This window comes from Homalodisca vitripennis, chromosome 2, assembly GCF_021130785.1.
Source record: "Homalodisca vitripennis isolate AUS2020 chromosome 2, UT_GWSS_2.1, whole genome shotgun sequence".
Lineage (NCBI taxonomy): Eukaryota > Metazoa > Arthropoda > Insecta > Hemiptera > Cicadellidae > Homalodisca > Homalodisca vitripennis.
Genome location: NC_060208.1, coordinates 168,131,718 through 168,203,806, shown reverse-complemented (window position 1 = coordinate 168,203,806; position 72,089 = coordinate 168,131,718). Strand labels below are relative to the sequence as shown.

At 30.2% G+C, this 72,089-nt stretch overlaps 1 protein-coding gene across 1 annotated transcript; it reads right to left on the bottom strand.

Moving 5' to 3' along the window:
- Positions 1 to 26,635: 26,635 nt before the first annotated feature.
- On the bottom strand, positions 26,636 to 61,186 carry LOC124355016 (basement membrane-specific heparan sulfate proteoglycan core protein-like). The gene is made up of 8 exons (XM_046805888.1): positions 60,986 to 61,186; positions 37,723 to 37,807; positions 36,755 to 36,883; positions 35,516 to 35,733; positions 32,328 to 32,492; positions 29,947 to 30,081; positions 28,833 to 29,046; positions 26,636 to 27,618 (listed from the first exon to the last, which is right to left on the bottom strand). Exons 2-8 carry the CDS (start codon positions 37,805 to 37,807, stop codon positions 27,509 to 27,511), a joined length of 1,056 nt encoding a protein of 351 aa, XP_046661844.1. The 5' UTR covers positions 60,986 to 61,186; the 3' UTR covers positions 26,636 to 27,508.
- Between the last annotated feature and the right edge of the window lie 10,903 nt (positions 61,187 to 72,089).

The window sequence follows — 72,089 nt, the reverse complement described above, 5'->3', positions numbered from 1 at the left end:
TTTCCCAGGAAACATGAAAAACAGCGTTTATATTCACACCTCTACGTTATTGGCAGAAAAAGTGCCTGAGGTTCCAAGTGCTTGACCTGTTTTGGAGCCGCTGACCCACAACATCTATCTCAGTATTTATAACACTTTATCTATTACAACGTGACCGGCTAGTGATAAATTACCACGAAATTTGTAGCCTACGGTCAGTCGCGCCTAAATAACATTTACACTTGCACACGTGGTTTCACTGAATTTGTCTACATTAAAACTGTTTTGAAATAATAATCAATAATGCCAGTTTGTTAAACCAAATATTTATAGTTTGTTGTAAGAGTATTATTTAAAATACTACAAAAAATGTACGAAATACATTAAATTCATTCTACACTATTATGGAAATTTACCATATATTTATGTTACTCGAATGTTTATTATGATTGTACCTCAGTATCTTACCTAATCAGTTAGTTGAATCATGTATAACATGGTGCGCCTGTATGTTGCAACCTTACGATTATAGATTTCTTCTCTTAATTGCTAAGACATTCAGGTACGTGCTTGAATATTTGACATAAACCTTGGTCAATAAATATTTTGAAAACCCTCTTAGATATCTGTTTGGCGTAGTATAAAAAGATGACAAATGTTCCTAATCTTAACATATTTTATAATTCACCATCGTCTATAACAAATCTTACACACAATTTGAAGTATGATTTGTTGATACAGAAACTCTAGAAATTACAAACAATCGGGAGAAGTAGTTTTAATGATATGACAACAGAACTTACATTTTTACATATTTTATTGATATTGGAAAAAAGTCAAACTCAAAATTAGCGTCGGAAATGTTCACTAGAATTTCACGAAACAGTAATTCACTCAAACAATTCTCATACATGTGCAAGACTTACGATATACGGTGCAAAGTCGTGGGTTGATATTAGTAATTATTGTATATGTATATAATAGGCAAATTTAAATCATTTGTTATTATTGTCTTCCACAAATTTATATTTTTCTTCAATATATTGAAAGAAATTGTGGCTATGGTAACATTAGGATTGCCTTTTTATGACTTTAAAATATTTAAGTCTTTAATCTTTGGTTGGTAATTGAGATCTACCCAATATAGTCGTGTACACTTTTCTTCAGCTGTAAACAGATAAGAAGTTGATTCGTTAAAACTACTGCTATTAGGATTAAGTTTTTAATTATATAACATATTTAAGTGGATTTTCAAGGGGAGAATTAATAAAACTAGAGGATTAAAGTAATCCCTTCCTGTGGTGAAAAACTAACCTAACACATGTAACTACAATCTAGGTCATGCTAAACAAATCATAGCACAGCTTTATGACACACATTAGTCAGTAACCACAGAAACTACATCATGTGTTAACTCTATGCACACTAACTCTAAAACGTGCACTTAAAATAAACAATACATTTATTAATATAACCGAACCACAGAAAACAGGTCACAATATTTTAAGACAAAATATTTTCATAAAGTAAAAAACGTACATACATGTTTTATACATGATTAGAAAGCTTACATTTTCAAGATTTTTTAACAACTTAGTAAAGTTCAATGTGAGCTCCGTTAGTGGCACGGCACACGTCGAAACGGTATTCTACCTCTTCCCATGTCCTGGCGAGCATGTCTGGGGGAACGGACGCCACGCAATTCACTATTCGTTCCCTGAGATGGCGAACATTTCGAATTTTTTCCGCATAAACAAGATTCTTGATATGCCCCCAGAAGAAAAAGTCCAACGGAGTCATATCAGGGCTCCTTGGTGGCCATGGAATAGGTCCTTCCCTTCCAATCCACCTGTTACCGAAACGAGCGTCCAGTGACTCACGCACACGCAAACTGAAGTGTGGCGGCGCCCCATCTTGTTGGAAGTAAACTAAACCTTTCTCTGCCTCAATGTCATCCCACTGAGGATAAACATACTCCTCTAACATGTCACAATAGACATCACCATTGATATTCCTTTCGGCAAAAATGAAGGGACCTATGACTGTCATGCAAGAGAGCACACCAAACATTCACTTTGGGCGTGTCACGTTCGTACTCAATAAACTCATGGGGCGGCTGTGAACCCCAAATTCTGCAATTATGCCTGTTTACAGTTCCGTTCACATAAAAAGTAGCTTCATCACTAAAAACCACACTTAAAAAAAATTCATTATCTTCATCAATTTTAGCCAGCATGGAAACAGAAAATTCGAATCTCTTAACCTTGTCTGCCGGTTTGATATGGTGTAAAAGTTGAATCTTATAGGCAGTTAAACGAAGTCTTTTATGAATTACCTTATGGACTGTTGATCTTGGTAACCCCAATTCCAGACTGCGTCTTGTTACCGATTTCTTAGGACTTCGAGTGCATGAAGGTCGGATTCTGTCTACATTCTCTTGAGACACACGCGGCCTACCCGGCGACTTTTGCTTCAAAACACTTCCTGTTTCCTTGAACGCACTTAACCACTGACGAATTGTTTTGTCTGTAGGCGGGTCAACACCATAGCTACGTCGAAAGTTTCTTTGTACAGTAACAACAGAATTAGTTTCTATGAGCCAAATAACACACTGAGCCTTTTGTTGAGGGGTCGCCATAGCGCGGCAATCCAGACGACACTGACTGCCTGCCGCAGCCGCTACGTCATTTCAAGGTCAACGCTCCGCAGTGCTGCCAACTGTTGAGAGAAACATTCCCAATTGTTATGAGTAAAACTCTTTGAGCTGCTTGTTTCAAAGGAATTGATTAAATGTTGCTATCTTTTATAGTTTTAAAAATATTAATTTTTTAAACCCCGGAGTTCTTTTATAGACACCCTGTATTTTAATCTGTACGAAATTTACTACTTATAATCGTCTATATTAAAGTCACAAATTCATGTAACGATAAAGATCCAATCATAACATTAATAAATACATTTACATTTATGGAATTCATAATAAGTTTTCTTTTCTTTTAGAATACTTTTATATAATCCAATAGTAAGAGTCATCTAGTTTTTACCATATTTAAAAAATAAGATTCTTTTGGTATTAGTGATTTAAAATGGAAGGTAAATATATATTTTTAAAGATTAACAGTAGTTATAGAATAAAAAAGTGGAACGACGCCACTCACTGATGTCCCCTTTGCAGGTCAGGCACGCTTCATGGTAAGTCGACTTCGGTGCCCTTGAGTGGATGGGCCGTTGACGACATCACTATTATTTCACAAAATGCATTGGCATCGGGTGGGAAACTTGGTATAACGGAATGCCTTTAAATTCTTACAAAAGCAAAGTCTGCAATTTGTTAAGATATATCGCTCATAAACATACTTAATAGAATACTTCGACCCACTGCACCAACGAGTTGTACAGCATCACAAACGGTGCAAGAGGAGTAACGAGATTCCCCATATCTTGAAGACCGCTCTCGCGACTTGGAGCGAATCAGTAACACGCAGATTTTGAAATCATCGGACCCACTGCACTCGGCCGAGTTATTTTACCGAACACCCTTTGCGGATTAGGATATGTTACGTGACCTTAGCCGATATTAGGTTAAACTTCGTTTGGCCAATGAGGAGCAATTAACTAATTTAACGTCTTGGTCTTGAGTACAACTAATCCCAGCTTATTTCTTATTTTGATTAAAAGTGAAATGCCCACTAAATAAGTGTAAGTAACAAAATTGCATTTTCCTGTAGCCAAATATAATTGAGATATTCCGATATACAGGTTTTTTCCAAAATATAAAATAAATATTAAAGCTAAATGGTCGTAAAATAGAGCTAAAGTGGAAAGCTTATGTATGCAACGGATATGTACGAATATGTTCGAATCAAGAGATACCATTACTTGGAACATTAAAGTTCATACCTTAAACTTTTGCATCATCTTTTTCATCGTCGATTGTTTTAAATGAAAAAGAGATTATTCCTGACCAGGTCGTAAACTATTGGAATGAAATCAAACACATAAAAGCTTAAGATATCCCAATAAGTGTACATCCTATTAATTAATTTATTAAACATTCAAACAAGGAAAAAGGAGTTAGCTCGTTGACACTATAACTGAACGATTGCTTTTGTTTTGTTTATTCTAGAGGATATCTGCAAGCAGAAACAAGACTTAAAATAAAATATAACCTAAATAACATAACGATATAATTAAAGGACAATATTATAATCATATATCAAAGTTCACTAAAGATATTACTAAACCGATAAGAAAAATCATATCATAGACTGTTAAAAAAACGCTGGAACTGACAGTGCTGAAATAAAGTAGAGCAGCTAAATACGGTTGGTAAAACGTAGTTACGTCTATCTACAGATAACAAATAAATCCCTTCACCACTCTACTAGTAATTTTGACACCTATTGAGCCTTTGTACCATCGAAGGTGTAAGCAATTATGTAGGTCATGTTACCCTGGAAACGTAATACAAATACACCCTCCCAACAATTGTCTTCAATTATACCTTTGATAGAATTACTGATACGCATCAAATTTAATGAGCCACTAAATATTTTAAAGAAATATTTATGCATTAAATAAAGTTCTTATAAGGTTTTATTTAACTATAAAAAATAAATTTAAAAATTTATACTCTAAAATAACATTAAAAATATTCCAGTATTTAACGTTCCAAGGTTGAAAACTTCAATTGTGTAGAAATGTATTAATGAATTATTACTATTTATTTAATAATACAAAAGTTAAATCCACTATCGTAAAGAAATTTGTTGTTGTCTATTCAAATTCTGGTCTAAAAATTGTAAATTTATATGAGCGCTTCAAAACACCTATCGCAGAGACAATTACCCCGAGTATATTTCAAATAACCATAGTCATTCAAGCTTGAATTTTAACATTAGCTTTCATTTTGTTCATTGGACTAATGTGTAATGCCAGCTTGAAACAAAAGTTCGTTTAACAAAATAAATATGTATCGTTTCTCTTTGAAATGAAGTAAAAATGCTTAAGTAATGTAAAAGATTTATTTTCTCAATTTTATTTAATTAGTAGAAAAAAACACCTTAGGCAGTTAGTAAATAGTCTTACAGCGGCACTCAACCTCATCATATTTATCAAAGAATGGAACATTTTATGTTTTACTACACAAAACGTTATATTTATCTCCAGGTTTTAACTGTAGAACAAACACTAATACTGCCACACTATTTTTCACTGTACGTACCACTGACCATGTGATATTCAATCGAATGTTCCACGTGCACTCCGGGTGACCAGAGGGAATAGTAACAGATGTGAATAATGCGTGGTATTAGTTTTTGTGGTTTACGTATTCTCGGGATATCGTATAATGATATTCCTGCTCCCAAACCTATTAATGTTTTAATATCGGCAATGCTTATTTACTTTATAGTTTATCCAATAACTTACCTATAATAGGCAATACCAATAAAGCACATGATTTATTACACTACAGTATAACTATATGGCAAATGCTGTAGTTAAATATACAACACATTACAACACTAGCCTACGTACAGGCTGCTTGCCCGTGTAGGATAATTTCCAATCAAATATATATTTAGAAATTGCAATGTTTTTAATTTCTTTGTTAACTAATAATATTTGCAAAGACATTTGTAATCTCTGCACCTATATGAAGATTGTGGAAATAAATTTATGTTTCATTAAATATTTTTATTTCAATAAATATCTATAGTTGCTAATCAGTAACTATGAGTCAATATACTATATAAGGAATATATAGTATATTCTATATCTAAATCTCATATTTAGTCACCCTTACGAGCTAAGTAATTAAACTGTTGCATTAAATACATGAAACAGAACAAAAGCAAATTGTAATGTTTTAAATTTATTTTAAATAACAGTAGTACACATTTTAATGAATTTCATTACTTTGTATGCTGTCTTCACACTAGAAATTCGCTGTTGAGCCCCGACTTACTATGATCCATTATTAAAATGCATACATTATTGACAATGTTAAATTAGTTATTTAATCAGAATTGCAGAGATTGTAATTGTGGCAGATAAAAGACTTAAGATCTAAATAAAATTTTACTAAGAGCAGTTAATAATAAAATTAATTCTTTCTGTGTCGTTATTAGAACCATTTGACCATCTAAAATCTATTACTTAGATATTTACCCGAGGATTTAACTATTTAGTAGTCAGCAGTACTATTTTATTGAATTAGCCGAAAATGGAGAATTTTGTTTCGCATTGTCCTCTCAAAATTAGAATACCGCTATGTATGGATATAGCAGATACATACTAAAATTCTTCACTTTGAGGTAAAATATTTCATTTAAAACATATTCCAGATAATGAAGTAAATAATGCGTCATACAATTTTGGGTCACACTATGAAAATTCTGTTTTGTTAAAAAAGGTTATGTATAAAGTGTATGTTTTAGTCCTTATTCATTTCTTTGTCAAAAAATAAGTGTATAAAACTAAAGTTACGAACAGTACGCCATACGTTCAGGATGAATAGATTGGATCACATGATTAAGTCTATCAAATGTTGGAGCCGCTTACTGAATGGGATGTAGCAATCAATTAAATGAATAGCAGCGCTTCGTCACTGATAGGAATATTCCTGTAGAGTTCCTGAATATTACACAACCAAATCAATCATACGCAATAGGTGACGCGTTTATGCTTATTTATTAAAGTATTAATTATCTAGTTTAAATGCGCTAAATATTTTTCTTTCTGTAAATATTTATTAACAGTAAGTTAAACCTACTTACTTTCAAGACTGATTTGCGTTATTGTAGATTTTTGGTGTAACAGAAAATTTTTAGGAATACAAAATATTTATTTAAACCGTTTTGTTAAACCATACAACTTGAGTTGAATATATTCTTTTCAGATCAGTCGGAAGAAATATACATTTCATATCAGGCTGTTATCTTTACATTTCAGACAGAAGATGTATTTTTAGTTCAGATACAGAGTGGACATTGTACTTCTGAAACAACAAATAGTTCATATTGCACTTTATATGACCATAATACATTTAAAACCATTTAGGCACGTCATCATCTTTAAATATTAAAAGGAAAATACCAGTAAACCACATCAATGTCTTAATAAACACTTACTCTTACTAAAGGTACAGATAAAGTTAAATTATATTTGTAAAAATTTGAAATTATAACGGTTCCATTATTACGTTAACTAAATAGAAATGCCACAATCTTAAAATACTGTTTTACTTTGTACTCTACTATGAATAATTACTGACATATAACTATTTCTTTTCCAAAATTTAAACAGAAAACGTCTTGAAACCTTAGGAGTTATTGAAAAATATGTAAGGATGTATGCTAATTAAACATTAAACATCATTTTAAGTTTAGATTTATCGTAAATTCGTGAGACATAAATGTTGACAAAGTACAAGTTATCACCATATTAAAAGGTTTTATTACTCAAAACTATTAAATGAACTCATATAAACTTCTACCACGTTTTTCCTGAATCTATTACCATTTATGCAGTTTTCGTTTTCACTCGTTCACGTCATGGTACCCGTATTTTCCTGAATGTAAAGATGATATTCAAATTCAAATTAGATTATAAATATACCTGTTTGTACGTATTAATAAATATAAATTGGTTTTTGTTAATAGGTTGTGTAAAAATACATACATGAATATCACACAACCAGTTAACCATGCTACTTAAATGTTAATATATATATATATATATATATATATATATATATATATATATATATATATATATAAACATAAGGGACTAACATGATTGTATTTAAATTTTAATGGAACGATATATTATGTACACATAGATTAGTAAACAATTAAATTGTATCTTTAAAAACATAATTATCTCAAACAAAATTATTTTAGTGATGTTTGTAACGTATTGTAGTACGAAAATATAGAAAATCCTCGTTGTTACGAATCATCTCATGTATGTAGCTGAATTATTCTCATGGATACATACAATTCCTTAACGGTATCGTGCTAAATAAAAAGCAAAAGGATGACACCGTAGAACTAATTTCCTACTACGTTGAAAAGGCACATTTTTAGGCTGTAATACACCTGTAAAAAGTAATAATTTATACAAATAAGTTGCAGTTGAGTTGGATATCCTATGGCAAATGATCGGTAATCGTTTAGACTTAGTCAGCCAAATAATGTTTTGTGTTACTCAGAAACTCATAGCCTTCTGATAAATCATTTATTGCTATAAACAGTTTGTAATTATTAATTCGTAAAGAGCATATCAAGATTTGTAATAGCAACCAGTAGCATGTTGTAGCTTGCTGGACATTTTTACAGTACAAATATTACAAGTGCGAATTGTAACAGAAAAATGTACCGTTATTTAGTTTCATTTATAGTAAATAAAACCCTGTTTCTCGTTACTGTTAAGTATAAGTTTACTCTCATGATCTTGGAACTACATTTTTTTTTCGGAATAAGAACCTAATTGGTATGCGTAGTTAGTTTTTGTCTCTTGAACGTTTGTAGCTGAAGATCCTGCTGCCAAGCAATTCCTCGAGTGTCTTGTCCATAAGTAAATTTAAATTTTCGTATTACAAATTAGGCATTTCATGCATGACATCCATGTGGAATGTAATATAAAGTAACTTTTTCAATAGTAAAGTAATTATTTTTCGTTGCGTGTTATTTGGCAGATTAATATAAATTAAGTCGTAGTAATGTCCTTCTGACAAGACCACGTTGTTGTGATTATAAGTTGTTTCGGTAAATAGCTAATACTGTCGTAATTTTGTATTAGACAAGTTTGAATTCGAGATTTTGAGCTTGAGTTGCTCTTTTAGTTTGAGTTCGAATCTTCAAGTACCTCCAGGTTTTGTTTTAGACTTCTAGTCTTCTAATCTTCCTATTTCCAACTACAGCTGCAATTTTGAGCGAAGATGCTGACGCTGCGCGTACGAGTCGACATCGACGTGAAGGGAAGTCAATTTAAAATTATTATTAAATGATTAGGTTCGTAAGTGAAATAAAAAAAAAAACACATTAGGCCCACCCCCAAGATATTATTTAAGTTCAGTTTACTCTAATTTGGCAGCAACGTGGTAAGATATTACTTTATTTTTACATCTATGAGTGGTGACAGTAGGTTTGAATTGCCACAATTAAAATTGTAAGGAAACTTTGCAAATCGAGTAATTATTACTACGACCACAGTGAGATTCAACGCCATGTGCCTCGTCCATTCTGTACAAAAGTGAGCTTTAGATAATAGTTATGAGGTTGCGTTAGATCATCTATTGATAGTGATATAATATAAAAAATATGTGTTTTACCTAGTGACAGCTTGATTAAGCTTGTCACTAGTTTTATGGCGAATAGCATACGGTGTATAGGCTATATAGCATCATTATCAGTTGTTGAGAGTTGTGAAAGATAAACAGAAGGGGGTGACTCTCTCTTAATGTTATTGAGGCTCACACTATAAAAACCTAACTTTGCACACCTTTATATAATGTTATGAAATAATGTTTGGCCATAAATATACTTCGTTCACAAGTTTTAAAAAATCTCAAAAAGTGAGCCCCATTGAGTGAATATGACATAACGTTATGATTGTAAAGTACTAACGCAGAATAAGAGACATATGAAATAATGACTTGATTTTTCTCTGTTAACCTACGTATTAATCCTTTTGATATTATTTGATGGAAAGCAATCCATTAGTTTGAAATCAATCAATAAAAAATTACATTACGAAACAAGTTTTTTTTTACATTGACCTGGGAAATCCATCCACTTAGCCGGAAACAAAATGTTATTATCAATCCTGTTAAAAACTTATTATTAGTTATAAACAAGTTGTGTGTTTGTTGTTTTTAGTCATAGAAAACCTGAATAGTATATGTTTAATAACATAATATTAGGACCAGTCACTGGGTTTTCTGCTTCCATTTAAAGGCTTCACCCCCTCTGGTCATGATTGATTGCATTTAGATCATATTTGGTATGAATGTATAAAATCGCTATGATGAAATTGTTCAAGATAGTTTTAATACACGACCTATTACAGTCTTCGTTTAAAACCGTTTTTATCGTAGCTCTAAGCCCCTTTGGGTTACATTGGGTTAAACAATGGAAATTTAACATGAAATTTAAATATAGATTTTAGAGTATTTATAAATTTACAGACAGAAAGTCATACTTTAAAAATGTTAGGATATTGAAGGCTTCAATATGTTTAGCCAATTACAAATTATTCTAACCCTTACTAATTTACATAATATTCTTATAGACAATTAAATAAAGAGTTGATGTAATAAAAAATCATTTAGACAATCCCTGCCAAATGGTTCAATATTAGATCTAAGACTTGTTCAGCTTGGATGTGACTTTATAATAATTAACTAATGAAGCATTCACTAAATTTAAATGATACATTTAATGTTAAAAATACTTTTCAGTCTAAAATTCATTAAAGTTTCATAGAGCATAAGTTTGTATAAATGCTATGAAATACTAAAAGATTGACTTTTAAATTGTATATTACTCTTCAATAAATAAAACGTAGGGAACTAGGCTGTTTACTTCAAAAGTAAGATATCTGTAGATAAATATTATAAAAATGCCATTCGGACCAAAATAGATAAAATAATTGATATACTTCATTTTAACAATATATAGTCACTTTTTTAGTTTGTATAGTACACTAAATATACCCTTTGATTTCAAAATGTGATCATATATAACTTGTTTTATACCATGTCATATTATTAACCAAGCCGACGGCACTGCATGGTCATTAGGTTTGGATCTCGTGACATCTATAAGGAGCTAAATATTATTACGTATATTATCCTAAATATTGATATTTCCGCATTATAATTTACTATAGAGATGGCCCTTAAATGCTACATAAGTACTTTAAATCTAATACAGAGATATTTAACGATGCTCAATGTAGTACAAGGTACTCGGATGGGTATAATCTCTGTCTGTGGGTATAGTGTTTGATTTACACTAGGAGAAATTTAACATAATAGGTGAACTACATGTTTATCATTGAATTACACCAATCGTACTTTTTTGGTAATGGAGAAAGCAGCAAAAATGGAAGCACATGTTAACATTATGTAAAGACGCCAATATCTCACTTAAACCACAACTTTACTGAACACTGCAATCAATCATCATCATAATGTCTATGCACACTAGTCAGTGCAGGATTATTGTAACCCTGAAACACTGCAGATTGAGCTTCGTGTTGTTTGTACGTTCATCTGATAATTTATGTTTTGTACTATTTAATTGAACTAATTTAATCAAACAGTCACACCAAGCTTAAATGCTAAAACTCATTAGTCAGAATGTATGTATTTACATAATACTATTATTAGTTTCTCAATTGGTAAACTATTATTAAATGTTAAAAAAATCGTTATTGTTTATTTCAACGAAACCCAAGATATTATCTTATAAACTCCTATTGGAGTTTATTAATATAATTTAATAAATATTAATATAATTTAATTCACAATTAAGTTCCAATGTTTTTAAAATTACCTTTAGTATATCTGAAGAAACAATGATGGAAATTTTAGTGTTTACCATCAATATAGGAAGCTCTACGAGTACTTCAAATCTTGTCTGAGCTACCCGTCTCCAAATTAATCATCCAGTCATAAATTGAGATTTTACGAGTTGTTCCGACCTGCTGGGTCTACCCCAGCTGCAATTATTACTTCGAAATCTACATTTGACGTTTTAAAAATTGTATACTGTCTAATCACTCATATAATAGACACAGTTTTCTGCGACCATAATGAAATTACTATATAAAAAGTAAGGGATGGTCTGTTAAGTGGTATTCTAGTCGATAATCATAAGGGATGAAATTCTCTTTGAACATGTTAGTCAGGCGTGTGTTTTTGATACGTTAGACAGTATTAACGGTAAATGACCTCGATATGAGTTTTATTTGACTATATGTTGTGCGAAATGTTGTCAGGAGTATATCGGTTTAGTAATCACATTATGTGCCATATGCACTAACCAAATAGAAGGACTTTTCTCCCTTTTCTCGTAGAATCAGAGAATACTGTCCCTACAACTCAGGTAATCAAGGTTAACAACACTCCCGCGACACCAACCTCTGGTAAATTTATTCGATTAGAGCAGGACAAACTCATTGGTAGATAACGTGAAAAAGAGAGGGTAAAACTTGTAGCTTTTCCTGTTAAGCTGGTATCCACTGTGTATTATTTGTTTGTCTTAGGTTTTATGACATATTGTAACTCAGCTTAATTGCCAATATATTCTTTCCTTCAGAATATTAACTTGTTTAACCAGTTATTATTACTGTGTACTATAACTATTTTATAAAACATATAAACACATCACGAAACGTTTTAGGGTGGCATAAGAACATACCCATCAACGTAGTTTCAAGTACAACCGATCACTACCAAGATCGCTGCAAAGATTGCGACTAAACAAGTATATGTTGATATATTTTATATGATAAAACTACATAAATCACAAAAATATTTTATCATTTAAAAATCTAGCTCAACAGAATGTAATTCTGTTACTCAGAATCAATTCTAAATTATATGTGTTTCGAGCACTTAAAATATGGGACTTGACATTTTGTTTCAGCTGTTCAAGAGTACGCTTACAAGTGTTTTATTAAAAGAAACCACTGCATGAAAGTCGTCTGAGCATTAGCAAATATTTTTTGATACAAGTAGCATAATAAATTAAAATTGTTATAAAACCAAAAACACACGTAAGGGACTTATATATCTTGTATATCTTTATACATGTGACAAATAAATACGTATAGCCTAGCCACCCTAACATATCAAAAATATATAAATGCAGGTTATGTCGAAAAGTTACATAGATATATATTGTATATATACACAGACGAATATATAGATAATTTAAAGTTTGAGGATAAATTATTGGTTTCTACATCATTCTGTTCCATAATGTGTATTTTATGTCAAATTAGTTTTTGTATGACTGCGTTATTTATATCTATCCACACGGCATATATTTAAAAAGCTATAGATATGAATATTTTCAAATTTATAGTGATGACCATTATTTTTAAATTAATGTATGCACGTGAAATGTTATTTACTACAGTCTATTTTATTAACAAGGTACAACATCTGATAAACGACGTGTCGTGTAACAGGTTGCGCTTAGGCTGCATGCAACATTTTTATCTGTAACTCGTTTAATTATCGAGATGCTCTGGAGGTAAATAGACAATCACACGGAAAAGAAATTAAAACCAATACTACGCCTAGCCATATTTAATGGTTTGCATACTCCTTCGTGAAACACACTCTTGTGCATATAGAAATAAAGTTTCATGCAAAATGTAAATTCTAAGGATGAAACACTTCTATAGATCTCTTGTCATACGCTATATATTAAATGTTTATTCACTAAGTTACTTTTGTAGCAATTTTCAAATGATAAAAGTCCTGTGAGTAAGGGAGGTATTTAAACGCAGGAGGGTACTGAAATCAAATATTTGCACTGACTCAAAACTATGAAATCAGTATTTTTTAAATTTATTCTTTGTGTGTAAATTTGAATTTATCAAATCACACATAAATTGTAGCCACTTTATTTTAAAATGTATAGGGTCTGCAATTTTCTTGTTCTCGTATCATTGCTTCCCATACATCCCACTTTAAACATATTCTCTAACGCTCTGCCTAATTCCACAATGTGACAAGCACCTACATGAATGAATTTAGTGTTGCACATATAGAATTGAATCTTCATAAAATTACAAGGCTGTTGGTAATTTAGTTTTCGAGATATCATTCGAACAGACAGACATATAGAAAGATAGACAGAAATGAAGTATATTGTAGCGTATCGAGTGTATACTTTAATACAGTTCATCAAATAACATAAAAGTAAATGTTCTTTAGGATTCACTCTAAAATGATTCCGTTCCTTTTATGCGTGTCCTAGAATAAAAATCGTGATTGATTGTTAAATTTTTTACATTTTTTAAATTTCTTCTGAGTTACATAATTTGCAACTTAACTTCAGCCTTTACTTACAACATGTTCATTAAATAGTGACTCCCTCAGTAACTGTACCGTGAAATTAACACAGATGTCGATTATCGATTGTAGGTCGATTGATTAGTCTTCTCTGAAATATGCAGTCGCTACAACCGCAGTTCCTCTCTGGTTGAATCTGAGGTCACTACTGGAGTTTGTATTCATTTTGTAACTCCAATAAACTGTTATGTTTACATACTAATGTAACCCTTTTACTTCAAACCGCCTCCTAGAGGATTATTATTATGCTGTCCGTTTTATGTATATTTCATTTTGTTTACAATTTATTGCCCTTTTATAAAAACCTAAATGATTTACTTATACCAAATTGATTATTTTAGACTTATGTATTATAAATCTGGTTACGTATTTTACCCTTTAATATGTGTGCGTAATTTAGCAAAATATTTGTTGCTGTGGTTTTGGCATTATATGATTTCTTCGTCAATTACAAACCTGGACTTATGTATTATATAGTTTTTCACAAATCACTGTATAAGAAATAGTTTTCCTTTCCACAGGTTTGGCGATAATAACAACAAAAAACGTGTTATGACAAATCTTTCCATTAAACATCACTGTTCCTTAAGAATCAAGATAAAAGTGGGTGAAACACGTTTATACAGAATTTCCCTATTATATATAACTGAAGTTGTGTTTAGATACTCTTATTCGTCGTTGTAATTTATAGTTTTGACCAATAATTGAAAGGAAACAATATTCAATTTTTAAATAAACATATTATTATGATTACAGATTAGAAGAATAAATTATAAGAATGTATTGAATATATTCAAATATATAGAAATAATTTTATTTTTCACTAATATTAAACTTCATAAATTATGGGTTACACACACACACACACACACACACACACACACACACACACACACACACACACACACACACACACACACACACACACACACATTTATATGTTTCATATATACTTATATATTGCATCAGGTTATGGTTTATAAGCTAATCTACTTATAGTTCTCCTATTCTATAAAAAAAACATATTTTATATACTTCAAATAATGATATAGAATCATTATGACTACGAGTATGCTTTTATGATACAATAGTTAGGATGAATTTAGTTTTCATTTAATGAAGAATAGTTATACTTAAATTTATGACTGATAGAAATGTTATTCCCTATTGATTAATAAGGTTTTTATAATATTTTGAGGTACATAATATATTTTTCTGGTGTTACATAATTATACGAATGGTACTAAATTCATTTAAATATTCATGGAATCTATAAGTATATTTTCAATACATATATTTATACTCAACATTTTATTACCTCAATATCAGTTATAATTAAACACATTTTAACGTTTAATTCGAGAGAAAGACCTGCGGCTGAACTTCGTCTTATACTAAATACTTGGTCACATACAAAATTTCAAAATCAGTACATTTAGTTATTTACAACACATACTTACATGATTTTATACTTGTAGCAATTAAATGTAAATTTAAATTAAAAAAATAAATGTGTATACTATTATTTTTTTCTTATTACATTAATATTATTTTCTTACTAGTATACTATTTTAAGAAATAAACTGCGAAGGAATAAACTGTGTGATAACTTATAAAACAGTGGAACAGATCTTTATAATAGAACATCCAATTTTATAAGTACATATTTAATTGAGATATTTATTAATGAAATCACAATTATATAAAATTTTAACTCAAAGGGTTGAAATTCATTGGAAATTCCACCTCTATTACTTATATTGCTAAATTTAACATGATAAACATCAGTTCTTTAGGAATCTCGACGGTAATAAGGACTAGAGTCGCTCTCCAGGCAAGGATGTTTTCTGCGATGCCTCCCACGCAGACCCGATGTCTGGTGTGCGTTTAACTTTGCATATATAGTATACGAAAGTTTAGCTAACAAAATAATATATTTTAAGTCTAATATTGTGTATTGAAATAAACTCTACAGCGATATTCCATAATTTTAGCTAGTATTATGTTTCTTGATTCGGTGTATGCACAATAGGGTATAATAATAATAATGAAATTTAAAAGTGAGGAATTTTTAATTTGAAAGTAATTTGTCTTAATAATATGATTGTGACAAAGAATGACAGAAAATACATTAATCAATCCAATTATATACAGTACTAATAATTGTTTTATATACATTTTTATTGTTTTTAATTCGATTTTGAATGTATAATTATGATAAAGAGTGTTTTTATAGTAAAAAGATATGGTAAGATATTCAACGTGTTAAATCAAGTTAATAATCCGTTGTTAAATTATATTTATAAGTAAATTGGATGTTATCAAATGGAAAGAGAACATCTTAATATTAGTTTATTTCACGAGTATATTGGTTCAGAATCTCAATGTATTATTTAGTTACTCTGTCGAAAATGTAATATTTTAATCACTGAGCTGTCAAGATAAACGTAGTGTATAAATTGACTAATGAATATTAAATAAACGGTATATACCAACTTGATACTTTAAAAGGTAACTGTAAAGTATATACATAAAAATGTGTTATGTACACGATAAATGATATTGCGTTTGAAACCTGAATAAAACATTAAGTAGCATTTTTTAAATGAAATATGACTCCTTGTATTATGAAGGTGTTGCTTATCATCCCTATATTTGTGTTGAAAAGAGTATTTAACATTTTTAATTTCAATACCCTATACAATAAGAAAAATCATTGATGGAAATAAAGCTGAGTAAGAGCAGAGTTTAATATTGGTGTGTTATTTTCATTACTATCTAGTAGTCATCATCGGCAAATCGTATACTAAAAACATTGATAATTTGTTTCCTTGAAATAAATACAAGGCACCTAAATTTAATATAACAAAACTATCCATATTTATTTGGCTAAAGTCCTGTTAATGAAAGCAATATGTATAATGTATTTTTATTTATTTATTTTTTGTATAAAATTATTACTTTTGGATGAAAATATCGTTGAAGTATGTCTTTGTCATATTACAGCTGTATATTTATTTTACTCCATTGGAATTTCAATAATAAAAAACTGTATTTTCTTTACAGAAAAATACCTTAGTAAAAGTATACATGTCCTTACATTTAAAATTGTTTATATTTATTAATATTTCCCTACTTAACTCTCTCTCCTCTATGATGAGTTATACAGACTCAACATGTACTGACTGAAACAAAATAGTGCAAGATAATAAATCCCAATAATACCCCTTAATTAACGAATTCTCATTGCATAACCATCAGGTTTGATGACAAATATTTAGTAAATATCAACTTGCGACGTGGCACTGCTGGAATTCATCATATTGTCACTATACATGTTGTGCCCTGCAGCAGCCATATATTAATACACTACGAATATAAAAAAAAACTGTACATTGTTACTGTACATTTCAGTAACAAGCTAATTATGCTATTAGCTTTGCTCATTCTTGTGCGTATATGCAGATACAAGATATTTCGCAAGCATTGCGGCAGGGAAGCTATAATTAATTGGCGGGTAGTGGTGGGATAAAAAAAGGGCAAGATTGTATCAAAAATTACTTGTTAAATTGAAATCATATTATTGCTTGATTCTTGGCCTAAGTTTACATTGAAGTCCCTTATTATATTCGTCCACGCTGCTATTTTAGAGCATCTTATCCTTTGGCCCCACAATAATTAAACCATATGCACACCATTTTAACATCCTCATAATCTGAGAGATCTTGATGGTCAATCTCAAATTTGTATCACCTTTACTTATAAGTTAGATTTCTATTAAAGCCAGTGTCGTTCATCGCTGAGTGGATTAAATTCCCACATTAGATAATTGAACCTGTAAGTGTTTTATGAATCCCACGTATTTAGTTTAGGTTATGAAGAAGGTTCCATACATTTCAGCTAAACCCTTGTGGTGAAAGGGTTTTTATATCCAATGTATTATAATTGTAAATTAATGTTATTTTTTTACTTTTTGTCATCAATACAAGAGTTAAACTTGCTGAACTAGATTCCGAGCTGATGTATCGTTCATAACATACTAAAGTTGTATAATTTTGGTGCGCATGTTTAATCTAAATAAAGCATAAAAATATTTGTTTTTTCAACCGATATACTACACTAATATAATAAAACGTGTAAGCTATATGAGGGGCACCCTTAACACAAAACGTTTTCTGAAGCAGAAGAGAGCAGTAGGCTACTCTTATGTCACTCACCGTACTAAAGCGTCAGTGACATACTGAACAGTGCTCACACTTTGTGATGTTACAGAACAGAACACTTGACAGGTTTTATGAAAAAACTGTATTTTTGTATTTAATAAATATCATGAATATATTTAATAAATACACGCAATAAATTAATTATCTATGACGTTGTTATTAGAAGGAATATGAAATTATTAAAAAATCAAAATTAATGATTAAAGAGAAACCACCTTATCACCGTAGGAAAGGAAGTATAACAATACAAACCATATTACAAAGCGTACCTACTGTTTGGTCATACGGTGGTATCCGGTTAGCTGATAACGACTTCCGATCACTCGCAGATGCTTAGCAACAGGAAGTGATCATCTTGTTTAATAATTGCCGCCACACATGCTGATACAAAATATATTGGTACTCACCAATCACCAGTGGACATTCGCAATAGGAGTGGTCTGGCGGGAGATGGTCCCAATACATTATCCTGGAGTGGAGAGGAAAGCAATCAGGAAGAGTATTCTGGTGTCCCATGAAGTTGTGGTAGTTAACGAAAAATCTGTTGTGCGCGTCGGTGTGTTCATATGCAGTGGATACTGTAGGAGTAAAAGTGTCTTGTGTAAGGGTCCAGTAAATATTTATGTTTAAACATTTTGTATTAATTTCATGGAAAACATTAGGTAGCAAAAGAGTTTTATCAATTCATGTTATTACGTTTCGTTTCAATTTTCAAAGTACTTGTATCTAAAAGCGATCATGTGTAGAGATCTAACAAAAAGTTTGTTTGGAAAATATTACGTTTATAATAATGAAATCCAGTATTAGATAGTAATTTTCCCAGCTTTGCTGTACGAACAAACACGTAAATTCATTATGCATCTTCAATTTGACATTTAGACATGATGGGCTCATATGAAACCTAAATTTATGCTGACCGAGATTGAATGGTAATTTTACTTAGAATTCCCTATTTGTTAGGGTAGTATTTGCGTTTTAATAATTAAAATTATATGTTTTATTAATTCTCTAATGTAACTCCAAGACATGTAAATAAAAGTAAATGAAACTGGAATAGTATTCATAAAAAATTTATTAGACATAAATATCACTTTTTGATTCACTGAACTGTATTATCCCTATGAAATGGATTGAGCTGCATTACCAGTATTAATGAACTGATAATTACACTAATTTGTGTTTGTGCATCTGATGTACGAATAGTAATTTATTTCATGCAGTAATTAGTTTATCTTCATGCAACTATAAAACTTAATATTCCGTAATATATATTCCAAAAACGTTTCCGAAAAGTCACAAATCCTATATGTAATATAGTATTTTCAAAATATCAAGTCCATTCAATATCATTTATACTACTTTTAAATTATTAAGGTATATTAAATTATTATTAATGTTTTTTTAAGCATGTGGGTTAATTTGTTATTTGAAATAGTACGTAGCATTTTTACCAAAGCGTTGTGGCACGCCTATAGTCAGGAATCACAACCATACATGTTGTTTGTCATATTCACTAACTCTATAAACATGCACTTAATAAAAAAACTATACAAAACTGAACTACGGAATACAGGTCACAATACGTCTTCACTCGTCTACTAACCACCTAAGACTGACCAGAGGGTCTAGCCAATGGTGATCGTCACGGCTGGCTAAAACAAGATGGCGGAAATAAAAGGGAAGGTGGACAGGAATGGGCCCTTTCGTTATTATTGGTTCATGCGAGATGAACTTCTTAAAACCATATTGTGACTCCGCATTGGTTTATTCCAAATATCTGATCCGTTTGATACTTTTGGTTTTCTCTTTAGTTCATTTTTTAGAATTGGCAACCAAAGCGGCCTGATCTCGACTGATGGTTGACTGATTGGTTGGTCTGCCAATTTAATGTATGTTGCCTCAATTAATTTCCTTTTGAAGAAATGTGGTTCCCGATGTATTATGTTGGCTTCATCCCAATTCATATAATGGTCTTCGGACCAACAATGATGTGCAATTTTTTTTACTTTTCTGTGAGATTTGACGCTTTGGTAAGATTTGTTTATTTTAACCTAGTTTGTAATTATGTATTAGGTTAGTTCTTTACCTGAAGAAGAGATCAGATTGCAGATCTCGAAACGTAGTGTTACTGATTTCTTGTTTCACTGAACGATGGCAAATGTCCGGAAAAATCCTGTTTCCTTCACAATCCTTCCATCGTCAAAAATAACCTTCAATCTAAGTATTAAGTTTAGTTTCTGTAATTTATGAATTGCTAAAAACTTACAAATGTTTTATGTTTTTGAATTCTTGTATATGATACTGTACATTGGTATAATACATTGGGCTACGTAACTTAAACAGTACAAATAAAACATTAAATGTTTTTATAATAAACAATATCCATGACAGGCGTGATTTTAAAAGTCTGTAATATTGCTGTGCTTATTAAATTGTTACATATCTTACATCATTAAACAGTAGACAGTATAGTAATCTATTAATTGTAAAAACTAATTATTTGTACCCGTCATGTTAAATTATGGAAGTCAACGTCATGTATGATGTTTTATTTATTTATATTGCGATGTGAGCAAATAAGACAAACAAGCTGTGTATACGAGTAATAATAATATTTTCTTCGTCTTCAAATTCCATAACTCAATTAATTTTTGTGTTGTAATCCTACAGTATTTTTCAAAAACATTTTCATCAAAATGGTATCCATAATTAGATATTATTCACTTCATCCCTGAAAATAGGAAGCTGGTAATATAAAATATATTTACGAATATTTTTCCATTGCACAATACGCCTGCTATAAATATAGTTGTTTATGTGTGATAGGATATAAGTTCAATTAATGTAATTTAATAGATAAACACAAACCGTATTGGTAATTTTTTTCGTATTTTGTAACTAATATTTAATCGCAATTTCCAAGAATAATCAGTCAACTACAAGCGGAAGAGAGATAAATCTTTACAAAACATGCCACTATTTACCCTCGGTAAATGTGAATTCAATTCCCAGTTCGCGTAATAAAGCGGAGTCTGCGTGTTTTCAAATTTGTTTAGTTTATTCAATCAGACTGAAAATATATTCTGCCAATCTCTGATTTTAATTAAATAATGACTCAAGCGTATAAATCCTGTAGCAAACTTTTAAATAGTAACTATAAAGACAAAATAAAAATGTGTATTTTAATTGATAATTCTATAGTTTAGTATATAATAATATTGGAGTATTTGTAACACATTTAATAGATTACAATTTTTATAAACATGTTCCGTAGAAATAATATTCACAACTTGATATTAAATTTATATTTTACCGTAACGTGTTTCAAAATCTCTTTCTCTTTAATAAATAGAATATTTTTAAAGTTGAACTATTGATGCATCACTAACTTTATTCACTCAAACTAAATTATACTACCGTTTATGTTTCAATATACACAAAAAGCAATTCATACAACAATCGGATTTAAAAATTGCTTTAATATTTTGGGCTATACTTGGATTTAATCGCAAACGTACAGAAAATCATATAAAATACAGCAATAAATATATTACATGGCAGTATATGTTTAGTAGTCATACTGATGTTAAGCACTATTATTTTGGTAGCATGTTTAATTCTGTACTTGACATTACATAGTGAGTTTGAAACTCATTTGATATTATTTGTAACCTTTCAATTTCAGTATATATTGAGGATTCAAAGTAATAATAATACCAGTAGTTTCCTAGGCAAGTGTGTAATATATATTGAGTGTGTCGTTGTGATATTACACAAAATTAATTATTGTATCTGGTTTAGTATGTTATTACGAAACCTGGTTTAACTCTTTACTTAAACTTTAGTTTCACACTAATTATATGCACAAATAATTTGTTAGCCTGTTTAACTCTTTACTCAGCAGTAGGTTATGTAGTGTGTTTATAACACATTTAATATTATATATGTAGTCTGGATGATGTGCTTAAATGGAAATATGATTAGTTATGTTATTTTTCTAGGTATTTAAATTGGAATATTGTCATAATTATCATAGTAATAATTGTGTCCGTAGCTCTACTCTTCGTAAGATTAAGAATATCTTAAACATTACAAGTTTAGTAAACAGAATCTAAATTACTTACTGCGGCAGCTGTTGTATCAGGCATTACATAGAAGCAGCTGAATATATCTATTACTCATAGTTGTGCTCTAACATACAGCCTCATTTGTGAACACGTAATGTAGGATACAAATTTTTGTGAATGTAATTTATGGTTTGTTATTCCCATAAAAAATTTGTAATTAAATAATTAATAGTTGCAATCAATTTACAATAGATTTTTTGCATTCTGAAGTGAAGTGAAGCTTTTCTTAAAACTGGAACAGGATTAAAACTGTGTTATAAGATATGTATGTCTTAAAACAAGTCCAAAGCAACCTTAAAAACCTTCAAGCGTTTATAGAGCGGGAAATTGTAAATGCATAACCACTGAAAGTTCTAAGGCTTCAAGAGACAGTAAGTTTCTAGAAAATAGAAAATCTCATAGCCGATAGGTTTAAAATCGATAAATATATTCATGGATTTTACATTTACATTTACATTTACGTTTCAGGACGTCTACATTTCAGAAGTTTTAACAAGGACCTAATTTCACAATTTCTACAGGCTGTAATTTAACACATACCGCTTCATCCATAAGATAAAATGCTACAAATTGTGTGGTTATTCAGGTGGGTAATAAATATATAACAAGAACAGTCAAGTCTGTTCCGGATGTTAAACCAAGTGAAATATTCTGGTGACAAATTAACAAATGATTTGAGTGAATAAGTAATTGAATTATAACGGCGAATATTGAGTAAAGTAAGAGAGGCTAAGTTCATAATTTCGTAGAATTGATTTACAGTACACAGAGGCCTGAGACAATTAGTGTTTACTTCAATAATTATGGGTTCAAAACTACAATTATTTCAAACTAAAACCAACACATTGATTTGAACCAAAAAAATACATTAAGTCTGCATTTATATTTTTAAGAATAGCAACTACACTATGTTGGTGAAACTGTTAGTTAATAGTTTAGTAAAGACTCTTCTGCCAGTTTACAATGAAAAATCTTATTAATGTCTGTACGTGAGATAGGTGTCAAACGAGTTCAACTAAAGGGTTGAACTCTATTTCTACTTCTTCTACAATACAAGTGATAATAGTAAACATTAAGCATTAGAGTTTTAATAATTTCTGTTTGTAAAAAGTGACATTTCTTACATTTGTCTTGTGGGTACGCATCTTGGTAACCACAAAAACACAGATTAAAATGTATAGTAAACTAAGTGTATTCTAAGGTTACTGTAATTATATCATTTTATATAAAACGTATAACAATTTTCCATCACATATGTAATGAAAAAACTTTGCTGTGTTTTTTGCTTTATATCAATATTGGTTATTTTATCCTAATCTACAATGTAATGATCAGCAGTATTACCCGTTTTTACTATTTTATAATGACTGGGTTTACTTGTAAAACGTGGGAATACATTTTATATAATGGTAGTTAAAAGGTAACTTTTATCTCACTTTCTTGTCTGTGTGTTACTATCGGCTTGAATTAGGTTAAAAATCAAAACTGTATTGCTTTTAAATCTAAATGGAGCGAGCACTTTAAACATCGGTCCATTTGTAGATTTTGTCCGGTGTGGAATAAACGCGAAGCATCCAACCCTGATCCGTGTGAACGTGCGGTTAGTCTAGTTCATTAAGTCTTACGTACAACAACAACATACAACGCATCAAGCAGCAGATAAGATGTACACCATTTATATTGGAAGTGCAACAAAAATATTGAAATTATATTTTTTCAGCTGACCAATAACATATGATTTTATAGACAACATTTGAAATATTCATGTACGCTCATATCTCACATATAACTAGATGCTAATAAGAAGGATGACGTCAACATCAGTTTTGTAATTGAAAATTCCAGCTTGAAACAACGAACGTGTAACATTTACATAACTCAATTAACGCCGGGCTTTGTAATTGAATCTCACCCTACAGGTTATAATAATTTTGTCTGAAGTCTTAATTGCTCCGTATTTTGATGGGGAAAACTTGTTACTATAGAGTGAATAAGTAATGAAAATTCTATGTTTGGGATTTTTCTTAAAGAGACTTTTATAATTGTTGCAAATTAGTTGCAAATTATTTACATTATTAAGTCCTACAAAATATAATTTTGCCTGTGATGGGTGTGACTTTAGTTAGATATATAAACTTATGAACAAACATATTTTTAAGCAAAATTAAAAAAGAATGTTTTTTACTAAGTAAATAACTAAGTGTTCAACTAAGTAAAAAACTATTATTTATTTAGTGAACAATGTATTTTGAAAACAATTCTTCATATACTATTATTATTATTATATAATATATTAAAACTCACATATATTTTGGCATATTGAGCAATAATTATTACAGTATCCTTATTATTAGCAATAATAATACAGCATCATGAAATAAACGTTTTTTTAATACGGCCCATTGGTGGTGAAAGGTAGTTGAGTCTTGGATCAATTTAAACTTCAGGTTGAAAGTGCACATTGTACGTTACGCCTTGCTGGCAGTTGGAGGGCATTTTATAAGAAAATGTCGTAAAAAATCTCGTCAAACATACATGTAATAAAATTCATTCATATTTTAAATTATTTTAATACGTATTATTTACGTATTATTTACTGTATTTAAATACGATGAATTGTGTTAATCTGTTTGCGCATGTAACAAATTGTACCTGTATAGACTATTTAAAAGTCGCCATGTATTATTTTAACAAACCCCAAAATATAATATTTCTCGAACTAAAGATGGTGTTTTAACTCTGATACCAGTACTTAATAATTTAAATTTGTATTTAGTAACAAAAAGTACGAAACCTTAGACGGATATATAGTAGTCGTATATACCATATAACATTAAGATATGTATATTTTTCTCGTATTATTCCATTAATTCAGGAGGCATTACTATGAATAAAAGAATTAAGAATGTATCGGATGATGGGGTAGAGGAAATGGTTACTTAATCTTACGATCTCGATTCTTTAGTCGATAGGAAGTCTACTTTATAATGGAATAATTAAATAATTTCCTCCGTATTTTTGGTGAATAATCTTTGATAATCGAATTAGCTGCTGAATTTTAAGCTTAACCATATTCATTTATTTGTTTTAAATATGGCGCATTTAATTATAGAGGATAAATAAAGGAGGTTTTCGGTATGATAATACCCAGATGATGACTCCTTGGTCAACAAAACATATTTATAAATAATAGAAATTGATAATAATTTAAAATACGATGATTTTAACATCTAATTAATTTTACAACATCCCTGTCCCTAATGGGAATCTATATTTTAATATTACCTTTAATATTAAGAATAATTCCCTTGAACATTTTTAAATTATGTTAGGTTATTTTAAATCTGAAATAACCTGCATTGATTTACATCCTTGTAAGTAAAGATATATTTCGATATATCGATTGAAATGTAATAAAAGTCTTATCAGTACCATAAATATGACAATTGTATGGTAAGTGTATGCATATTCCCCCACTTAAATTATTAGTAGTTCTATGTATGTTGGTAAGTTTTATTAATTAATATCTATGTCACCGTTATATTACGTTGCATTCTTCTCTAGTAATGCATTTAATTCGTTTGTTTGTTTTCCGTTTAAATGTCACTAACCTTTATTATATTAAAACTGTATTTGTGTTGACTCTCATAAACTTATTTAAACTTGTTTATTTAAAACAAAAAATTTAATTGTGACTGACAAATAAATTAAGTTATGTACAATTTTCCATCTGATCTCTTCAAAAATATACTAAACAACCAGACAATTGAATTTATATCTACTACATGATTTAATGATTGGTAAATAAACCATGCTGAACGAAAGTGAAGGTGATTTGATTGACAAGATACTTACAATTAATTGATTTGTACTAAATGATATAGATGCATAACAAAAACGTATATAAAATTGGTATTCTTAAAAAGGATATTTTTTGGTAGATTTTGGTATATTTTGTAAATATTGACAAATATTTATGTGTCACAACTACCGGAGTAAAACTCTTCAACTCATATTGTTTGATTTTATTATAGATTTAATTTGTTTTACAGTTGGCACAGAAATAACCTTTTCCTGAAATAAATACCACGATGTGCAACTGCTCGTTCAGATGTGTAGTATTTTAAGCTCACGACTCTTATAACGTTTCATGATTAAAAACAACTCGTTAATTTAGTTTTAAGTGATATTGAAAAAACTTCTTTTTAAATAAACGTATATTTACAGCGATATTTATCACAGTGTTCTTACAAATTATTTTACAAGCTCAGTTGCTTAAAACTATTAAAACAGCAACAACAATAATATTTCCATTGATACATATACTTAGTACATTACATAACTTTATGGCTCTGAAAACAATTAAACACCAAATACATATAAAACAATATCTAAAATATATTCGTGTCAGTCAATTATACAAATGCAAAGGAATAGTTCATATTTACAAACATCACTTAATATTGAAATATTGGTACATAGTTTATACTAAGAAATCCTTGGGCATGAGCGTGATTGTAACCATTCATGTTGTGGCATATAATGTGCAAACTACAAGTACGTAAAAAACTGTATGAAGCAATATTTTCTCCGTTATAAAGTATTGTTCTTTGAATATTTGGGATACCCTATTCGTTTTTTAAACCTTGTATATCTGTTAAAATTATAAATAACGTATTGTTAACCTATTTTAGTAAAGTGAAAATAACATTTTTTGTGATGGTACTCATTCATCGTATACACTACTAATACTAATATTGGTTACACAATTCATTAACTAAAATATGTTCCCTTTTGAATTTGAATTTTGGATAGAAAATTTAGAATATTCTAACACGAGTTTGAAAATCCTATACTTAATCTATATCAACTCTTTGCATTTAAATACACTCTATTATAAATTATAGTTTTCTAAAATAATATTAACAGATCTACTTGCAAAGAGAAACATCGTCATCGTGTTTCATTAACAAAATATGGATATACTTTGGATAACATGTCTGATAAAGTTAGAATAAAATATTAGATCTAAATACATAAACTTAATATAAATGTGTCATTTTAAATGTTCATTTAAGAAATCAGCATAACCAGAAAGTGAGACAGGCGAATAGCACGCACGGAGGAAGCCAAGACTGCCCCGACGTCTTTGAGCTGGCCTGACGCTGAATTGCTGCGGTGTTGTCTCCTTCTAATAACACAATTAAGAATCAAATATTTTGGCAGCAAAACAATGCAAAGGTCTCAATATATTATATTCCTCCAATATTTGAATTGTCCTGGTTTTTATTGGTTTCGGTGATAATTCCTTTAATTAGGCTGTCCAAACAAAATCAAAGTCGTGTTCTAATTTTTAGATATACAATAAACTAATATTTAAAGTTTAATAGCTATATTATTTAGTAGTTGTTAGAAGAAACCAAACCTGCGTCATCACTGTCCACTATGATCTTAAAAATCAGATATATAAGAGTTACTCAGTCATTCACAGTTCATGCAATTGTAAATGATTATCAACCAGTGTAGGAAACTGCAATATGAGTTTAGTGTAACTAAACAAGGTTACGTGTTTAAAATGAGAAGCTTTGGTATTTGAGACTCATACCAATAAAAAGAGGTAGAATAAGGTTGTAAAACATTAGATGGATTTCCCTTAATATATTGAATGATTTTGTGAAATTACTTTAGAATTAATGTTACTTTCATTACTATACTCGTATATTATTAAAACAAGTTTGCCCAATTCTCTACATTACTTAAAACCCAGTTTTAAGGTACTTATAGAAATTCTTAGAGTCCTAAAAACTTTTGCTTCTATAGATTTGGTGAATATAATAAGTCTTAGGTCATAAAATGTTTCGGTTCTGGTGATGTAACGACCGAGTATTAGAAGCTGTAATACTATAACTGATATCACAATCAATAGATAAATCTGTACTTTGTCAGCGATGTCCAAATATTGTCATCCAACTTACGATCGCACATAAATTAGAGCCGATATTGTCCATAAATGAAATGTTTTAAGTTCATATTTGATATCAGGACTTAACTTGGCTGGCTATCTTGATTTGATAAATTCATAATGCACAATACCACTCATGCTTGTTTATGTATCACGATGTACAATTTTACATGTATGTTTAGTGTAGACTGCTTATTAACACTAATATAATCAGCTTCCGCTAAAAAAAGAAAAAACTTTTTGAAATTTAAATAATTTTTGTCCCAAACAGTGTCGTCACTTAAAACATATCTTCTACCATTATACCCTGAGAAGAAACAAACGACGATATTGTCAGCTATGGTAGCTACAATCTCCCTAAAATAATCCCCGTTAATTTCGTTATTTGAGAAAGCAAACTGCAACATTAAGCATGCTTGATAGATTATCCTTTGGTTAGTTACCTTTGGAGACAAATACGTATATGGTGTCTTCCTCGGTATTGGGAGCTCGGCAGGTGTAATTGCCAGAGTCACTGGGAGTGGCTTTAGTGACGACTAAGCGGCTATGGGTCTTCGTGCCTGGCTCAGTACTAACAGTCACCCCACCACGCACTGTGTCATAGTTGATCATGCGTTCGTTGTGGTACCAGAACACGTATTGGGGAGGTGTAGGGCTCTATAACGCACAATGAACAGATTATTTATTTTTAATTCCAATGGATAATCTTATATATGTGTTTTATCACCTGCTTTCTGGTACAGTTAGAAATAGCTTAGAAACATTCTAGTCTAGCTAAGAAACAGTAAGTGAAAGAATAAATTGAGCAGTAAATCTAGTATTATTAGATATTTTATATCATTAAATTTATAAATTAATGAACAAAAGTAAGAATTAAAAATTAAAATCTTTTACTTTAAAGAATAGTATTTTATATATCGTATTACTACTATGATTCCTTTGTGTTTCTTTACGTGTCTTTCTGAATAAATGTTATTCATATAAAAAACATTATGACATCCTAAAGTAGAAATATATACGATCATATTTTATATATCGTATTATTACTGTGATTCCTTTGTGTCTTTCCTTACGTGTCTTTTGGAATAAATGTTATTCATGCAAAAACATTATGACATCCTAAAGTAGAATTATATATCTTATTACTTTGGCCACATCAAAATTAATCTTTGAATGTCAAACTAAGGAATGTTTCTATACCATTACATTCGCAACCAAAAGCAGCAAAAAATTATCTCCAGCTTGGGAAATTCGTCTATTAAACAATAATATCAAATATATGCTTTAAAAACGCAATTTTTTTCTAAGAAAGGTTTTTGAGATACTTTTGTCATACTCATCTAAAAATATTCCGCGAATTATGTAACCATAATTTAATTCTACACAATTAACATATTACTGTAATGAATGTAAGTTTCAAAATTCAATACAAATATTTCCTGGTAGTTTTATAATAAAAAATCCTAGTTTAAAATTCTTTATAAAATCAGTGCAGTTATATTGATAAACCTTTCTACCCAACCTATGTCACTACTTGGTGACGTTAACACTACTTACGTTTTCTATTATACAGATGAGACTAATGGTGCTGCCCTCACCGATGTGGTACTCCCCGCTGCCGATAATGCAGGCGGACGGGATGACCACGTGGAGATTGTAGTAATGAGACATTGTGCCCTTACCGGTCGCCACCTTTACATTGAACAGTTGTTGATCATCACTTACATATAAAATTTTAACAGTTTCAAGGTGTGTAAAGTGTTATACAGTATGTTAAGTTTGTGTAAAGTGTGAGTATAAATTATGTGTTCATTTTATAAAAATAACATATTATTTTAATTTCCTACTTTACAAAAAATCCTATGTATATTGGAAGGTTAAAATATGTTTTTGGCTATCAGCGACCGAAGCCTGTAACTCGATGGGCTGGAATTTAATTCTTGTCTAATTGTCTATCCACCAAAACGTAGCAATGAACTGACATTTAGACTTAAGTATTTACTAAAGCTTCACTCTAACATGAGCAAAATCGAGTTCAATCATAGCGCATATCATTCCATTTGGCTGAGCGTCGGTAAACCATTTTACAATAATGGTATTATGGGTGACCTTGATGGCAACAAGAAAGCCGCAGGATTAGCAAATATGTAAACATGAGTTAATAACATGAGATTTTTACGTGTTCTATTCTATATTCTATAGTTTTACGTGATAGTACAACATGCAGCTATAGAGGAAATTATGCACACAACCTCAGTGAAGCCTTTAATTGACACGTGCTGTGGGTTACAGCTACATTGTATAGTATAATTACTATTCTCATCAGGAAAACTAACGGTGTCAGAACCAAATATGTAGAAGAGATAAGAGTGTTTATCAGTTACGTTTATATATTATTATTTGATAAATACTTTCACTGCGGATATTTACTGAGTGATCTTGACTTGTCGCAACAGTGCATAGCGTAACAGTATGGTGTTTGTCACAGTCTGCGTGGCAAATAAACGCCACAGGAGAGAACTCCTTGAATAAGGTTTTATTCAAGTACATTATTCAATAAAATTATTAGAGTTTTATGCCTTACTTAAACCTTAGTATTGCTGAATATCTGCAAATGAATTTAAACAACGACACTTACCTTCACGTACAGGTGAAGCGGTAAAACATCAATAAAAGTATTTTTTCTAAAACGTTTCGGCCAGAATTTAGCTTATACATTTTTAAATTCTTACGTGCGAGTATAATATCTGTAAATTTATTGTGCACAATGGAAACAAGTAATATATATATATATATATATATATATATATATATATATTTTTTTATGTATATAATTAAATTATTTTTATAATATTTCTAATTCGTAAGGAAAACTCTTCACATAAAGCACGTTAAAAATAATTGCGGGGTAATTAAGACTAATCGCTCAACCTTTCAATCTCAACTAAAATATATTGTTAAATCTTCACTTTTATAAATCGTTTGCTTGTCACTAGAAATTGTAGTAGCACCAGAAGGCATTATAACAAAAGCGTGATTTCTCGAGAGAAGCTCGAAGCGATAAGTGTAGCATGACATGAAACATCTACAAAGTTATAGAGGAACTTTGAAAGGTTCCGATTGAAAACAACAATAAAGCTTTCTGACTGTCAGCCCTTTTGTTTGTATCTATCTGATAACTTACGAAATGTTTCAAAACACATACCAATCGGTTTTAAACGTTTAAGTTCATGCAAAATTAAATTTAACTTTTTGTATGACCTAACATGTTCCAAACTAACTACTCGTACTATTTATTCGAGTGCACACTCAAATATTCACTCACGCGTCATGTATGTGTGTCTAGACAATGTTATAAACTGAAAAAGATAAATGTTTAAAAAGGACAGATGAACGAAAGTACTTGATCCACCACGACTCGAACCCGACCTTACTCTTGATAAAATAATTATTTTAGTATTTTGACATTTTAAACATATTTTAAAGTAAACAACAATCATGATGTAATAATCAAGTTTTAAATAATATATCATTTAGTTTTTCAATATGCATAAATGGCTGTATCCTAATTTATTAAAACACAGTTTTGTTTAACAGAATTTAATTGCTCCACCCGCACTTTTACTCGGACCTGTCATACTATATTAAACAATAAACTGATGACCTAACTATTCTTGTTTCTTTAAAATCTTCTAATAACACCCTGACTGGTGAAAAAAGATAAAGGTTTACTATATTGATAACTCCTATAAGACTGTATTGTTATTATCTTTTCTTTTATATGTGAATACTATACGGAATATATAACACATGGAAAATCATTATTTTGTAATATCATATTCAAATAATTATGCATATTTAACAAACATTGTATTAAAAACACTTACAAGCGTAACCTCTAAGAATGTTTAATGTACAGTAAGTAATACCAGTACTACCTGACACTCATATGTCCCATTATCTCGCTTCTGGACGAACTTAATCTGCAGATCCCAGTTGTCGGAGTGCTCAGAGTGGAGAACTTGGAATCGCTCATCGTTTGTAAACGTCGTCAAGCCAGAAGAAAGGATGTGCCAGTCACGTCGACGCACCCAGGAGACTTCCTGCGTGGTAGCCAACAAACAATGGAAATCTATCTCAACAGATTGAAATATGACCAGATGTTCTTTTGTAGTATGTAGACCAGCGAAAGTGTACCAAATATTAATTTTTAGAGCAAATATACTAATAAAACTAAGAAACTATGATTTATTTACAATACATTAGGAAAATGTATGGTACACAATAGGGTGAAACACACAACTTCTGAATATAGCCATTCAAAACAATGCTAAGGCTAGCAGCGAATATTCCACACACGATCTAAAACACGTATATAATTATTAAAAACTACATACCTAACATGTATTTATGAACAGTTAGGCATTTAAAACTTTAGAAAAAGAAAAGGTGTTTCATTTTATTTCATCCAGTTTAATTGTTGTATTTATATACATTCAAATATATTTACTCTTCCTCAAGGAAACCATTTATATCACATTTTATTTGTAAAGCTTCATTACATTATAGTGGTTTCTTACTATGACATTACTATGAAAATATTACCTGAAAAAGTATAATTTATCACAGTGATATCATGACTACTGAACAACTAATTTAAGTATGACACGTAAATGAGCAGGACAACTAATCAAAAATAAATGAGAAAATACGTAACTAATTGTTTTTATAATGTTTTAAAGCAGTTACTTATAAAACAATTTCTACTGCGTTATAGATGAGTGCCTGTTTTGCCTCAACATTACACTCATGACATAATTTTTTTATAATATTTTACTGAAAATATTCTAAACAAATATTGAAAATATTGATGTATACATTTCAATATTCATGTTCCATGCTTTGGGTTTGATCACAGTTACAGAGAGATTCATTTGCAAATGACAAAGGGGGTAGCTTTCTAAACATGTGTAACTAATTAGTGCTGATGAAGGTGCACTCGTATCCCTTTCCACTTAAAATTCATCATAAATGTGTCACGTAATTAGATTTCAATGATGATGTAGCGTTATATTTATATAATTTTTTTGGCCCAATATATGTTTTATAAACATTACTTTTAAACCAATTTCTCTATAATATATTGTAAAATGTTCAATAAATATTTATTAGTGTATGGCAGGACTCATTTGATAGATTTGTTTTGTGTTAGTATTGTAAACTTAATATTTCTATAATTAATAAGTTTCAATCTATTCATTATTCAGATTATTAGAAAAATGGGTTCTACATAATAACTGCAAGTGACATAAACTTTCCCAATAAAAAAACAAGAAAACGAATGAATATAAATAATTTGCCTTATTGTTAAAATATAAATGTGTTTTATAAATTCTGTCTTTACAGTTAAACCTATACATCGACTAATATTGTTGTTTTCAAAAAGGATACAAAAAAGAAATATTAAAGGATTTATGTGAAGTCTTTTTCTTTTATTGTTTAAAGAAGCCTCTTCGCATTATATGTAATTTCTAATTTACCTATTGTGGTGGTATAAGCGTAAGCATATTGTTTTACCATCCTCCTTTTAGGATTTTTCTTTACCCAAATAGATATACATTTTACTATTACCACAATTGAACAGTATTGCTTTTGCCTTCTCTTGATTCTAGATCGAGGTTGATATTATAATATACTAATATAAATACAACCATGATACATGAAGCACTAGTACCGTAAAATCGTATAGAAGAATTGGTTAAATCATTATTTGGTTGGTTTTCACAAACTTGGCATGAGGCAGAATTATGGCATTCACTCTATGTCAAATTTAGTTGACTGATAGACTGAATGCGAGTGGTTGAGTTAGTACAGAAAGAAAGCGATGAGAACAATCGATGCGTCTATTTTTAGAACAAGGATGGACACTGACAGTACGGCACAGTAGTTGCAGTCTGGTCTGGTCAATCATGAAGAAGGGTATATATATATATATATATATATATATATATATATATATATATATATATATATATATATATATATGTGTGTGTGTGTGTGTGTGTGTGTGTGTGTGTCTGGAAGACTGTTGTAATGGTTTTAAATTCCATATACGAGAAAAATCTTCACACGATTTTTGTAAATTGGGAAATTTATTAAAAACCTGGCAAAGAAATACAATAGGCCAAAGTAAAATGTAAAATCTTTCTTTATAAGGAAGCACTATCGTTGTCTTACGGCCATAGGTCTTACCGATGTCACTACTCACTACACAGATGATTTAACTCGATTTTCATATTATGTTACATAAAAATAGTTGGAAATTATTATCTATGAATATATAAATCTGAAATTTTTTGTATTTGATAGTTTAGCTATCTCCAATTGATAGTTAGTTTTCTCTATTGATGGCCTTTTATTATACTGTATCCATTTTATTTAACGTAAGTATGGGGGGATGCGGACGGTTGATTCAATAAGAATGTGGAGTTTAGCTCCAGTTCGTCTTCTTAGTGCAGCGTTTGAATTCTGCTTTTGCATTTGCACTTAAGGTCTGAACACTGGAGTTATGTTTATCTGTAGAGATCAATAAGTCGCCAATTAAAAACCTCATAACGAACTCATTGCACCATTTTGATATCAGAGCTACTTAGACTGCAACACATAGTGTCACTTAGATAAAGATGTTTTCACGTTATCCAATCAGGCGCCAACTGGGTGCATTAAAATGCTTTAAACATGACCTCGAACAATGGTGGAGCATTTTAGCTTTCTGTACGTAACGAAGCTTTAGCTTCATTCAACGTGAATTTAGGGTTTAGCTTCAGTTAATCTACCTATTAGTGCAGCGTCTTTAATCTGATATCCGATTTCAACCTGAAAAGACAATGAGAATACATATTCATCTACATTTAGAAATATTTTAAATGTCTTTAGACGTACATGAGACCAGATTCCAGGAGTCGAGACTTTAGTTGCGTCATATTTTAGACGTTGCCCTAAGAAGAAGGTGAAGTGGGGCTAAACCCATATTAACTAATATTTCGCAATATGAATGCATCTGGCTAAATAAGGGGGAGGACTTATCTCTCTTTCTCTCAGTGCATTTACTAAACTATGCACTAACCGAATGTTCTGCAAGATTCTTGATTCGACAGTTAAGGAACGCAGTGTCCCCTAGCTGTGTGGACACGTTCGTTATCTGGCTATGGTCAAAGACAGGCAGATCAAAGGATGTAAGTCGTGGTGGTGGAGTACGTGGCGAGGGTGGCTTCAGGGGAAGCCACGGCGCTCGTGTCGTGGTCCCTGTGTTGGGCTCTTCTATCTGTACTCCAGGCAACTCTTCTGTAACGCATCATTAACAAGCTTAAATAACGATCAGGTTAAATAAAACATATGAGTACTTTCCTATACAGAGTAAAATAGTAACAAGTTAAGTTTTGTTTTAAAATGTCTTATGTTTCAGCCTCATCTGTTATTTTAAATTGACAGAGGGTTAAAGTGTCTGTTTGACAAATAATACCACTTAGCGAAACTTAAAAAAGCATACATATATGAGCAAAATCATAACTAATAATAATTATATCAATATGCAGAGTTTCCCAAACCATTCATACACTACTTATTTCAGATGAACGTGGAGATTAGAACCTTCAAATAAAGTAAAGTCCCATAAAATAAGCAATGGTCTATATGATATAGTTTGTTTTGACTGTTATAATATATAGACTTTACCTAAATTAAAGGAGCAATAATTCGAATCATAAAAAGTTTATTTATAACTATACGTCAAGCAATAAATTATTTTAGGGATGGCTGTAATGCACACATTTAGTTTTATCTTCATCTTTATCCGTTTCAAAATAGGAGCCACAAAACCAAAGTTAGGATGCTTTTAGCTCCATAAAATATTTATCTCTTAGGTATAAATATTTTTATGTAACAAATTAATTTATTACATAAAATAAATAGCTTAAATGTTTACAATCCTCACCTACATACTATATTTCATAGCCGTGTTAAACATTTTACTGATATATTGTCTGAGGCAGGTTTGTTTTCGGTTGTCAGTCAAACATTATAAATCGTGTATTGCAGTTTATTAGGTTTGGATATATATCTTACATTTTACGTGTGAAAGTAATATTATAAAGAGTCCTCATGTAGAGTACCTTTTTGCAATACTAATAAAATATATATATTAAGGATAATTGTATGTATGAAAATACATTTTTGATCATTCTATTTTTAATATGTAATAGTATTTATTTAGAAATTATAAAATTTTTAATAACTCTTTGTTCGTTACAACTCGTACGATCTTTGATACGTTCTATAAAATGACATTACATTAGTAAAACTTTACCTAGAAACCTGGAATGGTCGAAATCCTCATACTTAGAGAGATCCGACTCATTGTAAGACCAGAATCCTGTAAGGTCAACTGCAACTCCTTGAACTGCTGTAGCGTTAACTGCATTCACTCCACCTCGACCTGCATAATAAATGAGGTCATTTGTAAATAATGCTACATTTAGTTCATTGTTTAGTAATAGGGATGTCTTGTAAAAAAACCATCTATTAAAAACTACATTTTTTATATGTACAGTTGGGCAATAATTAGCTAAATTTTATAAATTGTAGTTTTAATGTCCCTATTTCAGAAACCAAGTTTTCTTATTTTATTACTATTAAATAAATTATATCCTAGAGTTATTATTATAACCTTTATATATATATAATATAAACTACTGATTCGCGGTCAGATGTTTACTATACATGTAATATTCCATAATATTAGTGCTTAAGGGCTCAGTTATATCTATTTTGACTCGTAACTCTTAAAATATTTGTAATTCTGAAATATTGTCAACAGAAATTCGACAAGTTAAAAATGTACAACTGACAAGATCTTTTGCCTCAGGTTTATCTTTAGTATGCGTATGTTTTAAGATTAATTCCTCTTCATTTTAATATTATCAATTTATATGATAAAATATTAATGGTAACAGTTTTAGTTATAACTGATAGTCAAGTCAAAGTCAAAAATATTTTATTCAACAAATTTTACAAAGCTTAAAATTTTTGCTATATACAAGCACCCAAAAGGGAGCGCGAGGGTTAGGATAATACAAATATACATATATTATATATTATTTAAGCATAGTGTTTTATAACTTATTATAAAATAAAATAAAATAATATGGCAATAAAACATAGACAAAATAAAAAGTAAACCATCTTATTCTGATGTTTTCAAAAGAAATGTTTCCAGGAATAAGCAGAGTATAAGTGATTAACTACTAAACGGGATGAGTTAAGCAAGAAAGTAACCTTTGCCAGATATCTGAGTTGCAACGAACATGGCTAGGGTGCATATCCAGTGTAATAACATAACTAGTTGATGCCTTCGCGCCATCTGGAACAGAAGTATGTATGAACTAATAAACACATTTAATACAATTAATATACACTCATAATATAGACACAAACACACTCACACACATACACACACAAAATATAAATATTATATTGGAACGTATTTGCATAGATACAATTATTACATGTAAACCAGCTGTTGTTTTACATTAAATCAGCTGTATGTTAAATAGAATAAATACCATGCTATTTAACACGATATATTTCACTAAACATTTCGCACTGAATCGAATTTCTTACCCTTTATTAAAGTTTGATTATTATGATTGTAGTAAAATGTTGTAAGAAACAATCCAAATATCAAGTTTGTCTATATTATTTTGTAATTAATCATTAATTTCATGGTTGCAATGTCATGACCAGAACACATAAACTCATAGTAGATATTTGTAATTACGGAGATGATAACTTTATAGTAATTATTGATCATGTTTAATGGAAAAGTAACTTAACTGCGTATCCAACCACCATTAATTTATATGTATTAGTGCAATACTTAATTGGCTTATTATATTTACATCTGACGTTCTGAGAAGACTTGTTACCAGGAATAAATAAATATTCAGGGGGTAGTAAATATTCACAAAATTTTACTTGGTGACTACCCTGATATAACAAAACAAACAGATATGTAGCTGATTAAGTGCAACTGCTATGTAACAGGCAAATATTTATGTAAACTGAATCGGTTTTTTTTAAAAGGGCATAAGTCATCATTTTTCCGATTTCCACTTTTAATTTTTTTTTCGAACTCTATACTACTAGATACATTGATTTTCATTAAAAGGGCGTTTGTATCGTTATCATTGGTAGAAAAAAATACTTGAAATTCTGATTCAGTTTAAAAGGGCGTAAGTCAGTATTAGATTTTTTTTAAACAGGCGTAAGTCAGCTGCAAACCTTTAAAGCTGCTGTGTGTATGCTTGACTTACTCCCTTTCAAAAAAAATTGAAACACGCCAGCTGTTTCATCATTAAATCTTCATTCTTAATGAAGACGTGTTGTTTGGTGTTTTCTAACCTTACTTTCTTGAGATATTTTATCTTTCATTACAAGCAGATGATGAATGATGTTGTGATTGGAAGTCCTTGTAAGAGGAAACGTCGAGATCCATCTAATTACAAACTAAATATTGTTAAAGAGGCTCGAGTAAAGGGACAATCTTATGTCAGCCATAAGGGGAAAGAAGTGCCAGCCAAGAAACCACAATTTTGATTGCAGGTAAGCTAAATAAATGTTTAAGTTGTTTAATTATCACAAATCAAACTTTAAAACAAATTAAAACTCAATATGGCATACCTCACTAATGCTTTCTTACCTATCATGATGAGTTTTACCTAGATTGTTTAGGTTATGTTTATGAATAGGACTACAGGTTTTCTTTGTCATGGTTAAGTATTGTAGCCTACAGTTCTTGTATGTTGTTACAGATGTGCCAACAAATGTTTAAAAAACCTCGGTGAGGAAGACTGTCTTGATGTATTCCAAAGATTTTATGAAATTCCTTCCAAAAAAATGAGCAAGACTTGTATATCCAAGGATTAATTGACGCTGTAGACGTGCAACAAAGACGGCGCCTAGAGAAGACGTCGTGAACAGAGGAAAGAAAAATGCTTCATTTTCTTATCATCTTATGGTAGGAGTTACACGGAAAGAGGTATGTTTCAAAGCTTTTTTATCCGTGTTCTCCATTAGTGAGAAACGAGTTAGGAGGATTAGAAATCTAAAACTTCTAGGCAAAACTCCTGAGGACAAAAGAGGTAAAGGTGTCAGCCATGCTTTACCTGTCGAAATCTATCATTTAGTGCATGAGCACATACAATCTTTTCCACTCAAAGAAACACATTATTGTGGAAAAAAAAAAATACTACTTGTCTGCAGACCTGAACATTAAAAAATGTGGCAAATGTATCAAGAAAAACATCCGCAATTTAGCCTAAGTTTCTTTTGGCAATATTTACCATGATAATTTTAACTATCCATTTGGTCGCCCACAAGTGGATGTATGTAGCACTTGTGAGGAGCTCAATATTAAAATAAAATCTCCAAACTGAATGATGTGGCGAAAAGAGCAGCAGTTGCTGAACTGCTTGTCCATAAAGCCAAAAGTAAAAAATTTTACTCAGCTTTACAACATGAGCAATCAGAAGAGGGTAAAAATGAAAAAACACGTGTTATCCCTAGCCTTTGACTACATGAAGACAATTTCAATTCCAAAATTACCGGTTCAAGAGCTCTATTACATGAGGCAGATATCAGTTAATGTTTTTGGGATACACAACCCTAAAAGACAACAAGACAACAATATTTTTGTACCATGAAGGAGTGGCAAAAAAAAAAACCCCTAATGAAGTTTGTTCTTTTCCTCAATGAGTACTTAAAGTCGGTGTCTGATCAGTAATACTGAACTTCGACTGTTTAGTGATAATTGTTCTGGACAGAAAAAAAATCAGGCCCCTGTCAAGATTGTGTCTGTATCTAACAGACTCGGGGAGATTTTAGGAAAGTGACTCAATACTTTCCCTTACGTGGTCACAGTTTTTCTTCCCTGTGATAGGGATTTTTGGGATCATTTCCAAGGCCCTGAAGAAAAATGACCGAATCTTTACTGTTCAATGAGATAACACAAATCATTTTGCAGTGTTCCTCACGCTTTGACAAATTTACAGTCCATGAAGTGTCATCTGATGTTGTGTTTGACTTTAAGAAGTGGCAGGGGATATTTTACAAAAAGTCATGTGTTTCGCAAGAAACAAAAGGCAAACAAACAAAAAAGAAGACAAGGTGTCATTTCAGATTAGCTCTCTGTTCATGTTTGAGTACAACAGTGACAGCAAAGGATTATCAAAGCTTATCCAAATATTAATGGAATTGTATCGCATACATTCTTAATGTCAAAGACAAAAGAAGCAGTTTGTCCCCCAGCCAATTTTGGGCATATCCAGAAAACCGAGTAGTACCGATAAAAAAACCTAAGATAGAGGACATAAAGAAGCTAAGAAGTTACATTCCACAGGAACACTCACTGTTTTTATGAAGAAATTTACAACTGGCCAACTATTGACTGTGAACATAATGTGGTTGATAGTGATTTTGAATTAGAACAAACAGAACTTGATTAAACTTTTTGATGGTTTTCTACATTTATTTAAACTTGTTAGTTACTATTTTTTAAATAAAGGACACACATTGTAATTTCATATACATTTTGTACTTTGCTATGTAAATAAATGCCTATTATTCATGAAATATCTTGTAATCATTCTATCAAAGATTTGATTTTTTTTAAAAGGGCGATATTTTTCAAATTTTAAAGTTAAATATTACGTTTGTTTTTTACCGTTCACTAATGAAACTTTGTAAAAATACCTCTACTCTTATACTTTATAGGATAATAAAATAAAAACCAACTTTTGTTACATAATCTTTTACCTACACAGTTTTTTTTAGTTTTCCAAAAGTTTTCATTTCTTGACTTACGCCCTTTTAAAAAAAAAAACGAAAAAAAACCTCATAGTTACTATGAGGTAGCAACTGATTATGCTGTGTGGTAAAATCTTTTGTGGAAAACTTTAAACGTTATGGGTTACTTTTGAATGTATGAGTAATGTATGTTATATTTAATTGCATTTAAGTATTGATATAAGTAAGACCGAGTAATTACGCTGGTTTAAAAACTGTAAATTAAACAATCTTATGTTTTACGACTATATTAATTTATTTAAACCGTTTATCAGTGTTTTTTTATACTATCATAGTATAAAATTTGCCTAGGAAAATGTTACACTAATAGTACACGTTATGTACTATATATGCTATGCAGAAAATACATGTAAAACCAAACGACACCTGATCAACAAATCATTTATTTAGAGTCACTATTTTCATGCTTTTAATAGAGCATTTTTTTAGGAAAGGGCATATATACCAAAATGACACTGTAAGTATACTGGTAATACATTTGTTTTTTACCCACACCCATAAATAAAACTCGGATTTATACGAAAAAACCGCAAATAACTTAGCTTTTTATAATTGCCCCGTTACTTGAAATCCTCGCTGTAATTTCTGTGGACCTTGTTTCATACTATGCAATAGAAGATATATACTTTGTGGTATACATAATTCCTTTAATTTACTATACATTTATAGAATAAATTAATATTGATTATAATAAACTCCATTCATTACAATGGTGACTATCTTCCTTGCACTTAGTATTTCACTTTTTCATTACGTCTATATACCATACAACCTTGACCAACAGTTCATAAAATTCTCAAGCTATGCTATTTACAAATAACACCATTGAAGTATGTAAAATGTTTTAGAAAAATATTTAAAATACTTAAAAGGTGTAATACCTCTAGAAAATAACTATTATATTTACTCATTGTATTATATTATTTTATACTTTGTTTTATTTAAAATACATATTCAACGTAATTTTAAGTAGATTTGTGAATGTATGTGTTTTATGAGTGGAAAAAAACGAATAAACCTTTCTGTTTTCTAACTACAGTATAATATATAATATACTAGAGAGTATCTAAGAAAGAAACGTGGGGAAAGGAATAAGTATTACAAGACGTAGTCGATACTGAAATTATTCTTTCGAAAATATTTGTAAGGAATCATATTTGTTAGATTTAAATATATTAAAAAAAGGTTGTACACTAATGTATATTATAGTAATCTGAAATGTAGGTTATCAATCTTCCATTCCATAACATAACACTAAAGAACCATATTTATTGAAACTTATTGCACTATATAGTTTATTGTTTAAAACAGTATGCTATATTACACTGTATCGAAGGTTATAAATGTATTTTCTATATTGTAAGAACATGTATATCATGGTGTACCGAAAATTATACGCTAAGGTTTATAAATACATATACTGCATTCTAATATATTACATTATTCTAAACTGTGTAATAGATTCAAATGTTTTCCTAATATTTACTGAATACTCGAACATTTTTACTAACACATCAGAAACTAATTTGGTCTTTTCAAAAGTAAAAAGAACTAAAGCGTAAAGATATACAGATATTCTCATTTATTATGGAATGAACTAAATTTTTTTTCTGGTAAGTAAATATATAAACGTTCATTATTACCTCTTTATTAAATATTATATAAGGACTTATAAGTGTTTTGTAGATTTAAAGTATATAGGATGCCATATAAACACAGTATCAAGGATATACTGTCGATTTAAAATGCTTGCTAAACTTTGTAGATACTGTTTAAATGGAGCCAACGAAGCGTGTAATAAAAAAATGGTACTCTCGAGTTAAACCTCACCCATTGTTACCTCGATTCCATTAAAGTCGATGTAACAAGTAAACATTTGAAACAAATGATACGCTTGGGAGTTCTCTAACCAACCAATAATTATACAAACATTCTTTCAAAAATCACTCTCGTTAATTATAAGGAGAAAAATTTTGATACTCCTTTAATGAAGTTATTTGCAAAACATTGTACATCACTTATTTTTCTAATTAAGTAATATGAATATAACTGTATTCATTGCAATATTTGGTTTCAGCAAAATAAATTTATTATAAAACTGATGGTAATATAACATCATTGCTTTCTTAACTGACATAAAGAGGAGACGATTATACAATATTACCTGTTTCTATGATTTTTTTCAGTATGTCTGTCAATTATTGTATTGTAATTATGTACTACTAATTGAAGCCTTCCAGTTCAAATGGAGCTATGTGCCATTTTAAGAACTTTTGGAAAACAACAAAACACTGTTTTATTCGTATTATAATTATTTTTCTTAATTGAAATTAAGTAAACATGGTTTCTATAAATATATGAACTCTTCTATGTCTTTTTAAAAATCTTTTATATGTAATGAAAATATTAAAAAAAAAATTTTTAAATTGACATTTTTGGAAAAGAGCTATGTGCCTTATGCATAGACGTTCTAAAAGAGCTAAGTCCAGGTATTAAAAAAGAAAACAAGATATCGTGGTAGTAAAACATGTTTAATGAAAAAGGTACAATTAATTATAAAAACGTACAGGGTAAAAATGAAATATTGTTAACATTATATTGAAATGTCATTGTAATCAGTTAGTATATACAAATTTTTTCAAAAAATTTCCTGTTTTCTTCTTTTATATAAGGTAAACATTTTCCTCAAATCTTCTTTTTTGGCGATTGATAAATCTACAGTTTCTGGTAAGGATTCAAGATTGACTGTTTGTAGAGTCCTTTCATTTTTACACCAGGGTTGAAAACGTAGTGATCTATCCATGGTTCAATCTCATTGAACGTCTTTTTTGTTTGTACTACTCCTGGTTTCTTTTTTTCTATACGGATTCAGGAAGCTGTAGATATACCTAACTTTTTGGTGTTTATGATGGAAGAAGCAGCTTGATCAAAGTCAGAGAAACTGTTCAGCCATCTCTACAACTTTGAATGGTCTTTCGTGGCGGGATGTGATTATAGCACGCTTAAACATCGTCAGGCGTTTCAGCTTGTACACGCTTCCAACGTTTTTTCAATGATTGCAAAATTTCTATCAGCTGGAGAAAAAACTATGTCCCACAACAAGAAACTTGTGGTTTAATTTGGTCAAATAAGTCCAGGGAAAATCAAATACATATACATGAACACCATCATTCTGTTCTTTATCTGGCCGCAGCAATTATCACTCCAAATTGTTAACTGACGCTTATTAGTCAAGTTCATGTTGTTTATTACTCTGAACAAACAAGACGCCATTTGGTTTTCCACCACGAGACGATTGGCCTTCATGCCAAAGGCACATAATACCATCACTGGTGTCAGTCACGTGAATGCCAAAATTGTAGCATGATAACTGACGTGCATAATACATGTCTGAATGTGTTTAATTTCGGGATTGGGAATACTTTTTGAAGATCAATTACAACAGTGCAGTATTATGGTAGGAGAGGCGGAACTGATACTGTCAGACGTCATTGATGTATAAGCTGATTCACTTTTACGATGGTGTTGTTCTTGTTCAATCTTCGCTTGTCTAACAACGACTGGGTCTTTACTAGTCATTTCGAGTTTTAGGCCGGTCACATTTTTTACATGTATCAACACGAGGTTTCCTAAATTTTAGATTTGGAAAATCATTCTTAAAAACTATGGAATAGAAATTGTATGAGATTTTAATATTAGGAAATTTTTCCATAAAACGCCTTGTATAGGCGATACAGATTGAGATCTTGGCTCAGGTATTCATAATCAGATCGGTTTCTGTTGTAGTGGCTAGGTTCAGATGGTATGGATTTAATATGGTCCTTGACCAAATTTCTATCAGCCAGAGTGTATTTGAAAAGTTTTCAATCCTCCCCTGGTATCCTTCACAACAGTATTGCCCCATTTTTTTTATTTGCCACAAGATTTTGTACTCTTTTGGATGACTTAATTCCAAAATATAGCCATAAATGTGTTTTTACATACCCGGATATGGTGTCCTTTCCCATTTGGCACGATGTAACTCACAGTATTTTGACGTCGGCTTTCTGTTGGGGTATCATATTTACCATGTCGCCTCCTCTGAACTGGGAGAATCTCTATCAGCCCAAGCAAGTATGTGTTCTGTCCGTTCTTGTCAAGCTCATGGATCTCTTTAAATAACTTCATTTTGTAGTCATCAGATAATTCACTGCATTTGTACTTTGCATTTGCACTTTTCCTGAAAGTAATAAAATTGCTTAGGAAATAGTATGGTTAAATGGGTAATAAGATTGACATAAGTTTTATATAGGATATGTTAATTAAATTATTATACGAAAAGAATAAAACATTGGTTTTGAATTCAGTTCAGAATTTTATCTACGGCTTAACGATTTATGAGTTTTACCTTAGGCCTACTCTAATCTTAAAATATAGGCTACCGTTATCCGTAGTTTGTAGTAGTGGGGCTAAATGAGATACGGGGATAACAGCAGCCATACTGTTAAATTATACACTATTATTTTACTTTACACAAAGTTCAAGTAGCCTACCTACTCCTGGATTTTAGAAATAAATTCCGTAAAAATATAACTTATGTTAGGTTATGTTGCTAAAAAATTATTGTAGTATTTATTCATTAACTATAACTACAAACAACAAAACTTACTCAAAATAATATAATATTGTTTAAGTTACAATCAAATTAATTGAAAAAACAACTTTAGCTTACTGATTAACCTACCTGTGTAAAAGGTGGATCTTTTGCAGACACTTCTTTGTAACCTTTCTCTTTGCTTCGAATAATGTATGGCTTTCCACTTATTCTTGCTTTCCGTTGTTTAATTTTAAAACGATTCATTATCCTTAGGAGTTTCACTTAAAAACGCTTTTAACTTTTGATTATCCATATTAACAGCATAATACAATATACTTTTTATTTATTACACAACTCACAGTACTCACAGCTGCTTAAAATGGTTGCCGGCACTTAGCTCCAATAGCACTGAAGGCCAGCTGGAGTTGCCACCGGCACCATCTGTGATCATTGATTGCAAACTAACAGAAACATAGTTGGCACATAGCTCCTTTAGATATGGAATCACGTTGGAACATAGACTACTTTAATTAGAAAAAACTATTTTTGGAAATTTTGGCACTTAGCTCCATTTGAACGGAAAGGCTTCAATTATATTTTGATGAACGAAAGAGGATATCTCATAGTGGCTCCGCTTAATTTATTCAAGGACGTGTTTGGCTTCAGAATAACGTCCCCCATTGGAAGAAACGCCCTAGAACAACGGGACTGGATTGGGGGCGGAGTTTTAAATTTCCTAAATCATTATAAAATACCTGAAATGCTATTGTAGAAGTCCTTTAAACCGTGACATAGAGTAACAAGTAATAATAAAATACAGAGGTTTAGTTTTCTTCTAATGACCATAACTAACCTCAGAGATGTTTAAGAACTTATTTCTTTTTATGACATTGTTCACATTAACATTCCCACTGGATGCAAAATTTGAAATCTGTCTTAAGTAACATCACAAGTTTAAGTGTAGATATTGTTATATGCCGCGTTGCATTTTCTATGGAAAAATTTGTATTATGCATTTTTGTATGAGAAACAAGTTTGTTTAGAGATTATTACAGGTTTATAATGCTAATGAATATACTTATTTAAGTAATTGTTTGCGTATGTTGTGGTCTGTTTCTATGTATTTAATACACTTTCTTTCTGAGTTGTTCTAATAACTAAATTGACTTAAGAGTTTCTGTGGGACGTTTTATATAGTCTATGTCAGGGTTTAAAAAATCACTCCTTTAGAAAAAGTTTTAATGAAGAAAAAGTGGAACTAGACGGTTAAGGTACAGATATTTAGTTTTCTTAAAATTATCATACATGATCTTAAATATGATAATAAATATATACCTGTTCGTCTCTTTTTCAGGCGATATAAAATCCGTTATTAAGGAACAGTATAAAATTTGGTAGGAAGTTTAAATGTGTTAATCGTCACATTTTACCTGAGACCTTCCTAGTCAATACTAAAATTCTTAAAAAAGCTCATGTAGGAGGTATTTGCAACATGATATGTCAAATTGTAGGGATGAATAGGTCTTTATCAATTACCATAAATTATCTAAGACATTTTAGGGAACATGTATGTGTAAAGATAATATCCGAGTTAATGTTTACATTCGAGGCTATTTAAATATTTGTCTTAGAGCAATGGCACAAGATCACATGCAGGGGTTGACATTTTTCAAATTTATGTAAGTTTCTTAATAATCACTGTGGAAGGATACGTAGCCTACTACAGGGTTCCAGAAAACACATGTATACGAGTTCTTTGAAACATGACAACAAACGAGTCGTTATCAGATGTTGATGTTTAGTTTCTATGACCATGAATACTTCATAAATGGTATTAAACACATCGTATTTCATAGAAAATATATGAGTAATATTTCTTTTTGAAGTGATGTGGATTCTATCGTGGATCATTGAGACGAGGCAGTGTGTGGAGATTGGAATTTTTTCAATAATTTAGCAAGAATGTAGGGTCAATTGAGTCTCAATAGACTTTTCTCAAAGGTAATCAGAGGGTTGTTTTGATTAAATTTTTATGATTGAAATCGTAAGTTGACCATATCTATGAAATTTCCATGTCATTGGAAGTAGGATAAAATCGATTAACGTCATCGCTGCCTAATATTGGCTGAATATCGTTGAAGTCGTATGCTTTACCTTAGAGAAAAGTCTATTGAGACAAAATGGACCCTACATTCTTGCCTAGTGAGAATTGAAATCTGGCACACTTGCCATTATTATTATATAAGGTTCTTTTTAAAGAAACTTAAAAAACCTTAGATTTGGTAATATAAATGTACCAGCTCCAAAAATATATTAAAAAGTGCAAACTAGCTGAACTTGTAATACAATATCTCTCCAGCAACCTTATTTCCTTAGCAGGATTATAGTATTTGGACACAAAGCCGTAAAGCTAATGTCTCTGGCGTCATTATAGAAATGGGAATTCTTTATTTTCAGTCATATGAAGTGAAACTGCGATTTGATTCACATGTTACAATACATGCAACCATCACTGGTAACCAGAACCCAACCATATCTACATTATATTAGGAATACACTCCAATTTCAGTAACTTTGGTACAGTTCCTTGTGGTATTGATAAACAGTTCTTTATGATAAATAGCTCTACCTCTCTATTTTTATGACGGGAATGGGAATATACCGGGTTTACAAGCAAGTCATGTTTAGTATTCGTGCCTTAGGTCTTCTAATCTCATTAAAATTCAAATGAGCACATTGGTGAAAAATACTAACCATTTGGTATATTTAATACACCGGCATAACCAAAATATTATTTTTTAATCTCAAAAAGGTAATTACAGATCGTACCGCTCACTAATTATTACATTCTGGAAGAAATAAACTGTGCTTATCTTCTGCTAAATCCTAACGCATTGCCAAACGTTCTGTCCCGTACGAGTTAATATAGTGCTAGTGCCAGTGGTCTCTGTGATAGCCTCATGAGCTTTTCTCCTCGTCTTTGGGCAGCTTCTGAGCAACACGTGTAACGGCTCACCGGTCGACTGTAATCCATTGGTCCCTGTGGCTATTTATCAGGCAGTGGGGGAGTTACAGATGGCAACTAACTTAAAGTAAAGACGGTTGAGTGCGGTCAACTGCGGAGCAATATCACCCAGGGCAAGATTAACGCTGCCCTTCTGCGTCAGCACCTGATGTCTCTTGGTTGCTGGCAGGGTAGTTGGGTCGAATGTCCGTTCCTACTTTTCCTCGGAGTCTTTCTGGGCCTCTGGGTGACTGGTTGGATTCCCATTGTCCCCGTGATGCTTTCAAGAAAAGTGTTGGAATCATGGAGATGGATCCCGGTTGAGGGGCATCCGGACAAGATGTGGCTTCGTGTCGTTAAAAAAGGCTTTTACAGGGGCAGCGACCTTCTTCGGCGCCGTTCTAACAGTTATTGAAGATGTTGATCATCTAAAATTTCCGGCTGACGAGGTATTTACTTCCCAAGAGCTGACGTCGAGTGAATCTCAAGGTAATGTAACGCATAAACATGGCTACTATTATTGTTCTTCCACCGGGTTCGATAATATTTAAAAATCATAATGTATTAATCGCAGCAGAAATTCAACTGTGAATATCACAAACTAAAAAGTTAAAAGCAATCGAATTTTTTACTATTAGTTAGTTGGCAGATTGAATTCCTAACATGACATGATCCAAGTTGACACAACAAGGAATATATATATATATATAATAAAATAACAAAGGAAATATAATATTTGTATATTCTATAAATCCTTAAAAACCAACAATAAAACTGGTGAATATAAATGGGCACTCAAGTTCCCTCTGTTTGGGAAATAAGACAGTAAAATAAAAACTTTCCCTACGTTTCCCTGAGACATTCATAAAATAGAGCAATAAAAAGCTGCGACATATCTTGAGTTGTTGACACAGGCTTCGAACATGTAAAATACTTTTATATGTTTTTTGTGGTATATAATTCAACTTTTCAAATGCAAAAAATAAAGTTTAAGCTGCTTGGTTTTATAATCTAGGTAATCAATGTTAGGACTCATTACAGTGGTTGATATCCAGGTGACAACAAAATATTAACTTGTGCATTAGAAAACTATATAATTCTAGAGGCTAGAAAACTTTTATTTATAGTCGGTCTGTCAACACGACAACTACTACTAAACATATAAAGCATAACATATAATCTAGTAAGCAATCAACAGAGACAGCTGAGGCTGAGTGTGTTAGTGAGTAGTTTTGCAGATATTACCACTATTAATGTTCAAAATCAGAAGTTACACTCAGGAAATAAATACTATTTTCCAAACAAATGTGCGGGACTATGTTTGAAATATGGCTGAATATAAGAGTTATTTACTATTTTACACAATATTTATTTTGCCTTTACCTAAACTCGTTCTTTGAATTTAATTTATTTGTTAACTATACTTTTTTCGATCTATTTATCGTTCCAATAAATCTTAATAATTGACATAGTAGTTCAAGCTATTTTGACATGCCATTCTTTAAAACTTAAAACCCTGATAGCAAAAAGACGTCATGCCAATCCTATCCAAAATATTTTCACTGCTCATATTTGTATACTTATGTGTGAATACAGTTACCGTCGAGCATCTGCAACATTATTTATGTTATAAATCTGTCAGTTCCATGTTTTTAAAGTATTTTTCAGTGTTATTTTGAAGGATAATTTTAGTTAAATTCTCTTATTGAAAAAACATTTTTGTAAAACTATTTTTTTATAAACGATCTTTATTTATTTTGTAAGTTAAAGTAAAATTTGAATATGCCTTTGGTGACAGTAGAATAAGTTCGATTTACACAATAGTTCTTTAGTACTACGTTCAAAATGTAAAAATATAAACACAAATGTAGAACTTCCAGAAACATTAGGGCAGAAGGATGGTTCATTTCTAAGATTTATACTTGTTGGCACTGGTTTCTCAACTTACGTTTTATACGGTTGACCAAGATTTAAAAATGTTGCTGGGAAAGTGAATTTCACCTTAAGGAATAAAAAATATCTGTTTACAATTCAAGCACTATTGATAAATTTATACTCATTTTTTTTATTGCAGTATCACATATTCAGGTTAATAACATCGCTGACTGCTTTCAATAGATCTGAAGGCATTTAATGGGAAATTTAAGTCCACTTAGTTCTTATCATACTTACAATTAAGTGATATATCAATAAAACAAAAAATGAAATCCAGAAATTTAATTAAATCTATTATAACTTTCACTAAAATTAATATTAACACTTTCACTGCCGCCTCCTAATTTTGACAACTTTCTTACACTGCCGCCCATTTTTAACGATTTTTAAATATATATAATTTTTTAACTAATTATAAGAAAACCATAGGACTTACATTTTTTTAAAGCTAAGTTCTTCCTCTTTCTACACAGATGCTCATGCATAAATATTTTTCAAACAGAAAGTCTTGGTTGAAAACTTAAAAACATAACGTTTTTTGTAAAAAAATAAAAAGTTGACCAAAAAACATCACCATGTACTAGTCTGTAGCATAATATATTTTTTATTATTTTTTTCTGTATTTAGAATTGTCATTACTAACACTATAGCTACACATGTTTACAATTAAAATTTACTTATGCTGAAATATTTTTTTTAGTGTGGAAAGTCTTGAATAATAAAAAATAAAAAATAAATAAAATAAAATAAACAATAAACTGTAAAATTCTGTAATAAACCAATTATTTACAAAACACAAGAATAAATGTTTTTTATTACTAATTTGCTTATATTTGTTATTTGAGTAAAAATACAATGTCAACAAACTTACTTGCATCTCCAAGAAGTCCATCAGTAGTAAAATCGGGATCATTATCTGTGTCATCTTGGAATAAATCATCACTTTCACTGTCACTTGAACATCTGAGTAACTCTTCTAGAACTTGATTGTCTTCAATACTGTTACGATTCATTGTATTTACTCACAAAACAATCATAAACAAACGTAATAGCAAGCAAAACAATAACGACGCAGACGACGAACTACGGTAGCAGAACGACAACAAATAGCCGACGCCCGACGCGAAGCGGTAAACAAACCACTTTTTTTTTCCGATGTTACAGATGACTGCCAACAACATTTCATAGATTATAATACATAGAGTAAGAAACAAAAACATCGAATTAGCGAATGACTATCAATGCCGAATTTCATAGTCGTTTAAATGAGTTTTTATTACTGTAAAAGTCGGCGCCGTCAAATGACGTTGTCGGCAGTCTATAGAACTCCTTGCGCGACGTCAAATTACGTTGTCGGCAGTGAAAGTGTTAACTTTATACTTTTAACCTAAAAACCAAATTGTTACCCGTAAATAATAAGCATTATTCACTATTTATTTAGAAATAATTTAATATAGGTAGATTTGTTGTACAAATTATAATGAATAATTTACATATTATGCGAAGTTAATAATAAACATTATGTTTTTAATGAAAACAACATTCATTCATGTATTCAATTTTGTATGTAAGAATACCAATATTAGTGATTTACAGACGTTAAAATCAAAACCAAGTAATCCTGGTTATACCATTCCACAAACACCGGGAAGAAACTATAAATTATACACTGAAAGCAGCTACTCTAAGCTAAGGAATTTGCAACGTCAACGAAACCGTGCGGGAGGGTGTGGTATGCGCTGAGGTTTTCAAACTATGGGACTGCCAAATACATTTATATAAACTTGTTCACTGTGTTCAATGTTGGGTAAGAAGTTGACAGCAAGGCATCCCTTATCTGATTTTAAACACGTTGTACAAATATGTCAATCCTCAAAGATTTGACTGTCTTTGATTACATATAATATTACAGGAATTCAAAAATTCTGATAAATTAAAAATACATTTCTTATATACATATTAGTAAAGTTTCACTTAAAGTTACTTAGTTTAGTTAAAAATGAGAAGTAAGGCAGTGTACCTAACTAGTATTGAAGTATTAGATTAGTTGAAAATACGATTCTAGAAAACAGAACCAATGCAAATCTAAAGTGGATTTTTTTAATAACATAAACTTTTTATAAATGTACCTAAATATTGGAAAACTTTAAACCATTTAGGTTAAATTTTAAATAGTATTCTTAAGAAAATGGTTAAAAACTAAGTTTTTAAGAAAAAAAAAAACTTGTCAATCATTACATTTTAGTAATATTTCAGTTGTGAATTTTCATATCTGTGCTTTTTATGTATTATAAATCACTGTACGTATTAATGATAAATACATTATATCTGTGAAAGTAAGTTCTGTTGTAGTTATTTGTTGATTAATATAAATTTTATTCAATTGTAAGACACTAAACATTCTGTAAATGTGCCAACTTCCAGCTCTGGTCTAATTAGAAACTGTCCCACTAGAGATGTCAGAGTTGTGGGAGGTGCCCGAGGCAGGAAGCTAATCTTACAGATAATAGCGAAACTTGGCTCGCGGATCTCGATATCTCCACGCTTACCACTTTTGTCACCTATAAATGGTGACGTATAATGATAAACTCTTAATATATATTCAAGGAATATATTTCTACAGCAAATACTACTTGTCATCCGCGGTTAACACACATTTAATTATAAAAACTATGGACACCATTATCATATTCTGTTTAAAGGGAAGTTTATACAATCCTAAGAAAAGTGTAGTAAATAAAAGATTTTCCAATATGTTATCAGTTTTAGATGGTGCCCTGAATTCGGAGAGTAAAAGGTTTTCCTTAAGTTCCTCAGTAATTTCTTGAATTCTGTCAAATATTTCAAGAATGCAATAAGATAGTTCCAATGTTTTCAGTAACTATTGTACTAATTTAGGCCATCGTGGAGACATAGAAGTCTAAGGGGTAACTAAAGTTAAACTTCTTAGCTTTTATTTAATTAATATGCTGTGTAATAAATTTTGGCATTTTACTATAGTTAATTAAAAACCAAATAAAAGCAAACTCAGACAATACAAATTTTCTTCGTGTATCAAGACGTTGATTGTAAAGTCTAACTAACTTTTACACATGATCATCACCTTATACATGTGTACAATTATCATTCATAACTTTATGGGTAATTAAAAACGCATCTATTCGCTGATTAAGTCAAGTCCATCAATGTACTAGAATGTTAAGGGAATTTGCAATGGGGCGTAGCACGGAGGGATTGTCGAAATTGGCCTTTATTTTTAGCAGGGACTATACATCACCGCCATGTAAATTTTCGGTACGATTATTCCAATAGTTTTACTTTATTTAGAACACATACGAAGGCATAAACACCCAGATACACCACGTCTTTGTTATATAAGATCTATCTTATAATATACTAAAATTGAAAAAACAATTTTTTTTGCATAGAATATTTGGCCGTACACAAGTTAAGTTATTCGATATAAAATCTCGATAGTATATATATATATATATATATATATATATATATATATATATATATATATATATATATATATACGAGTATAGCCTATATAATATTATACGAATCAAAAGAAATAGAATTAAATAAAAAGCAACTAAGGATACTACTAATTTTATGTCATAAATTATCTCACCAAGTAGAAAGTGTGTTTGGTTGTAATATTTAGATTTTTGATGTCATTCCATTTGAAAACACAAATCCATAAACTTACGTAATATATATGTATTTGTAATGGTAGCACATTCACCCGGCAAGTGAGAGATCCGGGTTCGACTCCCGGCGGAGCAAGTACTTTTTGCGATTCAATGTTTATTGAAATTAAATAAGGCTATTGCCATTTATACAGTTTAATGTAAATAAAAGTCGTTTGACAGGTATTTGGTCTTCCGATCATATGTTAGTTTGCTTATTTAAATGCATATGTGACAGATACGGCCAAATACAAAATAATTGAATCGGAAAAAGTAAGCGCTCTGTTGTGTAATGGTAGCACATTCACCTGGCAAGTGAGAGATCCGGGTTCGACTCCCGGCGGAGCAAGTACTTTTTGCGATTCAATGTTTATTGAAATTAAATAAGGCTATTGCCATTTATACAGTTTAATGTAAATAAAAGTCGTTTGACAGGTATTTGGTCTTCCGATCATATGTTAGTTTGCTTATTTAAATGCATATGTGACAGATACGGCCAAATACAAAATAATTGAATCGGAAAAAGTAAGCGCTCTGTTGTGTAATGGTAGCACATTCACCCGGCAAGTGAGAGATCCGGGTTCGACTCCCGGCGGAGCAAGTACTTTTTGCGATTCAATGTTTATTGAAATTAAATAAGGCTATTGCCATTTATACAGTTTAATGTATATATATATATATATATATATATATATATATATATATATATATATATATATATATATAATACAGAATGCCCATAAATTAATACATAAAACATTTTATTTTGATCCGTCTGGTCAAAGTAAGTAAGATAAGTCATATAAAGTATAATTTTATCTTGCTTAGTTTACGGTATGTCTTGTAGCGTTGTGTTGTTTAGTATATTTTAAAATTAAATCAAAGTATAAAGTTAAAATTACTAATATTTTTTGTTGAAAAACACATAAATATATAGGCTACATACATAAATATAACAAAACTCAACTAGAAATTTGGTAAAACTACATATACTGCACCCAAAAACATTTCATATAGAACTTAAAAAACTGCAACAGTTAAAAGGGATTTTTAGTGCATTTAAATGTTTCCAGACACTCGAGTAAAAAACGTTTCTAAACCTTAGCCAAGTAATTACATTTATTTTGAACAGACTTTATATTTGACTGCCATTGGTTACTACAATAGCCATTTCAGTCTAGACCCAATATCATTAGGTGGGTATAAACTATTGGGAACTGGTCATTAGATCCATGTAACCTATTAAACAAATTTAAATGGTGAATGTAGTTAAATCTCCATTGATGATAACTTGTCTGAACTACTTGGCAGGATAAAGGAAGGACTAATATGCATATGTACTAAACAGCAATACGGTTTTCCTTGATATTTCTCAAACAATGTTCAGTTGTGGCTAACTGAGATCAATCCAAAGTGGATTGGTTGTGAAGGCGCAGTAACTTGGCTTTCCACTTCTCAGAATCATATTCCATTAGTCTTCTTTGTCTGATGTTCAAATAAAATATGAGATACATATACACTACTATATTGAACTGTAATAATGAGTTTCTTTCTGACCAATAAAACATATTGAATGCGAACCAAGAAAAGAAATATAAAAAAAGAACAACATCAATTACGTTATAACTATTTACTTTCATTAATTGGATCACATTATTAATTTTCAATTTAATGTTTCAAAGCTACTAATGAATTGGTCTTTTTCAAATAAGTAGTTTTTACTTACTAAAGGTTCCATAAGGGTACCTATTACTCAGCAAATAATTAGGGATATTGATTCATTTCAACAGAAGTTTTCTTCTTTCATTCTTTGATTATTATTTACTTTCAACGACCCATAAAATACTTCAATACGTCGTTAGAATCATAACAAGTTGTATAATAAAATAATCATCAGCGGTATACTTGAAGAGATCGACAAGAGTGTTTATCTTTTTGAGTAGATGCCTATTTATATAATTTACACATTGAGTTTAAAGTTAACATTTTGAGAGCTTGAAGTTAGTAACAAAATAATTTTGAAATATTCTTATTGTATATTTCACGTAGAAATTTCAAAAAGTCCACTGTAAAACCGTCAAATTTATTTAAATAAAGAATATAGAATAAAACAGGTATATAGGTTTAGACTGATCTATAAAATTCAAAATTTGATTGTTTTGAAATTTTAGAGAGGTTTTATTTATTTATTTATTTTTTGTACTAATATAAACTGTTCAAGAAATGGATTACAAACAATGCGCAATTGCAAATGCCTCCATTAGCAATGTAATCAGAAAAATAGTCGAATAACATAATTTAAATTTTTATCATCTTAATAGATAAGAGTTATGTTAAAGTGGATTTTGTTTAATAAATTTCACTAATGTATGTCTCACATATTGTAATAAAATGCAAAGTATTTTATTAATATGCACTAGAATCTTTTGAACTATAAATAAAATCAGAGTATCCCTGAAACATTCCTTTATAACTTATATATAATTAGCAAGAGTATAAGACAAGTAATATTATACTACGAACTATTCCATAAACATCTGCTTCACTAAAGAAGATGCAAAGTTTAAAATTTGTTTTATAAAAATAGATCATTTATATAATAAAAACGTATTTCAGTTCACTGATTATAACTAGGTTATAACGAAATAAGTATTTTACAAAACAGTTCAAGTATTATCAAAATAAAAGTTTAGAAAACTAAGACGTTTATAAATTATCTTTGATATAAGAGCAAGAAGGGAGCAGTAGTAAAGTAGTATGTGGGATAAAAGTCTACAAAACAGGAAATGCATATTTTTAAATGTTAGTACTTCGTCCACATTGAGAGTGGCTGACATCAGCGGGGCACTTCAAACTGCATCTGCGTTTCTGCATTGAAATATGTATAAAGTAACATTCTGTAGCATAGCGGCGTATAGTAGTTCAGAAGTAAATACTCGTACATTAGTGTTTATATTACTTCTGGTTATCAGCTACAATATAAAGGATGTTAGTGATAATTTTGTGATTAATGTAAGTTATAAAAAAAATTATCACGTTAACATAATAATTCCTTAATACTATAAATATCTTTTTGATTTTTCTATTAAAAAAGCATAAGAAAATATAAGGTTCTATAAGTAAGATGACAATATTGGTTGCCTTGAAAATATTGTGATTTATAAAAAATATATGCCTACGTATGTTGTTGTAAAGGAACTGCGTAATCACATAGCTCTAATTATGAATTAAAAATTAAAGAATTGGGTCACTTTTTAAAATCTGAATGTAAAGGCCATCTGAACTGGACTTAGTGGTTTTTTTGTAAGCGACAACTCCATCAATCAAAGGATAAATATCCTATCATTCACATTGTTCCTTTAGTAAAATTTGTTTAGTATTATATCCCATTATTCTAAAGTCAAACAAAACTAATAAAATTATTTAACCATTATAATATGGTAAAGTAATTTTCAAATTAATTGACGCCTCATTACCAAGGTTATAGAACTTTATATTTATTTTATTTAAAACTAACTGTTGAAACTAACACCCTTTGGTTTAGCATACAATTCTAAAAATACAAGTGATTATACTACGTATAAAAGCGATAATTATATGTATGATGAAATCCTATGAAGATTTTCAGTCGTAAGTAGGTATTCATCAAGTACATATTATTTCAATAATCATGGTTAATATGATCGTAATTTGACCTGACACTAGTATAATGTTTTGCACGTTTCAAAACCCTGCTGGTTTGAATGAGTTATAGTTCTCTTACCGAAACTAGGGGTCTTCCTTGTTTTACAGATCAAAAAAATGAATAGGTACTTCTGTCAAAAAGAGTTTACTTCAGTCCCTTGTCCAATACTTAAGGTCCAGTGCAATAGTATTATTTGCCTTGTTGTCTTGACTAAGATAAGGTATATAGTTAGTTACGACTGAGAACCCTACTTCGGTTATATGTGTTTTCTCCCGGCCGTTTAAATTACTTACGGTACGACAGTTGTGTTTGTCAATGTCTTATTGCCACGATCAAACGACTATTTACTTATATACGTTTCTAAAACTACTTCGGTCAAAAAGCCTATTACTTAAGTCTAATAGGTTTACTCTAACTAACTCGTACACTTTTTTTTACCAAATCCTTATTAAGGTTATGCACCATATTTTAATAACCATTTATAAGGTATTTCGTTATAAAAACATTGTTTTTTTGGACGGAAATTTGAGAAAAATTAATAGTTACAGCACGTAATTATTAATATTACCGTTTTCCCTGAAACGACTGTCAAGGAAGCCCACCAGTTTTCAGTACCTGTGTGTGAAAACATTCACTGCTTCGTTCATTAAGGTTGGTTTTATAAAAGTGTTTAAATATTACTTGCAATGCATTACATGTTATTAATTGGCCATTGGCGCATTTTGAAATAAAAGTTAGATAATAGCTTTGTCTTCGCTATCTGTATTCCAATACTGAACAGGCACTGTAGACTTCATATTTTATAAAATTTAAACATATATGTTGTTTCAGCTACGTTGTCGAAATTCTGTTGAAAGTGTCATTTGAATTTGGATTATGAAGCATAAATATTTGCAATAGAATATTAAAATATTCTACATACATTTTGTGATCTTTCTATTTATATAATCCTTCCGCGGGTTCCACCCAATATTTTACAGAAATAATTAGACGAATTGGTTCAGGCGTTCCCGAGATAAGCTCTTAGCAAAGCATCTTTCAATTTTGTTCTATTTATAAGATCAAACGAAACATTTTCTAACCATGTGTGATGTGTACACTCTATAACATTTTAAGCATTATGTTTTTAATAATATGAATACATTTCCAAAGCCTTTCTAGGTATCTTGATTATTGAATGAAAAAGAGTGCAAAAATCTAAATTCAATTTAAATAAAAATAGCCCGTCTAAGATTTTCACTTTGTGTATATCCTATATGGTAATAACCCAGACATATTAAATTTAGGATAAATTAACAGTTTTAGAATATAATTTGAATTTTCCAAAAACTAATATAAATAGCTAATTTATCCATTCCAATTTAATCATTACTTTGGATTCAGCACCAGCCATTATGAAAAAGTTAAACGTATAGTCATTTCCAATCACATAGCAAGTATTAACGAAAAACATTAACATTTTTTATTCTCCCTATATCTTAAGGGCTATATGTTTATAGGTAATGTTATTATACAACATTATTCTATTTTAGTCTAAAAACACATTTTTATGTTATTAAAATCTAGAGTTTATCGGAAGTTTTTGTAGTTTATTACATACAGAACCTACTGAAGGGTGTTTCAGAACCTACCAAAGCAATATTTGAAGGAAAATTTTTAATATACTAATATTTCCAGTAAAAGGACTTACAATTAGGTAAGTTATTAAGTTAAGTATTCTATGAGCAGTGCCAATTTGTGATAATTAATAATCATCTTTTATCTCGTTTAATAATAAACTGTCACAGTAAATTTTAACGTTATCTCACTTTTTATTATGACACGCCGGTGAAACGATTAGAAGTTGGTATTAATATGAATTCACGTCAAGAGTTATCCCTAATTAAACACAAATAATATAAAAAACCAAAGAATTCTTCAACAAGTTACGTGTTTATAAATACGTAACGTTTTAAAGTCCATTTGTTTAATTATTGCATATATTGTTTTAATATATAATGTATATAAAGGAGTTTTATATGTATTTATTGAACTATAGACTACATTTTTCAATTAGTTTCCATGCTGTGACTCTTTAAATGTTACACACTTCTAGGACTTTTAGGACGTTACATGAATAATCCATTAAATATTATTAGTATGCAGTTCACATTCTACATAAATATACAACATTTATAAGAATTTGCTCGAGGTTTTTTAACTGTAATAATTTTAATACAATGAAAACTCAAATTTTAGACGCCTCGGAAATATTTCGTTTAAATAATTCCATTTACGTAATCAGCATTCCTTTAAATATTTTAAAGCCGAAGGTAATTAAGGTAACGTATTTAATTTAATTTAATCTATGTGCTGTACTTAAGGACTTTTCTGCTGATTTATACTGGGTTATAGGGTCCTACTTTTCACTTCCAGACGTCGTTTATTGATTAATGCCTAATTTAATTTTGCTTATTTCTCAAATGGCATGTCATATTGAAATAAAGGATTGTGGTAAATGTAACAGATAGTATATTTTACGTAATATACCAATATCTAGTATTAATAAAATCAATATTAATAGATTATATGTTTTTTATATGTCATCCTAAATTGTTTTATATGACTTTTGAAAAAGTATTTTTTTACTTGTATATATAAATATTTAGGATACTTAGTTTACAATCATTAGGAATACTTTAATACAATTTTAAATTCGAGGTAGTAAACATTTTTTAAAGTCAATGTTATTTACCTAATAAAGAAACACAAGTGCACCCAAGTTGCATGCATTGTCTTACCTTCAATAGAGTTTACGTAAAGCCGTGAAACTGTATCCAATGTAATAAAATAGCTAAGCTTTTGAATGTCCATTTAATTTATTCATTCGAACATTACTCCGTCAATGCTATTTTAGTTTCACAAACACAAGGCTATTATCTCGCGGTATGAATATTCATCTCCGTGCGGTATGCCGGCACACCGCAATATGCGGTACAAACGCGTGAGAGACACGGTCGCGACTGACGCCAAGGCGCTGCTTTAGTGAGCGGCGCATGTTTGCTACTGCAGCGCCACGTACGGCCACGCCTCAAACTACCGTCGGATATTGACTGAATTAATTGACACCTCGAAAGCAGTTTTAATTTTTTCTTTGACTTGAACCAAGATTTTAATAAATGGTGGTACATCATAATAGTGTTTAAGTATTTTATTACAAGGGAACTAATTATTGTTTAATTATTTTATGAAAAAGTAATTCTAAAGTAAGATTAATTAACGTTAAGGGCTTAGTTGCGTTTATAGCATATTTTACTTGTATTAAATAATGTAAAGATTTTTTATTCACAGATTTTTTATCCCGTTTTTAAGGGCAAAATCGAAGATTTAGTTTAATTATAAAGAAATAGTTTAACTATAAAAAGCCATAATGCGGTTGATTTGTTTCATTCTTACTACAATTATTAATATTAAAGAATTAATACTTTAGAGTATTTATTTCAATATTTAAAAAAAAAATCAGTAATAGGATTTTTAATTTATAAAATAGTTAATAGTTAAAGATTCCTTACCGCGATATCAACATTATGTAATTAGTTTATAATGTACCCTCCTTTTAAATTTATTAAACTATTAAGAAGATTAGAGTAAGCTCAATTATCTGATTTTAAATCTTCATATGTAGGATAAAGATAATTCTTTTATATATTTGTTTTAATTACCAAAATTGTAACCTTTTCTCAATTTATTAGGAGATAGTTTTGGCTAGATTTAAATGTTTTATGTTAATTGATCACAATATTTTGCAGGAATTAATAGTAAGACTGGGGCTTCACATATTGAGCCTATTTATGTTAGATATTAAATGTATTATTTCGCAAATTTTAAGCATCTTGAATAAAAAACATAAATTAATGCTAAAAACAATACTAAATATATAATATATATTTTATGTAATATATAAATAAGGTTTAACTGATCAAGAAATATTAATATCGTAAAACAACATTAATAATTAAAGGGTTAATAATTTGAGAACCATTGCATTAAATACTTATTGACCAGACGCTAAGCCACTTGCATCTCCTTATATAGTCTGCGGATGAAACATAACTTTATAGTTCAAAATTTGTTATGAAATTGTAATATTTAAACATAATAAATAAATTTATATTTAACGTACAATGTAGGATGAAAGTAAAGACTATATTATAATAGGGTAGCGATCCAGAGAAGACACTTAATAACTGTATACATTAAGAACTGGAAAGTTATTTTGGAATGTTTATTATATCAGAAATCTACAGAAAATATAAGGTCTAAATATAAGGAAAATATAAGGAAAATATAATAAATAATAATATTCTTCAGATAAGTTCCAGTAAAATTTATTTCAACATATAGGCAATATTTCATATCACTGCTTTATCCATAGTTGATTTGCAAAATGCTGTATTAAACTAATGGAAAACTGATAAAATCACATTGCTTAAAACATTTAAACATTAATCCAATTTGATTGAAACAGATTAAAGAATATAGTTCAGAGGTATATAAAAAAGTATTCATTTGGAAATAGTAGTGAACTTAGGCATAGTATAGATTGTTATCAATTAAGTCCATTAGTAGCGTAGTAATGAATGCTATTTTATTTCAGATCAGTACGGTACTTTTTTGAACTAAACAGTCTGGAGCATTTCGCGAGTTGTAAAATATTTCTTGTAACGTGGCCGGAATAAAAGAAAATTGTGGTGGTACATGAAATTACAAGTAAAAATGGCAGGGAGCTGTTTAAGAAATGTAATAATGATGCTGTGCAGCTATGTAAACTTTGCTATTTAGATATTTGAATGAATTATTTAGCCGCATAGTTAAGTTGTTGCACACTACGACTTATTTAAATAAAATTAAGAGTTGACTAATTTACCTATAAATCTAGATTTATATGCAAAAACTCTTTGTATAATAATCTGATGCACTCCGATTAAACTCTGAAATATTCAAACAGTAATATAAAAAAACGATAAGAACGTAAAATTATTTCGTTTTTCCTGAGGAAATATAGACTATGGTATGGTCATAACAAACTTTTTGCCGTATATTGTAATGGTTGTGGATATTACGTCGTTAGCTATGTAATTACTATATAATCGTATCAAACATATATTTAATACTCGATATAACAAACATAAGTATAAAACGTTTTTCTACAATATTTTATAACGCTCGTTTTCTGATATTTAGATATATTTTACTAATATTTTTAGAAACAAAAATACAAAACAAATATTCATTATTTTCAGGATATATTTAATATAAAAATAGACAGTTCAATTGGTTTTCAAAAAGCTGTACTTAGTTAAAAAGGTTTATTTTAGAGGATATGTCTATTATAGTTGAGTATAAAAGAGATCTTAAAATCTCTCCACCATACTAAACAATGGATTCATCATCCTTATTGTGATTTCCCTTTTCAATTTTCTTCTTCTTCTATTTTCTTTAACGTATTAGACATCTTATTAGTGTATTTAGCCTCTGAAATCCTCTTTCTGTTTATGTGTTTTAGACCTAGCAAAATTTCTACCACTATCTGTTCAAACATTTTTTTGTACTAAGGTAACGCTTAATATAAGATGTTTATACTTGTAAAATGTATGGGGATGAACTCGTAATTTTAAATGTATTGTTACATAAGAGATCCTATCATCCAGGCAATTTCTAGTAAACTTCATGCTTATATAATTCGACACATTTTAATAGAAAGCATCTTGTTCTTAAAACCAGAAAAATCAAGGTAGATTTCCTCACTACTGACAGAACAACAGCTATACTTACAGTTTTTATTATTTAAAAAAAAAATGATATAAGCTAAAAAGTGTTATTGCTGAATAATTATATTGGCTGGATGTTAGTAAAACCTATCATTCCATGGGCTAGAATATACTTACTTCTGACTGTCTGTCTGCATGATATCACCAGTATAGCCTGACTGACGTATGAATTAGAAACTTTGCATGAAGACTAATTTTTTTATCGCAACGCTTATGCCAATTATAGTGCGTGTTACTCCATAGTATTTGGCTGAGTGTTAACGAATATTTTCCCTTTATCTTTGGGTAACTATGAGGAAAACAGGGAGAATTGCACAAGAATAAATGTTTAACAAACTGAGTACAATCCTGTGAAATATGATAAATACATATGACACGTTGCAACATATACACACAGCACATTTAAGTCAATATTATAGGAATGGCACAAGATTGTTTTTCAGCATACTCTTGCATTATTACCCTTCCTGCTCAATAGGTCTTGTACTCGTAAAGTATTAAGACTGCTATGAAAGTAACTTAACGAACAACAAAAGATTTTACTATAAAATAATTAAAAAGACTTGAAAGTTTGCATAAGACTTTCTTTCTGTAAGGTAGTTTGCTGCATTACTGTTCGCTGGACCACTCCAGAAAGGAATGAGCTATAGGTTTGACATGTTGCATGTTTCCTCATTGAAGCTTTTTATGCATGACGTGTTAGAAAAACTCTAACAATGTTGTGTTTACTTTGTGGTTAAGTGGACGAAACTGAAATATTTTCATTTAATTTGTTTCTTCAGTAATGTTTAATTTTAAGTATATAAGAACCCTTTTCTGAAATGTTATTATAAAATAAGACTTACGACTTTACATAAATATGTAAATAAAAAATATATACTACCTATAATAATGTATACCCAAAATTTACAACCAAAAGAGGTATCATGACTGTTGGATAAACAAGACCTACAGAAAGACAAAATATTATTGCTGATAACGTGTGTAATAACTTACTATAAGAAATTATCGTGTGTGTACTTGAGGCCTATACGTATACACATTCTCTGATTGAATTCAATTAGTTTTCAGAGACAATGAAAATTGTATTAATTTTGGTGAAATGTATGCCCTAAGTGTGACTGCAGTAGGCAGATTCGTATAAATTCTACATCTAACTGCATGCATGATTGTATGATACTACATTTTACTTGTTGGGAATAGGAGCAAGACTGATTTAATTTTAGAACTCGATATTTTAATATTCTTTGCATCTATAACGAGATCTAAGAAAAAGTAGATTACTAAAATTTAGTATTAAATTGAAATGTAATTAAATATTATTTTAGCACCGAGGCAGATGCAAACACGGCTGACCTTCTGCTAATCACACCCAATAACATAAGGAGAGAGAAGTTGGAGCAAAACTTCAGATCTCTCGCAAGTTTATGTCGTTTTAGAGAAAACTTTTAATTGGTGTGTTCCTTTGAAAAACCTCCTATTCTAAAAATATTTAAAATACGAGAAGCGCGAGGTAGCCAACAACGATTTAAGTTTTTACGCGAATATTTGCGTAAGCTTATAATTAACTAGGTATTCTTTTTATGAAATTAAATTAACATATATGAATAATTTTACTTTAAAATCTATGAGGAGCCCCAGTAATTTAGAAAAGAATATCATTACGTGAATATAACATACAAACCATCGCAAGTTTGATGAAACCCATATTAAAATGAAAGTATTAACCACGTTTACAAGTATTGTGAATATTATATGGTAGTTCTTCTGTATTATTGCCACATATAAAATATATTGGATTACAAATATAACTGTACATTATTTACAAATGTACAATTGTATACAACAGTAAACAAAATATAATATATTTTTTTCTACTCCTTATTTGTATAACTAAGATCCTTGGTTATCTAACTTACAAAACAAATCTAGAGGCCGGCTTGAAGGTTTACAGAGTAATTATACTGTTCCTCTTATTTATGCAACATCTATAATGACAGCTTTTGTATAAACTCTGATATTCTCTATTCTGTGCGCATTTACGGGATACGTAGTGCCTGAAATAAACTATCTAGATTTATGTGTTTTTAATACAATGTGCAATGTAGTTGCTTCAAAATCAATAAAATAACTTTAAAGATAAAATTGCTGTTTATACTGTAAACACATTCACTTTTAACTGTTCATAACCACGTTGAAAAGATTGTAAACTAATAACACAAATCATATAGATAGTCTTGTTTTGCAGTGCAACGCTTATTGTATTACTAACATTCCCCTCTCCTAAAAACACTTACTTACTTGAATACATTTTATTATCAACAAAATAGAGAATTAATAAAATTCAGACTTAATAGAAATTTATACTAAAAAACTTTCCCTGTATCCCGATTTTTTATGCTTAATTATTGCTTTCTCCATAAAGTTTCTTTGACCAGAGCAGTAAATCTGCTTTGTAAATGCTAATAATAATTATTATTATAATTGGTATTACTTTATTAATAATACTGAATATAGTTACAACTCAAGGACGCCTCATATTTTTGCAGCTTAATAATATAAAACCAAACTTTAGGTTGAGATTAGATTTCACTACTCGCATAACAACTGGCACCAACAAACTATTAATTAGGTGAAGCAGAGACACGGAGGCGGGCTTGTGTAATTAGGCCGTGTGTTTTGTATCTCGTTACAGTGCTTGTTAACTACTTTCTTATGTTTCAGAACACGACCCTTATATTCAGTGTTTGCAGAAATATATACTTGCGTTTATTAGCCTACGTCATTAGTTATTACTAATACTCCTATTTCTAAAAATCATGTAAACCCTAACTTTTGTAACAATAAATAAATCCATAATGGTGATATACCTACCAATACGGATTGGAGAAGGTACTTTCCAATCGGTAATACTTGCACCAATTTTTCATTATGGGTGTAAGTATCGTTATTTAAAATTGTAAATAATAAAATTACTACTACACTTTTGTGAAAAATTAAATTGAAGCTTTATTTAAACAATTTAACGTTAAATATTTTGTGTACATCAATAGAGATCAGGCAAGTAAATTTAAAATTATCAATAACAAGCTTAGGACTACTACTAAACTTTATTAAAGCAACTTAATCACAAAAATAAATACAAAAAGTAAAAAATAGAACTTTTATTATGTAATATGTTACGTTTAAGATGTAACTTTCTTTATATATATATATATATATATATATATATATATATATATGTATATATATATATATATATATATATATATATATATAATATACCTATGCTTATGCATGTGTGTGTGAGTGTGTGTGTGTAACACATCATACATTTGTTTTACGTTACAGATTTCATATACTTATTAATATTATTTGGATATACAATATGCTTACTTTATTATTATAGCATCAATTGCATATTCCTGTTATGAACTAAGCTGTGATATTAATAATGTTCGATGAAGTTTCAATATTTTCTACGTAAATGTGGTTGTAGGTGTTTTCTTACACGTCATAGCTTAATTGTTTTCATTATTTGATAGAGTTGTAGAATACTCGTAACATATAAAATACTAGTAGTAGTAGATATAATGAGTGTAATGCTAGTATTCTTATCGCATTCTAAAGATGTAATATGCGGGCAATATATTTTGGGATTTCGTTAATTTTAAGTTGAAACTGATATTCGTAGTATCTAAATTATCATTTCCTATGATTTAAGACAGAATTAAAAAAACTAGTACTTACTGGATCTGTAAGCCATATGGAATATTAGTCACTACGTAGAACTCATGGATAAATATTTAAATATTAATCAACAATAAGGTATATTTCAAATGAAAAAACGAATGCGCCTAATGTCTAGAATAAATATTTTCTAATGTATCTTTAAATTTTAAATACAGCTGAGAAGATTTTATTTATTGCTTTTAAATTATATATATTTTACAATCAATATTGTTTTTAGCTTGAAACACAAAAACATTCTTTAGGCACATTTTAAAATGTTACACTAACGCCAGCAATTCACATGTAGTCTTTAACATACTATGTTTACTTATTATTCCGATAGCGATACAACTTATGTTTATAAGTTTAAGGGTTGGGTTTTTGTGTATATAGCTAGAATAAATGCTATTTAAAAACTGTTGTCATAATTTTAACATTTTGTATACCTTCCCAGTTTGATATAAACCACCACTAGCGTGCTTATACAAAAGATTTTGGCTCTCGTTTCTTAAAATGTAATACGCACTACCGACGTGACGTCAACAGGGAAATCTCATTAACGAGGAAAAGGTTGCCAAACACACTAAATAATCGCGACCTCCCCCACTATTGCCTTGAACGAAGGACATGACTCATATGTAAGAAATGGTGTTGATAAATATGCATACCTTATATCTAAATAAATGTAAGGGTATCCTTCAAACGCAGGCAATACGATGTAAAAAATTTTAATCTAAATATCAAGCAGATGTTTACTTAAATGTTCATGTTCAAGTTTAGATAATATATTTACAGTTAAATATTTAACGCCAAGCTTCACTTAAGTTTTCTCAAATAACAGAAGGTTTAATTAATTTAAAATTTACCACTTACAACAAATTATCTTACGGCGGGTTAGAGCTTGAAACAAAGCCACAGAGAGGCAATTTAAAGCTTTGTCCTTGTAGCAGTGGGTCGGTTCATTTAATTGTCAAGCAATCTCACCCAGAAACTCTGCCAATTTGTGAACATCAAAGTTATATTGGATATAGGCTAGACCTGTAGGCATCACCTATTGATACCATCAAAGATACCTTCATTGTAATGACAATGTAATCGTGTAAGTAATCAGATTCACATAAGCCGAAATAAACTTACATTTCCTGAGTTAATATTTTAAGCGTTTAAAATATGCTTTAAAAATCTAAGATTTAAGGGTTTTTTTAACTAGAAATGATAAAATTAGTGGAACATTTTCATTACATGTTTATTACGTAAAACCCAATAGCAAATTTCTGTTGAGTTTCTTGGGAATCCAATGTTTAATATCTGTAGAGAGACGCAAACTCAGCCCTATGCCACAGTGAAGGTGTTAAATATTGTTAACAATACATTAAATTAACATTATTAATTTGAAAGTGAGAATTCATGGAACAAGATGTAAGATTTACTGAATAGTGTTGAGCAATTTAAATTAGTTTTTACTAAAAGAAGTTAGAAAACTAATTTGAATGGGAAGGATTGTATACATAAAGAGAAAATATTTGAAAACATTATCATGTCACTCACCGAATTGCACCGTCCTGTCTAACGCACAGCACGGTACGGATGAGATGTCTCATCCTAAAAATCGGCAGCCACAGGGTAAACAACCTCTCTATAGGCAAACTTTTAGTAAAAGGCAGAAATGGAGTATAAATTCACACCAAGAGTGGAATGGGGAATGGGACAGTTACTTACACGAGATTTGGGGGGGGGGACAAGTCGACAAAGAAAACCCATATATACATACAAAATGCCTTTTAAGGCGAACACAATTCAAAAGTGTTTTAGATGACATGTATTGATGACAAATTAGAAACGAGATCGATTTTCACCACACACTGATTCACATAATGAATTGCCGTTTGTGGGCGAAGCGGGCAGCGACACCGTACCAATCACGTGGTTTCATTACAATCTAGACAAGTATTCAAAATTTTCTCAGTTAATGGAGAGCAAACACTCAATCTTACGTCATCGTCTATATAAGTCAGTCCCGGCAGTCCGTTGAATATTACAGGTAAAAACTACAAACTAATTGATCGAAAAATGATATTATACTTTATATTAAAAAGAAACAGAGATTTGTAAATGTTATATATTTGCCTTATTTAAATTAAATAAGTTTTTAAACATAAATACTCATTTTTGTTTATTAATAGATATACGCTGTCACCTATATAGTCACTTAAATCCATGAAATATTGTACACAGTTAAAAATAACTAATCATGGTTGCTTATTTTCATTACAAAAATAAATGGTTACATAATTGTACCCTATTAATTAATGGTAAGAGAGAGGAAACTATGTGTATTTTAGGGTTACTATCCATGACCATGATCACGTAAACTATAAATTAATTGTTCTTTTATATTTTTTGTCCTAATTTAGGCATGGAAATTATACATACTAGTGTTTAAGAAATATATGAATTACCTAAATACCTAGATATCAAATATGTAAACAAAGATTTAAGTCTTTTTATTTTGGAGATTAAAGTAAATAGAAGTTACTCCTAAAAAGAAGTGAGTATAAATTGTATTTACCCAATGTTGGACATTATTAAACTTACTATTATAATAATATAGACCTAGTCCCTCAATATAATGGTTAAACCCTAAATCACCTACCCACTCACTCATCATTACTTCTGGACATTTCAGAATGTTGAAATTTTGCAAATGTATGGCTTTTGAATTAAATAGAAAACTAAGTGTTTTAATATATATAAAACTGCTATATGAGTTTGAAAGGAGTGCTATAACAACTATACTTTGTTTTGCAACTTCTCAATGTCCTTTAAGGATCCAGTTTAACATACTCGCTTCGCTCAAAAAAATTTATTTTTAAATTAATAGTAACCATTCATCATAGCTAAAATGGGTTAAACTCCTTAAATAACTAGTTTTGTGTATTTTGACACTTTTGAATGTCTTATTAATCACACAAACGTTCCTTATCCTCTAAATTCAAAGTAAAATTATTTTAATTAAGTTCAGCCACCAATGGATGTTTAAATAGAACTTAAACCATTTAGATACGAAAATTAAACATCTAGTTGCCTTTAAAGAATTAAATTTTGCACACGTATTTTACTTTAACCTAAACCTCAATTACCTAAAAGAAGGGGTTATAATTAATGAAAGTATTCACTTTGTAAACTTTGTGATTTTCAATTAAATATTTATTTCCTAAATCGGTTCAACTATGCAAACAATATTTCGATACCGAAATCAGATTTCAGTCACCAGAAGAAGTTCCTTTATGACGAAATAGACATTTCAAAATACCTTTCTCAACCGAAAACGTGATTATAGAACCGGAAAATATTTTAGACCGGAAGCTGAATATTTTAAATATAAGTACACGTTTTTGGCCGCAGAAATTTTAGACCAATGAATTTATATATTTCAGCAATCGCAACCACAACGCCAACACCAGATCGCCCGAAGAACATCCAAGATCGGATTGAATTACAATGATTAGAAGTAAGGTTAATAGGATTTCGGACATTTGTATCATTATATGTGACAATAACATTACACTAAGTATTGAGGAATGAAATATACCCTCTCGTTTAGGATTAGGATCCCATCCCTTGTTTTCTTCGATTAAAATCTTTGAAACGTAGTTTTCTACTTTTTTGTAACGTATATTATAACAAATGTTGTGAAATCCTATTATCATTTCTAATAGACGCTTTTTACAGAGCAGACAACTTAGACAAACGTATTTTATAAATTCTCAATGGATGCAACATTGCAAACACTAAAACGGCACTGAAATCAGAGTAAAAGTTTAGGAAATATACGCTTTTTGGCTGAGATGAACTTTAAAAAGCAACATATACATTTCCTTGATTGAGCAACAATGCAAACGTTAAGAGACATTAAGGAACAAATCAGAACGGGAGAGCTTTACAAGGACGGAAATATTCAACTAAATTTGGCTTCTCAGTTAAAATTAGTATTTATTATTTTAGCGTGGAAACATGGAAAACTCTACTATGGCATTTTGTAATTGTTTTTCTGGACCAGAAATGCTTCTTCACGCAATAAACGTTAAGTAAGAGCCGGTGGAAAATCAGTTTACCTTTTTGAACCTTTTATCCTCAATATATATATATATACATATATATGTTTATATATACATACATACATACATATACTGATGGCGAGAGAAAAGAAGAGACCTGGCCCGTGCCGGCGCACAGCTGTGTACTAGTGTGTTGCCGCGCGGTAATTTCAGGCGCTTCGCCCCACAGCCAACCATGTGAATTGTTTATCATAGCAATGGAACAGTGAAACAATAATGGAATT

What these genes read in the sequence shown, in the direction of transcription:
- LOC124355016 (XM_046805888.1), bottom strand. Translation starts at nt 37,807, where the DNA reads ATGGCGCGAAGGCATCAACTAGTTATGTTATTACACTGGATATGCACC. An exon ending in AGAATCTTGCAGAACATTCG is followed by an intron (nt 32,493 to 35,515) that starts GTTAGTGCATAG and finishes GCTACCACGCAG; the next exon opens with GAAGTCTCCTGGGTGCGTCG. An exon ending in TCATCTGTATAATAGAAAAC is followed by an intron (nt 29,047 to 29,946) that starts GTAAGTAGTGTT and finishes TGTGCGTTATAG; the next exon opens with AGCCCTACACCTCCCCAATA.